Source organism: Amblyraja radiata, chromosome 25, assembly GCF_010909765.2.
Source record: "Amblyraja radiata isolate CabotCenter1 chromosome 25, sAmbRad1.1.pri, whole genome shotgun sequence".
Classification (NCBI taxonomy): Eukaryota; Metazoa; Chordata; class Chondrichthyes; order Rajiformes; family Rajidae; genus Amblyraja; species Amblyraja radiata.
The window spans coordinates 26,111,927-26,183,732 of NC_045980.1; the positions used below are offsets into that span (position 1 = coordinate 26,111,927).

The following is a 71,806-nucleotide window of genomic DNA, read 5'->3' on the forward strand; positions in this document are numbered from 1 at the left end:
TCAGTTTTCGTGACCCAAGTCATCAACTACATGAAATTTTCCACAGATTTAGATGAAATATAATTGAGAAGGAAGTCATAACTCGTCATTGCCGAAAGTTGCACATTCATTAATTATAAAATGAGATCGGGAAAGTAATCGCCATCTAGTGGCCAATGCCCATATTACACGATGGGCAGCCTATTTCCGTGTTGCAGTCCATTTCAACTATATATTATTATACCTATATATATTCCAGATAGCAATACAGGTATAATAATATAAAATATATGATAACATAATAATAATAATAATAATAATATAATAATATGATATATAGGTATAATAATATTATATATTATTATATCTATATATATTCCAGATAGTAATATAGGTATAATAATATAATAATTATTATACCTATATATGTTCCAGATAGATATTGTTACGACTCCCGAATGCAAGTACTTCAGAGCCACGTAACACAAGTCAAAAACCAGGTTCAGGTTCAAAAAACAGTTTTAATTATTCATTGGAACACAAAACTCAAACCTGATTTAAACAACCCAGTCAGGGATATGGATAAACCGACAAACAATTTAACAATGCTCCAGCCAGCCACGCCATGGGCCGTCGAACCGGAGATTCCAAAACCTGCCCAAAGAGATACAACCCTGAAACCAAAATACACGAAAACTCTAAGGTCAGCCCTTATCCGTCCCACTTCAATATATGTTAACAAGGAATGGTGAAAATACACAAAGTTCTATGCCATGTGGTCCGGCTTCCTCGGCCCCACACCAGCAGTCTGCTCATCAGTCAGAGTCTACGACGAAGAGAGGAGAATCCTGGGAAGCTCTCGTATTTATACTTCAGATGAGTCACCCGTCACCTGACGCAGCTGGGCCAATCGGGTACAGGAGCCTTTAACCCCTCGATTCCAGACTCACAGCCACGAGGCCTGTACTTGGGATAGAAACAGAGAAAGGTAAGTACATAGCATTCACCAGGAGGGGGAAGCGCCTAACACCCCCACCCAAAGATACTGAATAAGTTTCTGAAAATGAACTAAAAAAACACCACCAAATTTCAGCAACTATTCAGTAACACAGACATCACTGGCGCGACAATGCATAAGCCAATACATCATCCTTGCCACGGATATGCCAGTCAAATGAGACAACCGCAAGGGAAGCGTCTCCAAAGCCTCAGAGTTACTCAGCTTTCCCTGCGTTACTGCCACAGACAACCGTGCCTCCCCCACATCACCACCCGTGTCAGGGGGCAGCACCACTGCAGCCAAAACAGGCTTAGAAGGACATAGCTCCGACCCATCAACCTCCACAGGCTCCTGCTCATGGTCCTGTTTCATCATGTTAACATGACAGAGCTGAGTCTTACGCCTCCGATCAGGGGTACCAATAACGTAATCCCTCTCACCAACCTTCTTAACCTCCTGATAGGGACCGCTATACCGAGCCTGCAGACTGGAACCAGGAATAGGCAACAACACCAGGACCTTGTCACCTGGAGAAAAATTCCTACTAGAAGCCTTCCTGTCGAACCAGTCCTTCATCCTAGACTGAGCAGAGGCAAGATTACCCATTGCCAGTTCGCATGCCCTCCTCAGTCTAGAGCGAAAGGTACAGACGTGGTCTAAAATACTACGTTTTGTATCCTCCTGCAACCATTTCTCCTTCAGGACCCTCAACGGACCACGTACAGTATGCGCGAACACCAGGTCAGCAGGACTGAACCCTAAAGACTCCTGCACGACCTCACGCACCGCAAACATAACTAGATGAACCCCCTCATCCCAGTCTTTTTCAAACTCCAGGCAGTAAGTCCTCAACATAGATTTCAAAGTCTGGTGAAACCTCTCGAGAGCTCCCTGGCTCTCAGGATGATACGCACTGGAGTAACAATGCTTAATATCTAACAACTTCATTACCTGACCAAAAACCTTCGACATGAAGTTGGTACCTTGGTCACTCTGCACAACCTTGGGCAAACCGAACAACGAAAAAAACTTAGTGAGAGACTTAACAATTGCAGGGGCAGTAATTCTACGCAAAGGGACCACCTCCGGAAAGCGGGTAGTCGCACACATAATTGTTAATAAAAACTTGTTGCCCACCCTTGTCCGAGGTAGAGGGCCCACACAATCAACTAGAATCCGCTCAAACGGCTCACCGACCACAGGGATTGGATATAAAGGCGCAGGAACAATCGATTGGTTCGGCTTTCCTGCCACCTGGCAAATGTGACAACACCTGCAGTGCTGTTTCACGTCCTTTTTCAACCCTGGCCAAAACAAATTCCGTAAGATGCGGTCATACGTCTTATTGACCCCCAAATGTCCACCCAGAGGACCATCATGAGCCAAACAGAGTATCTCGTCCCTATACCGACGAGGCATCACAATCTGATCAACCACGCTCCAATCATCATGCCCAGATATATCCAAGGGAGACCACTTTCGCATCAGTAAGCCATCCCTTAGAAAATACCCCTTTGCTGTGGAATCCATATCCCCCTCAGGCACTGCGCAGTCACACAGATCAGATAAACCTGGATCACTCTTTTGCTCCTCAACCAGCCGGTCACGTGACAGTGACACCGGCACATTTCCAGACACTATCCCATCTTGAGATGGAGAAACACCCTTCACAACACAGGATCTATCATCCTGATCCCCACAAATGCTCTCACTCAGGTCCACCACATCCTCAAACTTCGCCTGGCTCTTAGCCATAGCCCTCGTGACAGCACAAGCTGCGAAGACCTTTGGATGCTGCATAGCCAATCTATCAGGACTCTGCACCATCGGAACAGCCGTCACCTCAGGAGTGACTAAAACTCTACCTCCTGCCAAGTCATTCCCCAAAATCACAGAAACTCCCCCAACGGGAAAACACGGCCGTAACCCAACAGTTACCCGGCCTGAAACCAACTCGGACTCGAGACGCACGGTATGCAAAGGCACTACCATGTCATCCATCCCGAATCCTACCACTGGGACACTTGACCCAACCGATGATTCCCCAGAAAACGGCAGTACACCATCCAATATAAAGGACTGAGTAGCACCAGTATCACGCAAGATGGATACTGGAACTCTATCACCCCCATCCTCTAGAGAAACAAAACCATTCATGATGAACGCAGAATAATCCCTACACTCATCAGACTCAGGCACCTCAGGTACGACAGGTGCCTTCTGTGCACCCACCAAAGCCACAGGCTTTGCATTTTTCTGCTTCAGAACGGGACACGACTTTAACATGTGCCCTCTCCTTCTACAATAGTAGCACACAGGACCTTCATTTGTCCTCACATTTCCGTCAACCCTATCAGCTCGGACCTCCCCCTGTATCAACGTGCTGCCACTTGCAGGCACAGAAACAGCTTTGACACTGCCACCGGCGACACCACCACGATCAACCGGCCGTGCACCAAAACTATTGGATCGCCCAACAAAATCAGATTTATGAGTCAATACATACTCATCTGCCAACACTGCAGCCTTAGACACCTCATTCACCTTCTGCTCATTAAGGTAAGTAGTAACCCTCTCAGGGAGACAGTTCTTAAAGTCTTCCATAATTATCAAGGCCCGCAGTAGCTCAAAATCCTTCACTCCTTGAGAAGCGCACCACCTGTCAAAAAGTGCCTCCTTCTCCCTAGCAAACTCCACATAAGTCTGACTATCAAACTTCCTAAAGTGCCGGAATTTCTGCCGGTACGCCTCTGGAACTAATTCATAAGCCCTTAATACTGTAGACTTCACACACTCATAGTCCAGACTGCTTTCAACAGATAAAGACGAGTACACCTCCCGTGCTTTACCCACAAGGACACACTGCAATAGCAAGGTCCACACGTCCCTAGGCCACTTCAAGGACAAAGCCACCCGTTCAAACACTGTGAAATACTTGTCCACATCCTCCTCACGAAACGGGGGAACCAGGCGGATGTTCTTGCTCATATCAAACTCCCGCTCCCTAGAAGAAACCCGGGAATTATCTATTTCTTTTTCCCGCAGCTGAAATTCAGCCCTTTTGGTTTCCTCCTCAAGCTCAAGCCGTTTCATTTCAAGAACATGCATGAGCTCTTTCTCTTTTAACAAAGAGGCAATTCTCTGTGACTCAAGCTCCATCTCCTTCAGTTTAATGATGGCCTCCATGTTCTGAACTGGCTGAACAGAAGGTGGGGGACTGTCTGCACCACCAGGCAAAACCCCAGCCTCCACCAACGCAGCCCACAACTCCGATTTAATGGAGTGTTTCTTTGAATGCTTGTCAATAGTCACGGCATAGTTCTCAGCCAGCAAAATCAAATGCTCCTTCGTACATCTATCAAACAACTCCCGACTAGGAGCCTCAACAAATTCTTTCACCTTAAATTCCATTTCTAATGTAGCCCCAAACCACCAGCTAAAACTTGGGCCTTAATGCTACCAAAAACAGGGAAGAAAAAATTCCCTCTCAACACACAGACTTCCTCAGTCCAGAAGCCTACCAAAAAAACCCCCTAAAAACGTCTAGGGTCCTCAAAACTTAGGACGAGCCCCCATTTTGTTACGACTCCCGAATGCAAGTACTTCAGAGCCACGTAACACAAGTCAAAAACCAGGTTCAGGTTCAAAAAACAGTTTTAATTATTCATTGGAACACAAAACTCAAACCTGATTTAAACAACCCAGTCAGGGATATGGATAAACCGACAAACAATTTAACAATGCTCCAGCCAGCCACGCCATGGGCCGTCGAACCGGAGATTCCAAAACCTGCCCAAAGAGATACAACCCTGAAACCAAAATACACGAAAACTCTAAGGTCAGCCCTTATCCGTCCCACTTCAATATATGTTAACAAGGAATGGTGAAAATACACAAAGTTCTATGCCATGTGGTCCGGCTTCCTCGGCCCCACACCAGCAGTCTGCTCATCAGTCAGAGTCTACGACGAAGAGAGGAGAATCCTGGGAAGCTCTCGTATTTATACTTCAGATGAGTCACCCGTCACCTGACGCAGCTGGGCCAATCGGGTACAGGAGCCTTTAACCCCTCGATTCCAGACTCACAGCCACGAGGCCTGTACTTGGGATAGAAACAGAGAAAGGTAAGTACATAGCATTCACCAGGAGGGGGAAGCGCCTAACAGATATATTCCTCCGATTTCCTGGAAACGGCAGCTACGGACGGCACTAAGGACGGCACTACGGACAGACTCTAGATCTTACCTTTCAGTTTGTGTTGATTTACAAAGTTTCACAACTTTGTGTTGCAGCATCTCAGCATGGACTTTGCTTTCAAGGCTTTCTTCCATTTCTATCCACTTAGCTGCACATATTTCAGACTTCTTAATGCTTTTCTCACTAAATTCAATTACCCTGCTGCAAGTTTCCACGACAAAGAACCTTCATCGGAATCTCCAGTAAAACAGGCATCAGTGAAACCCTCTCAGCTATGATGTGTGCTAGCCTGAAACAAAGCGCGTGATTGGCCAACTGGCAGACAACTCAATGTTAAACGTGCTTGGATTAGACTAAAAATTCCAGAATTTTTTACATTTATTCCTCTAATTTAATTAAAATGTGCAGGTCTTGTTCATGACGAGTTTCAGGGGCGATTTATATAATTGGTTTACACAATATGTGAAAATTTCATGTAGTTCTGTGACTTGGGTCCAAAGCTCCTCGGCCCACATGGGGAGTAAACTTGATCGGTCATATGGCCTAATTCTGCACCCATCACTTATGATCTTAACACTTATGATCTTATAAGGCAGACAAGACCAACAGACGCATAATAATGTATAGAATGCGCAAAACAGCTGCATTTGCTGGTTTGCATTGAGCGTTTGCTGCAGAAGCTGTCATCCATCCTTTTTCGCTGAGGATGCGAAATGACTCGCGGAATTACTCCAGTATTTTGTGTCTATCTTCCGCATTATTATATAGTTGTTTGCAAGGTATCACCAGCAATGGTCCTGGACCAGCCATACGGAAGCAATCGCCAAGGATGCACACAACACCTTTATTCCCTTAGGAGGCTCGGCAAGTTTGACGTGTACCCAACATCCCCCGCTACATGTGCACACATAGAAACCATTTTTATCAGCATGCATCACGCCTTGGTTTGGGAACAGCTCCATCGAACCTCGCAAGAAATTGCAGACAGTTATGGACATAGCCCAGGCCATCACGCAAACCAATCTACCTTACTTGGACTTCACCTGTACCACGCCGCCTTGCTGAGCCACCAGCATCACCACCGACAGCTTAAAGAGGAAGCCTACAGGAGCGGTGATGCAGACCTCTACAGGCAGGCAAAGTACAAGCTGAAAAGAGGAATCAGAGCTGCCAAGGAAAGGTACTCTGAGAAGTTGAGGAGCAAGTTCTCAGCTAGTGACTCTTCTTCAGTTTGGTAGGGCTTGCAAGAAATCACCAGCTACACGAGGAAAGCCCCCCCCCCCCCGCTCTTTGGACAATCGTCAGCTGACCAACGACCTGAATGAGTTATACTGCAGGTTTGACAAGCAGAAATATAAGCCTGGTACCCACTCCACCGCCCCCCCCCCCTAGGTCCCCTCGCCCCCGCCCATCCCCAACCAACACAGACCCCAGTCTACAAAGACTGGACCCTTCTACAAGCACTCCTCCCCATTCACCACTTCACACCTACTTAAGGAAAGACTCCAGTCTGAAAAGACTGGACCCTTTCCCACCCCAACCAACACTTCACACCCACCTGCAACCTGACCCCAGTCTGCAAAGACTGGACTTTTCTACACCCACTCCTCCCCAATCACCACTTCACACCAAATTAAAACAAGACTCCAGTTTGAAAAGACTGGACCCTTTCCCACCCACCCCTCTCCAATCACCACTTCACACCCAATTACCCATCCACTCCGTGCTGCACAACATCACTTCTTCATCATCAACAATAAAAATAGAGGAGGTGGAGAGGCTGTTCAGAAGGTAGAAAAGCCAGAAATCTCCAGGACCGGGTAATGTTTCACCCTCTACTCTCAAGCTCTGTGCTGAACAACTGGCACCGGTCTACACACACATTTTTAACCAGTCCCTGCAAACATATGTTGTCCCTAACTGCTTCAAAGTCTCCACTGTTGTCCCTTTACCAAAAAAGTCAAGGATTACTGGTCTTACTGACTACAGGCTTGTCGCACTGACCTCTGTAGTCATGACGAACCATAATGGACAATCTGCAGTTTTCATATTGGGCCTATAGATCTGTGGATAACGCAGTCAATCTGGGCCTGCACTTCATCCTCTAGCACCTAGACGGCCTTGGGACCTAAGCGAGGATTTTGTTTGTTGATTTTAGCTCTGCATTCAACACCATTGTGCCAGAGCTACTACACTCCAAACTTTCCGAGTTGACTGTGCCTGAACCTCTCTGTCGGTGGATCACCGGCTTCCTGACAGACAGGAGGCAGCATGTGAGGCTGGGAAAGCACATCTCGGACCCGCAAACCCTCAGCATAGGAGCACCGCAAGGCTGTGTATTCTCCCCTCTCCTCTAATCTCTCTACACCAATGACTGCACCTCCACCAACTCCTCTGTCGAGCTTCTCAAGTTTGCGGATGACACAACCCTCATTGGACTAATCTAGGATGGGGAAGAATCTGCCTATAGATGCAGGCAGGAAGTGACACAGCTGGCGGCCTGGTGCCATCGCAACAAACTGGAGCTCAATGCTCTTAAGACAGTGGAATTGATAGTAGACTTTAGGAGATCTCCGCCTCCCCTCACCCCACTTATCATCAACAACACCACCGTCCCATCTGTGGAGCCTTTAACTTCCTGGGAAGTCTTTTAGGTTCCATCGACACCACAGTCAAAAAGGCAGAACAGAGGATGTACTTCCTGTGGCAGCTGAGGAAGCACAATTTGCCACAGGCAATGGTGGTCCAACTCGTCATGCACTGAATGGTTTATCTTTATCCAGTATCTGTACATTGTGGACGGCTTGATTGTAATCATAGAGAGTCCTTTCATTGACCGGACAGCACACATCCAAAACCGTTTTCACTAAAGCTCAATAAATTAAACCAAGATGATGAAGAAAAAAAGATTAGTTAAAAAAACAGTGACCAGGGGGTGTAAATGTGAACGAAATACGTATGAGATTCCAGGTTGCGGTGATACGGGTGTTGATGAAGAAGAAATAGGAAGTATTATGGAGCAGGGCAAACTAACATTCTGTTTTATGAAATTTGACGAAGAACGTCAATGTATGTGTCAGGTGTGCAGAGCGGAGAGTTAACTTGACTTAGAGGGAGTACAGAGAAGGTTCACCAGCCTGATTTCTGGGATGTCAGGAATTTCATATGAAGAAAGACTGGATATACTCGGCTTGTACTCGCTAGAATTTAGAAGATTGAGGGGGGATCTTATAGAAACGTACAAAATTCTTAGGGGGTTGGACAGGCTAGATGCGGGAAGATTGCTCCCGATGTTGGGGAAGTCCAGAACAAGGGGTCACAGTTTAAGGATAAAGGGGAAATCCTTTAGGACCGAGATGAGAAAAACATTTTTCACACAGAGTGCTGAATCTCTGGAACTCTCTGCCACAGAAGGTAGTTGAGGCCAGTTCATTGGCTATATTTAAGAGGGAGTTAGATGTGGCCCTTGTGGCGAAAGGGATCAGGAGGTATGGAGAGAAGGCAGGTACAGGATACTGAGTTGGATGATCAGCCATGATCATATTGAATGGCGTTGCCGGCTCGAAGGGCCGAATGGCCTACTCCTGCACCTATTTTCTATGTTTCTATGTTAACACATCTTCGTGTCTCTGGAGAAATATTGTTGCGGAATTGACATGACACACACATTTAAGTCGGCCTAAGAACTGGCAAAGTTCAAAGCGTCAAATGTGGACTTGTTCTACGAGAAGTTTGGGAGCGCGGTTTGAAATTAAGAAGTTCAGTGTTAATAATCCCAGTGTTCACAGTGCCACGCGCAAATTTGCTCTGGGACAGAATCTTATAAGGCAGTTCAACGCCTGGCGTAGCCGATATACGTTTTGCAATAGTATAAACGTTTCAATTTTTCAATGAGCTCATGGCCACGAGAATCATGCTGGGACCACCTTCTTACTAGTCGGGTAAAATGGGGTAGATAAGACTTAAACAAATAGAGGTGTTGTAAGTAAGGAGAACATTGCGTTTTTTTACATGGGGCAAAATGGTGACAAGTGACAGGAATATCGTGAATATAAAGGTGATATTGCACCTGGTGTTAAAATAGACGGTGTACGGACGCTAATTGAGACATTGATTGATTTATTAATAAGTGCAGCGGACCGGACAGGGAACCCATCCAGAAGGCCCGGCTCGCCGGCCGGAGATGAAGGAGTGGGAGGAAGGGCCGTTAAGCAGACTGACTGCGGGAGGGAGTGCACTACCCTGACAGTGAAGAGGGCCGATGAAGAACCTGTAACGCTGGCAGGGCAGCCGACCTTCATGGTCAGGTCAAGAACCCTGCATTAACAACAACTGGGATATGAAAATGGCGTCAAATCTGGCGACTCTATATACTGTCTCAGTGTACCACCACGATACACTTCTACTGTATCTGAGATGTTTATCTAAGATGTATTTAAGTGCTTATGTATAGTGATACTTGTACTGAACTGTAAACAAAAATGAATTACTCTATACCATGGTAGATGTGAGAATAACGCACCATTGAACCATTCATAAAAACTCTACGTATTTCTTTGAAGATAGACGTAAAAAGCTGATCAGGCAGCATCTCTGGAGAAAAGTAGTAGGTGACCTTTGTGATCTGAAGCGTCTCGACCCGAAACGTCAGCTATTCCTTTTATCCAGAGATGCTGTCTGACCCGAATGAATTACTACAACTTTTTATGTCTATCTTCGGTTTAAACCGGGATCTGCAGTTACAATACACTACGTGTTTCTTTAATCTGCAACCGGGCAGTGTATTTCAATTGGGCTGCAGAAGATTATCTGAGAGTGTCGAAGAAAGAGAGGAGAACTCATTGAAAATAAATACTTATCGTGAGAGGGATGAACAAGAGAACCCTGGTTTTGGGGACTTAATATAATGCTGGATTTGGCTATGTAGGGGTGAGATAAAGTGGAATGTCTTCGTGAAGAAGTTTGTACATCATTGGAATCCTCTCTGTTGGGTGGCTTTGAATGTCCGGTCATTGGAAAAATTCATATCTGATCGTCTGATATTGATGGATAGTTGGACACTAGAGGAACAGATGGAAATGCCAAGACCAGGAAGATTCAATCTTTGCTGTTTCCACAGCGGGGATTGTGCTGGAACATGGCATGATAACGACAGCTTAAGCGTAATTGAAATACAAATCCCGTCATCGGTTAATGTCAATGTCTTCGGTGATAAAGGATGGAGGTGCGGTGCATAGTGTGGATAGAGTAAAGTGGAGGTGGGAACAAACCATCAGTTTTACAGAATCTTGCTGATTTGTTGGGAATTAATGGCGTTTCCGGTAAATGTCCAGGTATACACATATCTTGCCTTTATTTACAGCATGTAACGGTGAGCCTTGCGAACGAAAACATATTTAACAAATCCTTTAAACCATGAAGGTGTGGGGTTGCTAGGGACATTTTTATTTTATTTTTTACCAAAAGAACAACCTGAAACATCAAATCAATTTCTTACTTCAGGCCGCCTCGCCTGCCGAGAATTTTCGGCCAATTTTGGGGATTCTTATTGGAGTTGAGATCACGTTTGTCATGGTTGGTTTAGAACGCATTGTATAACTTGACGAGTGGCACAAACTCACTACTGTTCTCCGATTGTAATTCGAGATCGAGATTGAGGGAAAATAAATCAGCGTTTCTTGCTCAAATGTAGAAGACAACACAATCCATATTAAGTCGTCATGTTTGGGGTCAGAAATAAATCAAGCATAAGGTGCAATAGTAATTTAAAATATAAATGGTACCAGGATCTGGTAATGGGGGGTATAAAATAATTTTTTAATAAAAACACGGTTGGTATATCCTTTTTTGCGGAGTTTTGCGTTACAATAGAGCGATTGTTTTTCCTTTTTTTCTTTTTTTTTTTTTTATTTTCTTTCTAGGGTCTTGTTTCCTTTCTTTACTTCCTTCTCTAATTTCTTCCCTAAGGGGCTTTCTTCTCCCAACACTTTCCTGCACCTTCACGATTCTTGCTCACTTTACTTACTTATTTTATTTCTACCTTTTTTAAAGCTCGAAAAACGAAGTGGTACAACAAAATGTAATAAGATTTATGTGAAGTGTATTAATGTAATTTACTGTAATAAATTTTTTAAAAATAAAAATAAATAAATAAATAAATAAATCAAGGAGAATGAGCAATGCATTTGACAATAGTTTTAAAACTTTACTCAACGTCTGCAAAGAATACCTTGGGTACAATAGCAACATACATGCATTTAGTTAACGCAATTGAATCGACGATGCTTTATTCAACAACGATGTTCGTTCGAAAGAAGTACATTTAAAGCGAACAAGTTATAAAAATCAAGGTTTCAACTATAAATGGCATTTCTTTATGAAAATTCCGAAAGGCAAAGACTAACTTTGTCACATGGAAGAACCCAATGGTGAGTCAGCTCACGTTTCCAACATCAGGTACAGCTGGATCTCATGATATTTGTCTTAAGTGGGTTTGCCTGAGCCTGGTGTTTAACCACACATGAGTAAAGGTCGTGTAAGTTCCAGTCTGAGGCTGTCAGAGTCAGGTAACTGCTGAGACTGAACGTGTTGTCCTTATCCTGCTGGATCGGGCTGGTCTCAACGCCGCTATTTTTTGCACTGCCGTCGATGCTCCATTCAACGGCCACCGAGCCTGGGTTAAAGCCGTTCACCAAACACACCAGGGTGGCGGTGCCCTTTGAATTAACTTCATCGGCTGAAGGCGGCAGGACCGTCACGATCGGTGCCCGAGGATCTGTTTAATAAGAAGTCACATTTAATTGGAGAAATGCTGTCGTTGAGATATCATTATTTGCCGAAAATACATCTCATTAAAACACTCAAATAGATCCTGTCTAACCTCTGCATAAACACCGGGAAAGCTTATATGATAGATCATGGCTGCACTTTCAAATAAAACTGAATACATTACTATAACTTTTATAATGTTCATTTTGCTACACATCTCAGGCTTTACATTTATATAAATATATCAGCAGATATAAACGATTCCCGGTCGCGAAATTTATAATAACAGATTTCAACATTTAATTGTCGGCACCCATTGAGATGGAGGGTGACGTTATTTAAGTTATGCAAAAATATATGGAATCTAGTCTTCGAAAGCCACGGTTGCCGATTGGTAGATGTCGTTCACAAGCAAGGATGACATTGTAGTTCGAATGTTCATTTAAATTTGAAATACACGGCTGCGGCCACGAAAAGCTGCTCTACGTATTAAACAAAATTTCTGAAGGAAATGTGCGAAACTTTCTCTTCGCATTTCGCATTTTGATATCCTTGTTAAACCCGTCAACCGGAATTTTGACCGTGTTGAATATTAACTTTGCTGACCCCCGTTACCCAAGCAATTTCCTTTCCTATCTGGACAATCACTGCGAATATTTCTGCAAGTTATTGAACGAACCCTATTCCATGCAACTTCAGTTCTACATCAACCCTCATCTAATTGACGATTTCAAAATCGGAGAGAAATTACACCATTCGAATTGGGCAGTACGCGTCATTATTAGACGGGGGAAAATTGGAAAATGGAAGATTTGCATCATATTTTCGAGTGCATTAAATTCATGGCGCGGCGCTAAGTAATTCTGTGAATTGTAAAAATATATATTGTTTGGAATCGCAGCTGCGAGATTTCTAATCTAATATTGACGCTGTAAGGGTTAGTCTTGCTCCGGTCATGGTTGTTTTGAAATGCTTTGAAGGCGGAATGTGGCTCTGATCAGTGAAAACGATTATATACATTATTTTAGTCGCTTATATACATTATTTTCAAACAATATCTGCATTAAAATAAAAAGAAAACAGCGCGCTGTCCGAAGAATATATTTTACTTACCGCCAATACCCAGCCTCGTTCCTTTACCGAAATGTATACCACTATCCCATTTGGCACAGTAATAGTCAGCAGCATCCACCGAGTGAACGCTAGATATTGCGAATATTACAGAGCTGCCTGATACCGAGATGGAAAAACGGTCTGGAATGTCCGTGCCTTTATAAATGGTGCCGGAATAATACCAGAATAGATACTTGGGAGTTTTGCCATGAATCTGTTGGTACCACGAGACACGATCAGCGCCTGTACTGGAACCCGATATTGTGCAGGATATTTGTATATTCTGTCCCGTAGAGGTGGACATCGAAGGCGGCTGAGTTACTGTAACTGCCGCGCTTAAGTCTGAGAAAGGAGAAATATCAGGAAAAAAAAGAAAATTGTTCAGTTTGTTGAAGTGTGGAGATAATCCCAAATTAATGGTGAACAGAAATAAGTATAATATCCAGGAAAATAAAATACTCACAAACTGCGCAAAACACCAACGCACCGACCACACGGATCCAATAAGACATGTTCATTAACCGACTGAGCTCCGATGGGGCGGCAGTTTCCAGGACAAGTGGCGTGTAATCTTGCTCTCTGGCTCTCTTTATAAATGGAATGACGAGATATCACCGTGTGTTTAATTATCCAAACCAATCAAACCGGTATGCTCGTCGAAGCCAATCAGAAATTGCCAGATTCTTCCTCAAAATATTCACCACTGTGAAACACACAGGTCTTATTTTAATGACTTGTATTTCTAAAAAGCTTCATACATCCAGCAGAATGAAAAGGATTGTCACAGTTGTCCCTTCTTTATAAACAAACAATCTATAATGTTCTGTATGAACCCCCGCATATATACACTAAACAGATTGCGAGTTTTAAATATTATATTCGGTAACTGTTTAATCAACAATGAAAACGGAATTGAAATATTTTATCTAAACTGACCAACTGAATCCGTATCACTGATTTCCTTCGCTCCCTCACCCGCTGAGTTTCTCCAGCATTTTGTCTACTTCCGTATCGCTGAACATAACATGACCACAGTCACAGCATCAGCACTGTTTTATTAAAAAACACATTAAATCTATATTTAGATATCTTTGTAATTTTACAAATGATAAACCCCGCAGGCTTCCCTTATACTTGTGTATCAGATCATTTAGAAAGGTCCTGAGGGGACAGAACATCACTACAGATGTCCATAAAGTTGCAGTTTTGGAGGCAACTTAGACTACCCGATGCGTGTCGTGCTTGGTAAAGCGGTCTGTAATACTCTCCTATTGTAATGCGCAGTAATTCGCAAAACTTGCCTCGACTCAAAGTGGAAAGGTTGCCTGTACCAAATTAATGCATGTATGAGTGAAGTAAAATGGGTCATATTGGCTCTCACCGACCACCTCCAGAGTTCTTTCGACTGAATAGTGCGACAGGCCGGCAGGAATTCTACATATAGCACATCCATATTCAATTAAAGTTGAATATAACACGTGCACTCCAGCTATCTGGCAAAACTGACAAGGGAGAACCGCGAAGAGCGGTTTTCGGGAAATAGCGGGTGAGAAACATGATTATCATGAATAATTGTCCTTAAATTGTCATGAAACTAGATTAGTTTAGCAGTGAACACGACTGGTCAGCGATCCATTAACTTAACCGTTCATCCTTTCACCACTACGTTTTCCCCATGACCTGCCTGGGATTTCCCAGGAAGCTCCGGTTTCCTCCCACACTACAAAGACAGATTGGCAGGTTCATTGGCTTGGTAAAATTATATATTGTCCCTAAAGTGTGTAGGATAATGTTATTGTGCGGGGACTATTGATCAGTGGGTAGAAGGGCCTGTTTAGGAGCGGTATCTCCAAATTAAACTAAAGTGACTTCAATGTGTACCATCTACAAAATGAGCTGTAATTGCGCGCATAAGCCTCTCTGAACGTCGGCATGTCACCACGACTAGCAAGTTTACCTAATGTTTATTTACACTGGTCCCTGCTCGCACGTCCTCATCCTTCTCTCACTGCTGCATATTGTCAAGTTGCAACGTGGAATACCGTGAGAAAATAAACACGCGAAAGATTGCACTGGCTCATGGCTGCTCATTATTACCTCCCTAAACGCCGATCCGCAGATGCTACATTATCCCCCATAGAGTCAAAGAGAGTCATAGAGTCGTAGAGTGTGGAAACAAGCCCCTCGGCCCATCTTTCCCACATCGGCCAACATGTCCTATCTACAGTAGTCCAACCTGCCCGTATTGAGTCCATATCCCTCAAAATCTGACATTTCCATGTACCGGTCTAAGTGTCTTTTAAACGTTGGGATAGTCCCTGGCACAACTACCTCCTCTGGCTGCTTGTTCCATACACCCACCACCCTCTGTGGGAAAACGTTACCCCTCGGATTCCTATTAAACCTTTGCCCTGTCACCATAAACCTGGTCCTCGATTCACTCTGGACAAGGGACTGTGCATCTACCCGATCTATTCCTCTCACGACCCAATACACCTCTATACGATTTCCCCTCATCTTCTTGCGCTCCAATGAATAGAGTCCCAGCCTATTCAACCCATCCCCATACCTCAGACCCGCTAGTCACGGCAACATCCTCATAAATCTTCTCTGTCCTCTTTCCAGCTTGTCGAAATATTTCCTATAATATAGTGCCCAGACTGAACACAATAATCTAAATGTGACGTCACCAACTGCTGATACATCTGCAACAGGACCTCCCACCATCTAGACGCATTACTCTGGCTGATGAAGGCCAATGTGCCAAAAGCCTTTTTGACCACCCGATCTACCTCGACTGCGTAGGTCCTGCCTATTTTAGAATTCCCAAAATGCAACACTTCACATTTCTCTGCATTATATTCCATCAACCATTCCTAAGCCTACCTGGCCAATTGATCCAGTTCCTGCTCCACTTTTTCACAACCATCTCCACTATCTCAAAACCTCCCACGTTTGAATCATCTGCAAACTTGCTAATCTTCCCGAGTATGATCTCATTCAAATCATTGATATGGTTGACAAACATTAACGGGCCCAGCACCGAACCCTGAGGCACACCCCGTGTTACTCCAGCACTTTGTGTTTTATCATGATTCCAGCATCCGCAGTTCCTTGTGTCTCTGTGTTCCCACTTTTGGATGGGCAATAAATACTGCGTTCCCAGAGACGCGATCATCCTACAAATGAATAACGTTGAAGAATTAGATGTGGCCAAGTGAGATAGATACATAGAACATAGGTGCAGGAGGAGGCCATTTGGCCCTTTGAGCCTGCACCGCTATTCATTGTGATCATGGCTGATCATCCACAATCAGTAACCCTTGCCTGCCTTCTCCCCATATCCCTTGATTCCGCTAGCACCGAGACATCTATCTAACTCTTTTAAATTCATCCAGTGAATGGGACTTTACTGCCTTCTGTTCTAGAGTATTTCACAAATTCACAACTCTCTAGGTGAAAGTTTTTTTTCCTCTCAGTTTTAAATGGCCTCCCTTTTATTCTTAGACTGCGGCCCCTCGTTCTGGATTTTATATGTTTCTATAAGATCCCCTCATTCTAAATTCCAGTGAACACAAGCCCAATCTTTCCTCATATGACAGTCCCGCCATGCCAGGGATTAATCTCTTGAACCTACGCTGCACTGCCTCAATAGCAAGGATGTCCTTCCTCAAATTAGGAGACCAAAACTGCACACAATACTCCAGATGTGGTCTAAACAGGGCCCTGTACAACTGCAGGAGGACCTCTTTACTCTACTCAAATCCTCTCATTATGAAGGCCAACATGCCATTAGCTTTCTTCATTGCCGGCTGCAGAAGGAAACCCGGGTCTCACTGCACTTCCATTTCCCCAAGTGGATCAATTCACAGTTATCTACATTATATTGCATCTGCCTTGCATCTGGCCACTCACTCAACCTGCCCAAGTCACCCTGCAACCTCCTAGCATCCTCTTCGCAGTTCACGATGCCACCCAACTTTGTGTCGTCTGCAAATTTGCTAGTGTTACTTTTAATCCCATCATCTAAATCATTAATATATATTGTAAATAGTTGCGGCCCCAGCACCGAGCGTCGCGGCACTCCACTCGCCACTGCCGGCCATTCTGACAGGGACCCGTTTATTCCTACTCTTTGTTTCCTGTTTCCCAACCAATTCACTATCCATGTCAATACCATGTCAAAGATCGAGCAGAGGGCATTGATGAAGGATTGTTTAAAGTTTAACAGTCAAGAAAGTGGGACATGGTGACTAATAAAATAGCGTTGGCCCCGCTGCAATTCCAGATGTCTAATGGGATATCTCAATTTCAATCTTACAGACATCCGAGACTAGCTCGGCCCTTGATTTAATAACTAGTTTACCGTTACTTGAGTACAAAGAAGAAAAACTAGTCTTAAAACTGAGTTTACTTTTGTTTCCAGATCAGATTTATTGATTGTATAAATGAATGTTTCGATCCAGCTCGCAGAACTCACCTTCATGAGAGAGAGAGAAAGATGCACATTAGATCATGATCCCGAAAGGTGCCAGGACTTTCCAGTTCTCCGGACCAGCTATAGGAAACAGGAACCTGGAAGAGGAGAAATTCATGTGACTTCTTATTATTAACCGCCGTTTCTATCAGTTCAGGCTTAACGAGCAGAAGGGATTGAGATTTCCTGCTTTATGAATATTTTCTCGTATTTTCTATAATAAAGATCGTGTTGGAACCAAAATAATCTATCTCCATTCCATCTTCAGATTCCTGGGCACACAAATACGGAAGATCTCTACTGGACTAGAAAACACCACCACAGCAGTCAAGAAGGCCCAGCAGCGACTCTACTTTCTGAGGATCCTCAGGAAAAACAACCTAGAGGAGAAGCTGCTGGTGTCCTTCTACCGCTGCTCCATCGAGAGTGTGCTGGCGTACTGTATAACCACATGGTATGCCAGCTGCTCTGCAGGGGACAGGAGAGCCCTTCAAAGGGTCATCAACACCGCACAAAAAATCACTGGCTGCCCACTGCCCTCCCTGAAGGACATCTTCAGCTCTCGCTGCCTTGGCAGGGCAGCCAACATTCTGAAGGACCCTTCCCACCCTGGACACAACCTGTTCCACCTGCTGCCCTCTGGCAGACGGTACAGGTCTATCAAAACTCGCACAAACAGACTCAGAGACAGCTTCTACCCCATAGCCATACGTGAACTTAACAATGCAAAATAAGAAATAACACTCACATTCAACTGAATGGTTCTACCTCAGCTGCTATTGTTATTTATCTGTAATTGTTTTAAATATGTATATATTTTTACCTTTTCTTATATATTTAAAATTACTCTTGTGAATCGCACCGTGGGATTGACTTTTAAATTTCGTTGTACCATATGCAATGACAATAAAGAGATTCATTCATTCAAAGCCAACACATATTGCTTCAGATATGGGGTCTAAAACTGCGCATAATAATCCAAATCCAGTCTGAGCAGTTCCATATAAAGCCTCAGCATGACATCAATGTTTTGTATTTTAGCCCTCTCGAAATACATCCTAGAATTGCATTCACATTCCTTCCTACCGATTCGACTTGCAAATTAACTTTTTGGTAATCCTACAACAGCACTCCCAAGTCCCTTTGCATCTCCGATTTGTGAATTATTTCCCCATTTAGAAAATAGTCTATGCCTTTATTCCTGCTACCCAATTGCATGACTCCGCACTTTGCTGTACGGTATTCCATCTCCCGCTAATTAACTCACTCCCCCAACATATCCAAGTCTTTCTGCAGAGCCCAGGTACTGCAGCTGCTGGTTTGCATTGGGCGCTTGGTGCAGAAGCTGCCACCTATCCTGTGTGTCCAGAGATTCTGCCTGCCCGTTGATTTATTTCAGCATTTTGTGTTTATCTTCCGCATAATAATGTAGTTGTCTACAATGTAACTTCTGGAGGAATTTTGGAGGATAATAACTGTTCCTGTCGCGACTGTGGGCCTTGGGAACAAGTGCGGAACTGCTGGATACGGATGCGACACGTGTGATGGTCTCATTTATGATAACAGGGTGGAACTCTAGTTCCCTAAAGAATTAGGACATCTCCGATGTACTAGTCTCGATCATCTCATCGTGGGAGAAAAAGCTGCGGCGACAGAGGAATTGGTAGTAGGGGATTGAGTATTTGGAAGTGGCAGGGGAGGAAGACGTGTAGGCCAGAACAGGAACACCTAACATTTTAACTCATTCCCATTTCCACACTGAGCTGACTGTCATGGACAGCTCAAAATGAGCCCACGCACAAATTGGAATAATTCAGAGTATCCACCGCTGATTGAGAGATATTCTGATAATTAAATCGCAAAGCATAATGTTTCAGAAGTAGTTTTCCAACGTTTACTAAACTGGTCCTTTTTATAACCAGATCCTACGGTCGGTTCTGCCGCCTTCGCCGAACGAATGGACCCGCTCCCCTGGTGTGTTCGGTGATACGCGGGGTGTAGAAATTGAGTGGACTGCAGACAAAACTGCGAGAAGGAATGGCGTTGAGACCAACCGGGTCCAGCAGGAGACGGGCAACCCTATGCCAGCCTCAGACTGGAAACTACACAAGCTGTGTGGTTGAATACGAGACTAAAGGCAAATCCCATTAAGTAAAAAACCCCGATCCATTTTATTTGATGGTGAAAACCTGGCGAGCTGAGCTGGGAAACTTGGATCATTCATTTCTTCCAGGTGACAACATATCGAAATGTTACACAAAGTGGTGGGGAGCCCTCGGGAGAACATGGATAGGTGACGTTTAGAAACGGGACTTATCTTCTGACTGATTGTGGTGGAGGTGGAGGACAAAGCTGGAAGAGAGGTGGGGTATGACTAAGCCTAATAAGTAGTTGGATACAGTGGGCAGATAAGAAAATACAATAAGTGTGATCTAAGGATAGCAGTTCGAATCGTGAAGACAGAAGAAGGAATATAAGGGGAAGGGGAGGGAGAGTGGGGGATAAATATGTGTACAGGTGGGGCACAGGCAGGGGAGGGGAAGGAAGAAAGAAAAATCGAAAACAATAAATAAATAAATAAATAGATAAATAAGGACATAAACGAATACACGAGTAGATAAATGAATAGAAAAATAAAAAAATATATAAAATAGTTGGGAAAATAGGCGAATATGTAAATAAATAAACGGAACGGTGGACAGATACATAAATAAACAACCAAAAACGTAGCAGTTTTAATTTTCATCAAATATTATGTATTGGAAACTCTGTTATTGTAAACTCTGTTATTCTAAACGCTGTATAGCCAAAGAATGTGCTGGTTCAAGTTTAAGTGACCTTAGTGCTGCATGTTCAACAACATTGAATAAAGGCAAATAAGTGATTCGTGCTTCCTCGTTTTTTTTTGTTTTTATTCCATGAGTCAATGTAATCAATGAACTGATATCGGATGCAATGTTTTTTTCCTTTTCATTTTATTATGATGCAAAGTTCTTGAACAGGAATTTAACTGGTGTTGATTCCCCACGCCTTTTTAATATTGGCACTAATTTCCTCCCAATTTTTTTTACCATGAATCGGGATCGTGCAACAGTCTGGATCTCCAATTGGTTGTCGGGTCCACAGTGCGGCTTTTGTGGTCGAGCGAATGCAGCGATGGTAATTGGCGATGTCATTGCCCAAGGGCGATTTGATAGCAGCCCTTCCAACACGCCCTGCGTCACCCAGGGGAAGCACCGAGCGTAACACGCACTGGACAATAGGTCAGGATGAAAAAAATCCGAATCTCGATTACCCATCCCCGAACACCTGCATAAAATAATGAGTTTGACACTAAAAGCTGAAGCAACTCAGCGGGTCAAACAACACATCTTGAGAAAGGGATAGAGCTATAGAGTCATGCAGTCAAACAGTATGGAAACAGAAGGTACACAAAAATGCTGGAGAAACTCAGCGGGTGCAGCAGCATCTATGGAGCGAAGGAGATAGGCAACGTTTCGAACCTTCGATGCTCCAGCATCTGCAGTTCCTTCTTAAACGGTATGGAAACAGGCCCGATGGCCCAATTTCCCCACACCGGGCTACACCAGCCCCACCTGCCCACATTTGGCCCATATCCCTACAAACATGTCCTTTCCATGTACCGGTCTAACTGTTTCTTATATGTTGGGATAGTGCGTGCCTCAACTTCCTCCTCTGGTAGCTTGTTCCATACACCCAACATTCTTTGCGTGAAAAGTAACCCCTCAGACTCCTATTAAATATGTTTCCCTTAACCGTAAACCTACGTCCCCTGGTTATCGATTCACCTACACTGGGCTTGAGACTCTGTGCATGTACCCGATCTATTTCACTCATGATTTTATACACCTGGTCTGTAATTCCCCGTTTTCTCTCTCACTCCTTTCTTGAAAAGTGGGATAACATTAGCTATCCTCAAATCCACAGGAACTGATCCTCAATCTATTGAACATTGGAAAAGGACATCCTTGTGATTGACGCAATGCAGCGTAGGTTCACGAGATTGATCCCTGGGATGGCGGGACTGTCCTATGAGGAAAGATTGAAAAGACTAGGCTTGTATTCGCAGGAGTTTAGAAGGATGAGGGGTTCTTATAGAAACATATATAATTATAAAAGGACTGTACAAGCTAGATGCAGGAAAAATGTTCCCAATGCTGGGCGAGTGCAGAACCAGGGGCCACAGTCTTGGAGGCCATTTAAGACTGAGGTGAGAAAACACTTTTTCACCCAGAGAGTTGTGAATTTGTGCCTCTCTGCCACAGAGGGCAGTGGAGGCCAAATCACTGGGTGGATTTAAGAGAGAGTTAGATAGAGCTCTAGAGGCTAGTGGAATCAAGGGATATGGGGAGAAGGCAGGCACTGGTTATTGATTGGGGACGATCAGCCATTATCAGAATGAATGGCGGTGCTGGCTCGACGGGCCGAATGGCCTCCTTCTGCACCTATGTTCATATGTTTCTATGTTTCTATGAAAATATTCCGAACAAATGAGACCCGATATCGATGACGGGGGAACGGTGGAGTTCACAATGGACAATCAGGACACTAGGGGAACGGAAGGAAAAGGCAAGGCCGGGAAGACTCAAATGTCTGCTGTTGGACCCTTCATAAAAATTACAAGTCGCAGAAGTAATTGGGAAGAAATTGGACATAATAATGGCAGCTCGAGTGTAATCGGAATTGGTTCCTTTGAACAGGGAAGGTATAATGGTGATTTGAATGAGGGGCATAGTCAAGGTGTTTTAATTGACCAATTTGTTCCGAGTGAAAGAATGCTCAGAATTTACAAGTTACAGATTTAGAGGAATTTCCAAAATAACTAACCATCAGGTGAACAATTACAAATATGTGACGCTTTATTCGAATCAGAAAAAAATGCCTACAATCCGGATCATTTAGAAAAGATAAGACACATAAAGCTGGATTAATTTAGCGGGTCAGACAGCATCTCTGGAGAAAATTATAGGTGACATTTCGGATCGAGACCCTTCTTCAAACTGTCTGAAGAAGGGTCTCGCCCCAAAACGTCACCGATTCCTTTTCTCCAGAGATGCTTTCTGACCCGCTGAGTTACTCCAGCTTTTTGTGTCTATCTTTGGTATAAACCAGCATCTGCAGATCCTTCCCATTCATTAAGACTTAAGCCCAGGTTGCTCATGTAACGTGAAAATAATTGGGAATAAGGCTTGGAATAAGTGAAAAGCGATTTGTGACAGAGGTCAGGGGTTTGTCCGTGACTGATTGTCCTCTGACTATAGCATATAGATCCCTCATTGTTCGCTATTAACCCCGCCCCCGTCCTATTCTCAACCTCTCTCTCTCTCTCTCTCTCTCTCTCTCTCTCTCTCTCTCTCTCTCTCTCTCTCTCTCTCTCTCTCTCTCTCTCTCTCTCTCTCTCGCTCTCTCTCTCTCTCTCTCTCTCTCTCTCTCTCTCTCTCTCTCTCTCTCTCTCTCTCTCTCTCTCTCTCTTTCGTTCTGCACGTGGTCTATATGAAGCTGCCGTGCACTCATCGCATATTTCTGTAGATATTATCCTGCCTTATTGAGAGTGTTGTTGCCCAGTTCCAGTGTAATACCACCGTGAGACACGTGCACGCCACATACAAACTCAGTGGCTGTTCTGCTAACGCCAATAATCACCCTGTTTCTTTAAAGCTGACAATCAGAAGAAATAAAGAAGAAATAAGGTGTAATGTTTGTAAATATTTAAAGACAAACCACGTCACCGATTAGTGTGAAAGCACGGCCTTCTGTGATGAAGGATGGATGTGCCATGCTTGGTGCGTGGGGTGTAAAGGGGAAGCGCGAACAACCCATCAGTTTACAGAAACTTGCTGATATGTTGGGAATTAATGGTGTTTCCAAATTTCCAGATTTCCACGTATGCGCACGTAATTTATTTAATTATGCAACGGTGCACCTTATGAACGAAGACATCTTTAACAAACCATGAACGCATGAGGCTGGTCGGGACGTTTTTTTGGGGGGGTTTTTTGTGTTTTTTTAAACAGCCTGAAACCTCCAATCTATTTCTCACTTCCCACATACCGCCCGACTTACTGAGTATTAACAGTATTTTCCGTTTATTTCTGTGATATTTTTGGTATTAAGACCACGTTTGCCATGCTTGGTTCACATGGTTCTTTGTCTGGTTTGTGCCCCTGTCCCACTTAGGAAACCTGAACAGAAACCTCTGGAGACTTTGCGCCCCACCCAATGTTTCTGTGCGGTTCCCGGCGGTTGCAGGTGGTTGCCGGAGGTTGCAGGTAGTGGAAGCAGGTAGGGAAACTGACAAAAACCTCCGGGAACCGCACGGAAACCTTGGGTGGGGCGCAAAGTCTCCAGAGGTTTCCGTTCAGGTTTCCTAAGTGGGACAGGGGCATAATGTTGCACACGGACTGACAAAGCGCTGTAGAACACATGGTATAAATCGACGAGTGGCTCACTACAGTTGTACGATTGTAATTAGTGATCGAAATAGAAAAACAAAATCAGTGTTGCTAGCTCAAATCCACGAGACAACACAACCCGTGTTAAGCCATCATGGTTCGGGTCAGAAATAAACCAAAGGGAATCAACAATGCATTTGAAATGCGTTTTTTAAACTTTATTGAACGGCTACAAAGATACCATGGGTACAATAACAACATCCATGCTGTTGACTAACGCAATTTAATCTACTTGATGCTTCATTCAAGAACGACATTCTTTCGAAAGAACTACATTTAATGTGAACGTCATAAAAATCGAAGTTACAATTACAAATGGCATTTCCGAACGAAAACATCGAAGTCCAATACATTACTAACGTTGTCACATGGACGAACCCAATGATGATAAACTAACTTTGTCAGGTGAGCCTCACGTTTCCAACATCAGATACAGCTGGATCTCACGATATTTGTCTTAAGTGGGTTTGCCTGACTCTGGTGTTTAACCACACAGGAGTAAAGCTCGTGTAAGTTCCAGTCTGAGGCTGTCAGAGTCAGGTAACTGCTGAGACTGAACGTGTTGTCCTTATTCTGCTGGATCGGGCTGGTCTCAACGCCGCTATTTTTTGCACTGCCGTCGACTGTCCACTCAACGGCCACCGAGCCCGGATTAAAGCCGTTCACCAAACAAACCAGGGTGGCGGTGCCCTTTGAGGTAACTTCATCAGCAGAAGGCGGGAGAACCGACACGACCGGTGCCCGAGGATCTGTTTAACAAGAAGTCAAGTTTAATTGGAGAATTGCTGTCGTAGAGATATCATATTTCAGAAAATGCATACCATTAGAGCACTAATTTATTCATTTGTAGAACATCGTTTTATTCTCGACCTATTTCAAACCATTGAATGTGTGTTTTTGTTTAAATCGGATAAACAATGAATAAACAACGTGAAAGCAACTAGGATAGATGCTGTCTGTCCTATCCATAAACACCACAGAAACAACTGTGACATATCATGGCTGTACAGTTTCATAACATTGAACACATTGATATAACTTTATAAAAGTGATTTTCACTACACGTCTCCAGCTTTACTTCCATTGCCGTCTATTTAAATGTAACAGATGTCAATAATTTACTTCGCGGAATTTACATATTAACAGATTTACACTTATTTGATTGTGTCAAATTGAGATAGCGGGCTTAAGTACCGCAGGAATATAAGGAAAAGATTCTCGGAACCGCCACGGTACAGGTTCGCAGATTTCGATTTCATTATAGTTCGAATGTTAATTTATATTTGACATGTATTGTTGCGCTCACCAAAGCCAGTTACACGCATTAAACAAAGTAACCTATGTCCTGAAGGAAATGTGAGAAACGTTCTCTTTTCACATTTTGAGGAGAAACTATATACCCGTTAGACATGTCCACCTGAATTTCGGCAAAGTTGAATGTCAACGTTGCTGAACCCCGTTAACCAAGCAGTTTACTTTCACATCTGCACAATTATTCTCGCGAGTTGAAAATTCGCTGCGAATACTTCTGCAAATTATTTAACAAACCGCATTTTAGTTCGGGAGCACTTCAATTCTACGTCAATCCTTATATACACGACTACTTCAAAATCCCGAAAAAAGTGCCAATAATTCGCATTGGGAAACACGCGATCATTATTGGGCGAGAATGAAAAATTGGAGCGTCGCCTCACATTTTCGAGAACATTAAAGTTCTTGAAGTGCAGCCTAAATAATTTGGTAAATTGTGAACTGTAAACACACATAAAGCTTGGAATCACAGGTACGCAATTTCTACTCTAATATTGAGTGTGTATTGAACGGGCAAGTCTTGCTCGGGTCCTGAATAATTTGAAATGGCTTTGAGATAGAATTGTGGCTCTCACCTGCGAAAACAATGACATAAATTATTTTTGTTATTCAACTAAAATGTAAAGGGATTCAGAGTGAAACACTTGTTTCAATATCAAACAAAAACACCGTGGAACTAATTATTCCCTCGCATCCCTGCACGGTGCGGTCGGATATCAATGCGTAAAAAGGATGGAAACTAGCTACAGTCCCAAATAATTTAATTCGCCCAAAGTAGTTAAAGTCTATGTGTTCATTCGCCCGCTCAGGTTTACTGGGCGCCGAGTTGAGAAATTTATTTTTAGCTCCATTTTCTAGTTATTTCACTGAGCTATGACCAAGTGAACTCGGAGCGTGAGCGTCTGTAAAGCAGGAATCTATACAAGGCACCAACTACATCGAAATAAACCTGTAAAAATCAAGTATAATGTGAAGATAGGCACAAAACGCTGGAGTAACTTAGCGAATCTCTGCAGAAAAGGAATAGGTGACATTTCGGGTCGAGACCCTTCTTCAGACTGGGAGTCAGGGGAAAGGGACGCGAGATATATCGACGGTGTAGAGAGATAAAGAAAAATGATTGAGAGATAAAGAAAAAGTTACGATGATAAAGGAAATAGACCATGGTTAACTGTGGGCTCGGTGAAAACGAGTATCAAAGCCCTGTCACACGGTACGAGTGCATTCCAAGAGCTCTCCCGAGTTTAAAAAAAAATCAAACTCGTGGTAAGCACGGAGAATGAACGTAGCGAGTACGTCGGAGTTACTTGAAGTTAGAGCAATCAAGTCATGCCGCTGTATTGTAAGCTGGCCAAGTGAAATATGAGCTGCTGTTCCTCCAATTTACGCAAATGACGACGTTAATTCAACAAACATTTCATTTATATTTACAAAATAATCCAGGGCGCCGTCCAAATAATATTTCACTTACCACCAATACCCAGCCTCGTTCCTTTACCGAAATGTAAACCACTATCCCATTTTGCACAATAATAGTCTGCAGCATCATCCGCTTGAACGTTAGATATTACGAATGTTGCAGTGTTGCCTGACATTGAGACGGAGAAACGGTTTGGAATGTCCGTGCCTTTATAAATGGTGCCGGAATAATAGTAGAATAAATACTTTGGAGTTTTGCCAGGGATCTGTTGGTACCACTGGACATAGTCACCGCCTGAACTGGAGCCCGATATGGTGCAGGTTATTTGTATGTTCTGCCCCGTAGAGGTGGACATCGAAGGCTGTTGACTTATTGTCATTACCGCGTTTACATCTGAGAAAAGATCAAGATCAGAAAAATATAAAATCATTAAGATAGTTGAAGTGTGGGAGAAGATCCCAATTTAATGGTGCACGGAAATAAATCTATTGCCCGGGGAAGTATAATACTCACAAACTGCGCATAACAGCAGAGCACCAACCACACTGATCCAGCAAGACATTTTAATTAAGCGACTGCACTCCGACAGGGCGTCAGTTTCCTGACTAAGTGGCGTCTAAACTTGCTCTAGGGCTCGCTTTATAAATGGAATGACGAGTTGGCACCGTGTCTTTATCTTTGCAAACCAATCAAACCAGAATGCTCGTCGAATCCAATCAGAAATTGCCAGATTCTTCCTTCGTCGAAATATTCCGCCACTGTGAAGCATGGGGGGCTTATTTTCGTCATTTGCATTTCTAAATAGCTTGATGCGTTCTCATACATATCGTGGAATAAAAGGGATTTGCGCACTAGCCCCTTCCCGATAATAAACAATCTATTATTTTCTGTATGATCTTTATGCAAAAATATAATGAAGAAATTATCTGAGAGTTTTCAATATTATATTTTGTAACTGTTTGGACACGTACGCGAAACGGTCCAAATAAAACCATATCCCTGAATATAACGCGATGGCAGCCACCCTCCTCTGCCCCGTTTTTATTCAGTGTCATCTTAAATCGATATACTTTCGGAATTTTCGAAATGATAATTCCCACTGACCATCATTCTTCTTGTGTGAGAATGTTAACTAACATTAACACTAACAAATGTTAGTGCAGTTGCAGATTTCGGAAACAATTCAGAATACATGGTGCAAAGAAGGGCACCTGCATTTACAAAAACAGAGGTGTTGCATCTAACTTTAATGAAGTTTAAAACTGGTGATATGTTTGACAACATGTTGATATACTACATACGTATCATTGATAACTAATTGTATGTACAGTTGATGCAGTGTTTGTATATTCCACACAGCACCAGTGGATGACGAGCATCAGCAATGAGAAACAACGCCGGCAAGGGCAGCACGAATGGATCGTGATAGTCGTTGTGTCATCTGCGCACCATCCCCGACATTTTGAACGACATTTTCCTTCCATTTGATCAACAACAAAAGTTCCAAACTTAACATCTGGAAATAGTTCGGGATACTTGTTTTTTTCGAAATTAAACTCCAATAACCGGAGTTAGATTTTGGGTGCGCGCGCCACTATTTTTTTCATCCGGGGAGAGCAGACGAAGAACACACAGTCACACACTGCTGCCGACACACAGAGGGCCACGGGCAAAGAAGAAGGGACAATGTTAATGGTTGTTCAGACATTAATATCAATCGAAGGCATTGATTTACACCCGACAATATCACTGTTCTGAATATCCTTTAACATTCCTGAATACTCCTTAATATAAATTAAGACCTGGCAACTAACGTGAATGCATGAATCATAAATTCCCGTTAAACCAGATTAATTTAGCAGCCGTCATTATTGCTCGGCCATCCATTAACATAAACGTCCATTCTTTCCAGCACGGCTGGGACGGGAACACAATGTGCACCATCTACAGAATTAGTTGCAATTGCGCGCGTAAGCCACTCTAAACGTATGCAGGCCACTACGGCAGGCATGTTTACCAAATGTTTATTGGCAGAATCCCCACCAAGAGTCTCTCTGGTACACAGTATCCAGGGTTGTAAATATATATCGCATTGCTCTCACTGCTACCGTTCTTTACTATGCAACGTGCAATGCTGTATGAAAAAGAACAGGAGAACGATGGCAGTGGCTCAAGGCTGTTCATCACAATCTTCCCAAATGCCCATCCACATATGCTGCTTGAAGCCCTCAGTTACTCCAGCAGTTTGTGCTTTACTCAATATTCCAGTATCTGCAGTTCCTTGTGTCTCTGCATTCCCAGTTTTGAATGAACAATGAATACTGCGTTACCAGAGATCCACACATCCCACAAATGTTGGAGAATTAGGTATGATCAAGCGAGAGCGAGCAGAGTGCACTGCTGCATGATTGTTTCATATTTCACATTCGTGGAAAGTGGACACTGTGTACCAATAAAACAGTGTTGATCCCACTGCACGCCCAGATGTGTATTGATATATCTCTATTTATTTCCTAGACACGTCTGAGACTAGCTGGGCACTTGATTTAATAAATAACCCCTCACTATTTGAGTACCATGATAAACGGCTAATTCCATAACATATTTACCCTTTTTTTCTAGATCAGGCTTATTCATTGGGGTCAAGGAAAGAGCGTTCACGCCGCGGCCCTGTTTTCACCAATCTTTCCACCACCACGCACAAGAAGCACAAGAAGCGACAAGACCGACACCATTGTATGCAGATGTCGAGAAGTGTGTTCAGCTCTGGTTGAACAACTTCTAATCTTGTGTGTGGACACCCGATGAAAAGACATTCCAGGAACGGAGATTTCTCCAGACTAGCCATAGCAAACAGGAATCTGGAAAAGCAGAAATGCATGTGACTCATTGTTATTAGCAGTTAAGACTTAATGAGCAATAGGGCGTGAGATTTGTTCCTTTATGAGTATTTTCTCGTATTTTGCTATGATAAAGATGGTCTTGGAAACAAAAATATCTGTCTCCATTCCATCTCATTCCAGCTCCCCACTCAATACTAAATTATAATAGACAATAGACAATAGGTGCAGGAGCCATTCAATGTGATCATGACTGATCATCCCCAATCAGTACCCCGTTCCTCCCTTCTCCCCATATCCCCCGACTCCGCTATCTTGAAGAGCCCTATCTAGCTCTCTTCTGAAAGTATCCAGAGAACCGGTCCCCACCACCCTCCGAGGCAGTGAATTCCACACTCACAACTCTGTTCTAAGTGGCTTACACCTTATTCTTAAACGGTGGCCCCCGGTTCTGGACTCCCCCAACATCGCGAACATGTTTCCTGCCTCTAGCGTGGCCAAACCTTTAATAATCTTATATGTTTCAATAAGATTGCCTCTCATCCTTCTAAATTCCAGAGTTTACAAGCTCACCCATTCCATTCTCTCAGCATATCACAGTCCTGCAATCCTGGGAATTAGCCTTATAAACCTACGCTGCACACTCTCAATAGCAAGAATGTCCTTCCACAAATTAGGGGACCAAAACTGCACACAATACTCCAGGTGTGGTCTTACTAGGGCTCTGTACAACTGCAGAAGGGCCTCTTTTCCACTAGACGCAACTCCTCTTGTTATGAAGGCTAACATGACATAGGCTTTCTTCACTGCCTGCTGTATCTGCATGCTTACTTTCATTAACTGGTGAACAAGGACCTCCAGGTCCCGTTGTACTTCCCCTTTTCCCAACTTGACACCATTTAGATAATAATCTGCCTTCCTGTTTTTGCTACCAAAGTGGACAACCTCACATCTTTCCACATTAAACTGGATCTGCAATGCATCTGCCCAGTCCCCCAACCTGTCCAAGTCACCTTGCATTGTCATAGCATCCTCCTCACAGCTCAAACTGCCACCCAGCTTTGTGTCACCTGCAAATTTGCTAATGTTACTTTGAATCCCTTCATCCAAATCATTGATGTATATTGTAAATAGATGTGGTCCCAGCACCGAGCCTTGCTGTACCCCACTAGTCACTGCCTGTCATTCTGAAAGAGCTCGTTAATTCCTACTCTTTGTTTCCTGTCTGCCAACAATTTTCTACCCCAATACCATGTGCTATAATTTTGCCCACTAATCTCCATGTGGGACCTTATCAAATGCGTTCTGAAAGTCCAGGTACACTACATCCACGGGCTCTCCCTTGTCCATTTTCCGAGTTACATCCTAAAAAAATCCAGAAGATTAGTTCAACATGGTATTCCCTTCGTAAATCCATGCTGACTCGGACCGATCATGTTACTGCTATCCAAATGAGCCGCTATTTCATATTTTATGATTGACTCCAGTATCTTCCCCACCACCGATGTCAGGCTAACTGGTCTATAATTCCCTGTTTTCTCTCTCCCGCCTTTCTTAAAATGTGGAATGACATTAGCTACCCTCTCATCCACAGGAACTGATCCTGAATCTATAGAACATTGGAAAATGATCACCAATTCGCCCACAGTTTCTAGAGCCACTACCTTAAGTACCCTGGGATGCAGACCATCAGGCCCTGGAGATTTATCAGTCCCATCAGTCTACCCAACACAATTTCCTGTCTAATGTGGATTTCCTTCAGTTCCTCGGTCACCCCAGATCCTCTGGCCACTAGAACATCAGGACGATTGTTTGTGACCTCCTTGTTGAAGACAGATCCGAAGTACCTGTTCCACTCATCTGCCATTTCCTTGTTCCCCATAATGAAATCACCCTTTTTCAGTCTGCAAGGGTCCAACTTTGGTCTTACCTATTTTTTTTCCTCTTCACATACCTAATGAAGCTTTTACTATCCTCCTTCATATTCTTGGCTAGCTTACATTCGTACCTCATCTTTTCTCCTCGTATTGCCCTTTTAGTTGTCTTCTGTTGCTCTCTAAACATTACCCAATCCTCTTGCTTACCAATCATCTTTGCTACGTTGTACTTCTCTTTTATTTTTATACTGTCCCTGGCTTCCCTTGCCAGCCCCTTCCTCCCCTTGGAATCTTTCTTCCTCTTTGGAATGAACTGATCATGCACCTTCTGTATTATTCCCAGACATACCTGCCATTGGTGTTCCACTGTCATCCCTGCTAGGGTATCTTTCCAGACAACTTTGGCCAGCTCCTCCCTCATGGTTCCATAGACCCATTTGTTCAACTGTAACACTGACACCTCCGATTTACCCTTCTCCCTCTCAAATTGTAGATTAAAACTTACCATATTATGGTCACTACCTCCTAATGGCTCCTTAACCTAAATTCTCAAGACTTGTCTGATATTGTTTTAAAAAAGAGCTATACGGCTGTGATTGAATACTCACCACATGTTTCAATGAGCCCCAACAACATTGAAAAAGTTCGACATGTTACAGGATCAAGTTTCTTATTTGAATGGTATAAACCTAAACTTTGTCTCTGTCCACCACAAGTGCAACAAGGCCGTAGTCGGCGCCGTCTGAAGTCCCTTATGTATAGCCAACTGCAACATTGTCACCAAGGAATGAAGGCGTAGACTAGTTTCTAAATGCGGAGAGAATCCACGACTTGGGACTACTGGTATAGGATCTCCAATAAGTTGATTCGCAAATGGATTCGGTAGTAAAGAAAGCAAACGCAATGATAACATTTATTTGGAGAGGGCTTGTATACGAAAACAGGAATGTCATGCTGAGGCTCTATAATGCGCTGGTCGGGTCGGATTTGGAATATTGTGAGCAATGTTGGGCACCGTATCTGAGGAAGTGCTGCCTCTGGAAAGTGTCCAGAGGAGGTTTACAAGAATGATCACATGAATGAGTGGGTTAACATATAATGAGCGTTTGACGGCACTGGGACTGTACTCGCTGGAGTTTAGAAGAATGAGATGGGACCTCATTGAAACGTGCAGAATAGTGAAAGGCTTGGATGGTGTGGATGTGGAGCGGATGTGTCCAGTAGTAGTGAGTCCAGGACTAGACACAGAATTAAAGACCGTTATTTTAGGAAGGAGATGAGGAAGAATGCATTGGTAAATCGGTGGAATTATTTGCCACAGAAGGCTGTGGAGGCAAAGGCAGTGGCTAATTTTACGAGATAGATAAATGTATGATTAGTGCGGGTATCACAATTTATTAGGCTGTGGGCCGGGCATCAAAAATGTGTGTCTAGAAATCAGTTTTCGTGACGCAAGTCATCAAACTATATGAAAATGTCCACAGATTTAGATGAAATATAATTGAGAAGGAAGTCATAACTCGTTATTGCCGAAAGTTGCACATTCATTAATTAGAAAATGAGATCGGGAAAGTAAGCGCCATCTAATGGCCAATGCCCATATTACACGATGGGCAGCCTATTTCCGTGTTGCAGTCCATTTAATCTATATATTATTATACCTATATATATTCCAGATAGTAATATAGGTATAATAATATAATATATATGAGAATATAATAATAATAATATAATAATATAATATATAGGTATAATAATATTCTATATTATTATATCTATATATATTCCAGATAGACATATTCCTCCGTTTTCCTGGAAACGGCCGCTACGGACGGCACTAAGGACGGCACTACGGACAGACTTTAGATCTTACCTTTCAGTGTGAGTTGATTCACGAAGTTTCACAACTTTGTGTTGCAGCATCTCAGCATGGACTTTGCTTTCAAGACTTTCTTCCACTTCTATCCACTTAGCTGCACATATTTCAGACTTCTTAATGCTTTTCTCACTAAATTCAATTACCCTGCTGCAAGTTTCCACGACAAAGAACCTTCATCGGAATCTCCAGTAAAACAGGCATCAGTGAAGCCCTCTCAGCTATGATGTGTGCGAGCCTGAAACAAAGCGCGTGATTGGCCAACTGGCAGACAACTCAATGTTAAACGTGCTTTGATTAGACTAAAAATTCCCGAAATGTTCCCATTTTTTCCTCTAATTTAATTAAAATGTGCAAGTCTTGTTCATGACGAGTTTCAGGGGTGATTTATATAATTTGTTTACACAATATGTGAACATTTCATGTAGTTCTGTGACTTCGGTCACGAAAAACCGGAATAAAGCTCCTCGGCCCACAGCCCTCGGCCCAAAGCTCCTCGGATGGGGAGTAAACTTGATCGGTCATATGGCCTAATTCTGCACAGATCACTTATGATCTTAACACTTATGATCTTATAAGGCAGACAAGACCAACAGACGCATAATAATGTATAGAATGCGCAAAACAGCTGCATTTGCTGGTTTGCATTGAGCGTTTGCTGCAGAAGCTGCCATCCATCCTTTGTCGCTGAGGATGCGAAATGACTCGCGGAATTACTCCAGTATTTTGTGTCTATCTTCCGCATTATTATATAGTTGTTTGCAAGGTATCACCAGCAAATGGTCCTGGACCAGCCATACGGAAGCAATCGCCAAGGATGCTCACAACACCTTTATTCCCTTAGGAGGCTCGGCAAGTTTGACGTGTACCCAATAGTGCTACATTTGCACTCTAGAAACCATTTATCAGCATGCATCATGCCATGGTTTGGAACAACTCCATCGAAACCCGCAAGAAATTGTAGAGAGTTGTGGACAGAGCCCAGGCCATCACGCAAACCAATCTACCATTCTTGGACTTCACCTGTACCACGCCACCTTGCTGAGCCACCAGCATCACCTCCGACAGCTTAAAGAGGAAGCCTACAGGAGCGGTGATGCAGACCTCTACAGGCAGGCAAAGTACAAGCTGAGAAGAGGAATCAGAGCTGTCAAGGAAAGGTACTCTGAGAAGTTGAGGAGCAAGTTCTCAGATAATGACACTTCTTCAGTTTGGAAGGGCTTGCAAGAAATCACCAGCTACACGAGGAAAGCCCCCCCGCTCTTTGGACAATCGTCAGCTGACCAACGACCTGAATGAGTTATACTGCAGGTTTGACAAGCAGAAATGTAACCCTGGTACCCCCTCCACGGCCCCCCCCCCCCGCCCCCCCCCCCCCCATCCCCAACCAACACAGACCCCAGTTTACAAAGAGTGGACCCTTCTACAAGCTCTCCTCCCCATTCACCACTTCACACCTACTTAAAGAAAGACTCCAGTCTGAAAAGACTGGACTATTCCCCACCCCAACCAACACTTCACACACACCCGCAACCTGACCCCAGTCTGCAAAGACTGGCCCTTTCTACACCCAATCCTCCCCAATCACCACTTCACACCAACTTAAAACAAGACTTCAGTTTGAAAAAACTGGACCCTTTCCCACCCACCCCTCTCCCATCGCCAGTTCACGCCCAATTACCCATCCACTCCGTGCTGCACAACATCACTTCTTCATCATTAACAATAAAAATAGAGGAGGTGGAGAGGCTGTTCAGAAGGTAGAAAAGCCAGAAATCTCCAGGACCGGGTAATGTTTCACCCTCTACTCTCAATCTCTGTGCTAAACAACTGGCACCGGTCTACACACGCATTTTTAACCAGTCCCTGCAAACATATATTGTCCCTAACTGCTTCAAAGTCTCCACTGTTTGACCCTTTACCAAAAAAGTCGAGGATTACTGGTCTTACTGACTACAGGCTTGTCGCACTGACCTCTGTAGTCATGAAGACCCGGACAGCACACATCCAAAACCGTTTTCACTAAAGCTCAATAAATTAAACCGAGATGATGAAGAAAAAAAGATTAGTTAAAAAAACAGTGACCAGGGGGTGTAAATGTGAACGAAATAAATATGAGATTCCAGGTTGCGGTAATACGGGTGTTGATGAAGAAGAAATAGGAAGTATTATGGAGCAGGGCAAACTAACATTCTGTTTTATGAACTTTGACGAAGAACGCCAATGTATGTGTCAGGTGTGCAGAGCGGAGAGTTAACTTGAGTTAGAGGGAGTACAGAGAAGGTTCACCAGACTGATTCCTGGGATGTCAGGAATTTCATATGAAGAAAGACTGGATATACTCGGCTTGTACTCGCTAGAATTTAGAAGATTGAGGGGGGATCTTGTAGAAACATACATAATTCTTAGGGGGTTGGACAGGCTAGATGCAGGAAGATTGCTCCCGATGTTGGGGAAGTCCAGGACAAGGGGTCACAGTTTAAGGATAAAGGGGAAATCCTTTAGGACCGAGATGAGAAAAACATTTTTCACACAGAGTGGTGAATCTCTGGAACTCTCTGCCACAGAAGGTAGTTGAGGCCAGTTCATTGGCTATATTTAAGAGGGAGTTAGATGTGGCCCTTGTGGCGAAAGGGATCAGGGGGTATGGACAGAAGGCAGGTACAGGATACTGAGTTGGATGATCAGCCATGATCATATTGAATGGCGTTGCAGGCTCGAAGGGCCGAATGGCCTACTCCTGCATCTATTTTCTATGTTTCTATGTTAACGCATCTTCGTGTCTGGAGAAATATTGTTGCGGAATTGACATGACACACACATTTAAGTCGGCCTAAGAACTGGCAAAGTTCAAAGCGCCAAATGTGGACTTGTTCTACGAGAGGTTTGGGAGCGCGGTTTGAAATTAAGAAGTTCAGTGTTAATAATCCCAGTGTTCACAGTGCCACGCGCAAATTTGCTCTGGGACAGAATCTTATAAGGCAGTTCAAGGCCTGGCGTAGCCGATATACGTTTTGCAATAGTATAAACGTTTCAATATTTCAATGAGCTCATGGCCACGAGAATCATTCTGGGACCACCTTACTTACTAATAGGGTAAAAATGGGGTAGATAAGACTTAAACAAATAGAGATGTTGTAAGTAAGGGGAACATTGCGTTTTTTTACATCGGAAGATCAAGCCCATGGGGCAAAATGGTGACAAGTGACAGGAATATCGTGAATATAAAGGTGATGTTGCACCTGGTGTTAAAATAGACGGTGTACGGACGCCAATTGAGACAGGTTGATTGATTTATTAATAAGTGCAGCGGTGTGGTTAATACAAATACATTTAGGATGAACCAAATAAGTGCAAGAGGAGTTCTCAGGGTCGATCTCGCGCCGAGGACTGGTGCCGCGGACCGGACAGGGGACCCACCCTGAAGACCCGGCTCGCCGGCCGGAGATGAAGCAGTGTGAGGAAGGGCCGTTAAGCAGACTGACTGCGGGAGGGAGTGCACTACCCTGACGGTGAAGAAGGCCGATGAAGAACCTGTAACGCTGGCAGGGCATCGGATTCTCATGGTCCGGTCAAGAACCCTGCATTAACAACAACTGGGATATGAAAATGGCGCCAAATCTGGCGACTCTATATACTGTCTCAGTGTACCACCACGATACACTTTTACTGTATCTGAGATGTTTATCTAAGATGTATTTAAGTGCTTATGTATAGTGATACTTGTACTGAACTGTAAACAAAAATGAATTACTCTATACCATGGTAGATGTGAGAATAACGCACCATTGAACCATTCATAAAAACTCTACGTATTTCTTTGAAGATAGACGTAAAAAGCTGATCGGGCAGCATCTCTGGAGATAAGTAGTAGGCGACCTTTGTGATCTGAAGCGTCTCGACCCGAAACGTCAGCTATTCCTTTTATCCAGAGATGCTGTCTGACCCGAATGAATTACTACAACTTTATATGTCTATCTTCGGTTCAAACCGGCATCTGCAGTTCCAACACACTACGTGTTTCTTTAATCTGCAACCGGGCAGTGTATTTCAATTGGGCTGCAGAAGATTATCTGGGAGTTTCGAAGAAAGAGAGGAGAACTCTTAGAAAAATAAATACTTACTGTGAGAGGGATGAACAAGAGAACCCTGGTTTTGGGGACTTAATATAATGCTGGATTTGGCTATGTAGGGGTGAGATAAAGTGGAATGTCTTCGTGAAGAAGTTTGTACATCATTGGACTCCTCTCTGTTGGGTGGCTTTGAATGTCCGGTCATTGGAACAATTCATATCTGATCGTCTGATATTGATGGATAGTTGGACACAAGAGGAACAGATGGAAATGCCAAGACCAGGAAGATTCAATCTTTGCTGTTTCCACAGCGGGGATTGTGATGGAACATGGCATGATAACGACAACTTAAGCGTGATTGAAATACAAATCCCGTCATCGGTTAATGTCAATGTCTTCGGTGATAAATGATGGAGGTGCGGTGCATAGTGTGGATAGAGTAAAGTGGAGGTGGGAACAAACCATCAGTTTTACAGAATCTTGCTGATTTGTTGGGAATTAATGGCGTTTCCGGTAAATGTCCAGGTATACACATATCTTGCCTTTATTTACAGCAAGTAATGGTGAGCCTTACGAACGAAAACATATTTAACAAATCCTTTAAACCATGAAGGTGTGGGGTTGCTAGGGACATTTTTATTTTATTTTTTACCAAAAGAACAACCTGAAACATCAAATCAATTTCTTACTTCAGGCCGCCTCGCCTGCCGAGAATTTTCGGCCAATTTTGGGGATTCTTATCGGAGTTGAGATCACGTTTGTCATGGTTGGTTTAGAACGCATTGTATAACTTGACGAGTGGCACAAACTCACTACTGTTCTCCGATTGTGATTCGAGATCGAGATTGAGGGGAAATAAATCAGCGTTTCTTGCTCAAATGTAGAAGACAACACAATCCATATTAAGTCGTCATGTTTGGGGTCAGAAATAAATCAAGCATAAGGTGCAATAGTAATTTAAAATATAAATGGTACCAGGATCTGGTAATGGGGGGCATAAAATAAATTTATAATAAAAACACGGTTGGTATATCCTTTTTTGCGGAGTTTTGTGTTACAATAGAGCGATTGTTTTTCCTTTTTTTTTTCTTCTTTCTTTCTAGGGTATTATTTCCTTTCTTTACTTCCTTCTCTAATTTCTTCCCTAAGGGGCTTTCTTCTCCCAACACTTTCCTGCACCTTCACGATTCTTGCTCACTTTCCTTACTTCTTTTATTTCTACCTTTTTTAAAGCTCGAAAAACGAAGTGGTGCAACAAAATGTAATAAGATTTATGTGAAGTGTATTAATGTAATTTACTGTATTTCTAATAAAAATAAAATAAAAAAATTAAAATAAAAAAAAGAAATAAGTCAAGGAGAATGAGCAATGCATTTGACAATAGTTTTAAAACTTTACTCAAAGTCTGCAAAGAATACCTTGGGTACAATAGCAACATACATGCATTTAGTTAACGCAATTGAATCGACGATGCTTTATTCAACAACGATGTTCTTTCGAAAGAAGTACATTTAAAGCGAACAAGTTATAAAAATCAAGGTTTCAACTATAAATGGCATTTCTTTATGAAAATTCCGAAAGACAAAGACTAACTTTGTCACATGGAAGAACCCAATGGTGAGTCAGCTCACGTTTCCAACATCAGGTACAGCTGGATCTCATGATATTTGTCTTAAGTGGGTTTGCCTGAGCCTGGTGTTTAACCACACATGAGTAAAGCTCGTGTAAGTTCCAGTCTGAGGCTGTCAGAGTCAGGTAACTGCTGAGACTGAACGTGTTGTCCTTATCCTGCTGGATCGGGCTGGTCTCAACGCCGCTATTTTTTGCACTACCGTCGACGCTCCATTCAACGGCCACCGAGCCCGGGTTAAAGCCGTTCACCAAACACACCAGGGTGGCGGTGCCCTTTGAGGTAACTTCAGCGGCTGAAGGCGGCAGGACCGTCACGATCGGTGCCCGAGGATCTGTTTAATAAGAAGTCACATTTAATCGGAGAAATGCTGTCGTTGAGATATCATTATTTGCCGAAAATACATCTCATTTACAGCACTCATTTATTCATTTGTAGAAATAAGTCGTTTAATTCGCGACCTATTTCAAACCATTATAGTGTGTATTTTTTAATTGGGTGAACAATATATAAAGTGTGTGAAAGCAACTAAAATAGATCCTGTCAACCCTCTGCATAAACTCCGAGAAACCATCTGTGATAGATCATGGCTGCACTTTCTAATAAAACTGAATACATTACTATAACTTTTATACTGTTCATTTTGCTACACATCTCCGGCTTTACATTTATATAAATATATCAGCAGATATAAACGATTCTCGGTCGCGAAATTTATAATAACAGATTTCAACATTTAATTGTCTGCACCCATTGAGATGGAGGGTGACGTTATTGAAGTTATGCAAAAATATATGGAATCTAGTCTTCGAAAGCCACGGTTGCCGATTGGTAGATGTCGTTCACAAGCAAGGATGACATTGTAGTTCGAATGTTCATTTAAATTTGAAATATACGGCTGCGTCCACGAAAAGCTGCTCTACGTATTAAACAAAATTTCTGAAGGAAATGTGCGAAACTTTCTCTTCGCATTTCGCATTTTGATATCCTTGTTAAACCCGTCAACCGGAATTTTGACCGTGTTGAATATTAACTTTGCTGACACCCGTTACCCAAGCAATTTCCTTTCATATCTGGACAATCACTGAGAATATTTCTGCAAGTTATTGAACGCACCCTATTCTACATCAACCCTCATCTAAATGACGATTTCAAAATCCGAGAGAAATAACACCATTCACATTGGGCAATACTCGTCATTATTAGACGGGGAAAATTTGGAAAATGGAAGATTTGCATCACATTTTCGAGTGCATTAAATTCATGGCGCGGCGCTAAGTAATTCTGTGAATTGTAAATATAATTATTGTTTGGAATCGCAGCTGCGCGATTTCTAATGTAATATTGACGCTATAAGGGTTAGTCTTGCTCCGGTCATGGTTGTTTTGAAATGCGTTGAAGGCGGAATGTGGCTCTGATCAGTGAAAACAATTATATACATTATTTTAGTCGCTTATATACATTATTTTCAAGCAATATCTGCATTAAAATAAAAAATAAAACAGCGCGCAGTCCGAAGAATATATTTTACTTACCGCCAATACCCAGCCTCGTTCCTTTACCGAAATGTAAACCACTATCCCATTTGGCACAGTAATAGTCAGCAGCATCCAACGATTGAACGCTAGATATTGCGAATATTACAGAGCTGCCTGACACCGAGATGGAAAAACGGTCTGGAATGTCCGTGCCTTTATAAATGCTGCCGCTGGTATAATGGTAGAATAGATACTTGGGAGTTTTGCCAGGAATCTGTTGGTACCACCCGACATAGTTAGCGCCCGAACTGGAACCCGATATTGTGCAGGATATTTGTATTTTCTGTCCCGTAGAGGTGGACATCGAAGGCGGCTGAGTTACTGTAACTGCCGCGCTTAAGTCTGAGAAAGGAGAAATATCAGAAAAAAAAAGAAAATTGTTAAGTTTGTTGAAGTGTGGGAGATAATCCCAAATTAATGGTGAACAGAAACAAGTATAATATCCAGGAAAGTAAAATACTCACAAACTGCGCAAAACACTAACGCACCGACCACACGGATCCAATAAGACATGTTCATTAACCGACTGAGCTCCGATGGGGCGGCAGTTTCCAGGACAAGTGGCGTGTAATCTTGCTCTCTGGCTCTCTTTATAAATGGAATGACGATATGTCACCGTGTGTTTATCTCTCCAAACCAATCAAACCGGTATGCTCGTCGAAGCCAATCAGTAATTGCCAGATTCTTCCTCAAAATATTCGCCCCTGTGAAACACGCAGGTCTTATTTTAGAGACTTATATTTCTAAAATGCTTCATACATCCAGCAGAATCAAAAGGATTGTCACAGTTGTCCCTTCTTTATAAACAAACAATCTATAATGTTCTGTATGAACCCTCCGCATATATATATTAAACAGATTGCCAGTTTTAAATATTATATTCGGTAACTGTTTAATCAACAATGAAAACGGAATAGAAATATTTTATCTAAACGGACCAACTGAATCCGTATCACTGATTTCCTTCGCTCCCTCGCCCGCTGAGTTTCTCCAGCATTTTTGTCTACCTCCGTATCGCTGAACATAACATGACCACAGTCACAGCATCAGCACTGTTTTAGTAAATATCACATTAAATCTATATTTAGATATCTTTGTAATTTTAGAAATGATAAACCCCACAGGCTTCCCTTATACTTGTGTATCAGATCATTTAGAAAGGACCTGGGGGGACAGAACATCACTAAAAGATGTCCGCAAAGTTGCAGTTTTGGAGGCAACTTGGACTACCAGATGTGTGTCGTTCTTGGTAAAGTGGTCTGTGATACTCTCCTATTGTAATTCGCAAAACTTGCCTCGACTCAAAGTGGAAAGGTTGCCTGTACCAAATTAATGCATGTATGAGTGAAGTAAAAGGGGTCATATTGGCTCTCACCGACCACCTCCAGTTCTTTCGACTGAATAGTACGACAGGACTGCAGGAATTTTACATATAGCACATCCAAATTCAATTAAAGTTGAATAGAACACGTGCACTCCAGCTATCTGGCAAAACTGACAAGGGAGAAACGCGAAGAGCGGTTTTCGGGAAATAGCGTGTGAGAAACATGATTGTCCTTAAATTGTCATGAAACTAGATTAGTTTAGCAGTGCACATGACTGGTCAGCGATCCATTAACTTAACCGTTCATCCTTTCACCACTACGTTTTCCCCATGACCTGCCTGGGATTTCCCAGGAAGCTCCGGTTTCCCCCCACACCACAAAGACAGATTGGCAGGTTCATTGACATGGTAAAATTATATATTGTCCCTAAAGTGTGTAGGATAATGTTAATGTGCGGGGACTGTTGATCAGTGGGCAGAAGGGCCTGTTTAGGCGCTGTATCGCCAAATTAAACTAAAGTGACTTCAATGTGTACCATCTACAGATTGAGCTGTAATTGCGCGCATAAGCCTCTCTGAAACTGGGCATGTCACCACGACTAGCAAGTTTACCTAATGTTTATTTACACTGGTCCCTGCTCTCACCGTTCTCATCCTTCTCTCACTGCTGCATGTTGTCAAGTTGCAACGTGCAATACCGTGAGAAAATGAACACGCGAAAGATTGCACTGGCTCATGGCTGTTCATTATTACCTCCCCAAACGCCGATCCGCAGATGCTACATGATCCCCCATAGAGTCAAAGAGAGTCATAGAGTGTGGAAACAAGCCCTTCAGCCCAACTTTCCCACATCGGCCAACATGCCCTATCTACAGTAGTCCAACCTGCCCGTATTGACCCCATATCCCTCCAAATCTGTCATTTCCATGTACCGGTCTGAGTGTTTTTTAAACGTTGGGATAGTCCTTGGCATAACTACCTCCTCTGGCTGCTTGTTCCATACACCCACCACCCTCTGTGGGAAAACGTTACCCCTCAGATTCCTATTAAATCTTTGCCCTGTCACCATAAACCTGGTCCTCGATTCACCTACTCTGGACAAGGGACTGTGCATCTACCCGATCTATTCCTCTCACGACCCCATACACCTCTATACGATTTCCCCTCAACTTCTTGCGCTCCAAGGAATAGAGTCCCAGCCTATTCAACCCCTCCCTATACCTCAGACCCGCTAATCACTGCAACAAACTCGTAAATCGTCTCTGTCCCCTTTCCAGCTTGTCGAAATCTTTCCTATAATATAGTGCCCAGACTGAACACAATAATCTAAATGTGACGTCACCAACTGCTGATACATCTGCAACAATACCTCCCAACCTCTATACTCATTACTCTGGCTGATGAAGGCCAATGTGCCAAAAGCCTTTTTGACCACCCGATCTACCTCGACTGCGTAGGACCTGCCTATTTTAGAATTCCCAAAATGCAACACTTCACATTTCTCTGCATTCCATTCTACCAACCATTCCTCAGCCTACCTGGCCAATTGATCCAGATCCTGCTGCACTTTTTCACAACCATCTCCACTATCTCAAAACCTCCCACGTTTGAATCATCAGCAAACTTGCTAATCTTCCCGAGTATGATCTCATTCAAATCATTGATATGGATGACAAACGAACCCTGAGGCACACCCCGTGTTACTCCAGCACTTTGTGTTTTACCATGATTCCAGCATCCGCAGTTCCTTGTGTCTCTGTGTTCCCACTTTTGGATGGGCAATAAATACTGCGTTCCCAGAGACGCGATCATCCTACAAATGAATAACGTTGAAGAATTAGATGTGGCCAAGTGAGATAGATACATAGAACATAGGTGCAGGAGGAGGCCATTTGGCCCTTTGAGCCTGCACCGCTATTCATTGTGATCATGGCTGATCATCCACAATCAGTAACCCTTGCCTGCCTTCTCCCCATATCCCTTGATTCCGCTAGCACCGAGACATCTATCTAACTCTTTTAAATTCATCCAGTGAATGGGACTTTACTGCCTTCTGTTCCAGTGTATTCCACAAATTCACAACTCTCTAGGTGAAAGTTTTTTTTCCTCTCAGTTTTAAATGGCCTCCCTTTTATTCTTAGACTGCAGCCCCTGGTTCTGGATTTTATATGTTCCTATAAGATCCCCTCCTTCTAAATTCCAGTGAACACACGCCCAATCTTTCCTCATATGACAGTCCCGCAATGCCAGGGATTAATCTCTTGAACCTACGCTGCACTGCCTCAATAGCAAGGATGTCCTTCCTCAAATTAGGAGACCAAAACTGCACACAATACTCCAGATGTGGTCTAAACAGGGCCCTGTACAACTGCAGGAGGACCTATTTACTCTACTCAAATCCTCTCATTATGAAGGCCAACATGCCAATAGCTTTCTTCATTGCCGGCTGCAGAAGGACACCCAGGTCTCACTGCACTTCCATTTTCTCAAGTGGATCAATTCACAGTTATCTACATTATATTGCATCTGCCTTGCATCTGGCCACTCACTCAACCTGCCCAAGTCACCCTGCAACCTCCTAGCATCCTCTTCACAGTTCACGATGCCACCCAACTTTGTGTCGTCTACAAATTTGCTAGTGTTACTTTTAATCCCATCATCTAAATCATTAATATATAGTGTAAATAGTTGCGGCCCCAGCACTGAGCCTTGCGGCACCCCAATCGCCACTGCCGGCCATTCTGACAGGGACCCGTTTATTCCTACTCTTTGTTTCCCGTTTCCCAACCAATTCACTATCCATGTCAATACCATGTCAACGAAAGTGGACATGGTGATTAATAAAACAGTGTTGGCCCCGCTGCAATTCCAGATGTCTATTGGGATATCTCAATTTCAATCTTACAGACATCCGAGACTAGCTCGGCCCTTGATTTAATAACTAGCTTACCGTTACTTGAGTACAAAGAAGAAAAACTAGTCTTAAAACTGAGTTTACTTTTGTTTCCAGATCAGATTTATTGATTGTATAAATGAATGTTTCGATCCAGCTCGCAGAACTCACCTTCATGAGAGAGAGAGAAAGATGCACATTAGATCATGATCCAGAAAGATGCCAGGATTTCCAGTTCTCCGGACCAGCTATAGGAAACAGGAACCTGGAAGAGGAGAAATACATTTGACTTCTTATTATTAACCGAAGTATATCAGTTCAGGCTTAACGGGCGGGAGATTTACGTGTTGGAACCAAAATAATCTATCTCCATTCCATCTCATTCCAGTTCCCCACTCAATACCAAATTCTCAAGACTCTGATATTACTTTAAAAAGAGCAATATGGCTGTGATCACATCCTCGCCACATGTCGTGATGACTTCAGCTCCGACAACGTTCAAGAAGTGCGACATTTTACAGGATTACGTTTTTATTTTAATGACATAATTCCACCCTTTGTCTCTCTTTGCCACAAGTGCAACAAGCCCACAGTCTGTGCCGTCAACATAATGCATTCTAATCAGTGCCCTTATGTGCAACCTCAACAAAATGGCCACCAAGGCATTCAAGAACCAGACGCATAATTCATGTTCATAAATTCATTTTTCTAGGAGCCGAATTAGGCCTTTCGGCCCATCAAGGTCACTCCACCATTCAATCATGGCTGATCCATCTTAACCTCTCACCCCCATTCTCATGTCTTATCTCCGTACCCCCTGTACCAATCAAGAATCTGTCAATCTCGACTTTAAAATGATTACATTATTAAAGATGTAATTGCAGCGCATTTGGAAAGCAATGAAGGGATCGGACAAAGTCAGCAGCGATTTATGAAGGGCAAATCATGTTTGACGAATCTTCTGGATACTTTTGAGGGTGTATCAAATAGAATGGAAAAGGGAGAGTCAGTTGATGTGTTGTATCTGGACTTTCAAAAAGCCTTTGACAAGGTCCCACACAAGAGATGAGTGTGCAAAATTAGAGGACATGGTATTGGGAGTAGGGTATTGACAAGGATAAGGAACTGGTTGGCTGTCAGGAAGCAACGAGTAGGAATTAATGGGTCCTTTTCAGAATGGCAGGCAGTGACTAGTGGGGTGTCGCAAGGCTCAGTGCTGGATCCCCAGTTATTTACAATGTGTATTAACGATCTAGATTAGGGAATTAAAAGTAACATTTCCAAGTTTGCGGATGATACAAAGTGTGAGTTGCGAGGATGGTGGTATGGGGCTGTAGGGTGACTTGGATAGGTGGGGTGAGCGGGCAGATGCATGGCAGATGCTATCATGTGGATAAATGTGAGGTTATCCACTTTGGTGGCAAGAACAAGAAGGCAGATTATTATCTGCGTTGTGTCAGATTGGGACAAGGTGAGGTGCAACGAGGCCTTGATGTCCTTGTACATCATTCACTGAAGGTATGCATGCAGGTACAGCAGGCAGTGAAGAAAGGAAATGGCATGTTGGCCTTCATAGTGAGAGGATTTGAGTATAGGAGCAAGGAGGTCCTCCTGCAGCTGTACAGGGCCCTGATGAGACCACACCTGGACTATTGTGTGCAGTTTTGGACCCTAATTTGAGGAAGGACATTCTTGCTATTGAGGGAGTGCAGCGTAAATTCACCAGGTTAATTCGCGCGATGGCGGGACTGACATATGATGAAAGAATCGGACGACTGGGCTTGTATTCACTAAAATTAGAAGGATGACAGGATATCTTATAGAAACATATAAAATTCTGAATGGATTGGACAAGCTAGAGGCAGACATTTTTTTCTCGATGTTGTGGGTGAACAGAACCAGGAGTCACAGATTTAGAATGAGGGGTAGACCATTTAGAACTGAGATGAGGAGAAATGTTTTCACAACGAGAGTTGCGAATCTTTGGAATTCTCTGTCAAAGAAGACAGAGGAGGCCAATTCATTGTATTTTTTCAAGAGAGATAGATATACAGGTAGCTGTTAGGGCTAACGGAATCAAGGCATTAGGCATGATCATATTGGTTGGCGGTGCTGGCTCGAAGGGCCAAATGGCCTTCTACTGCACCTATTTTCTATGTTTCTATGTAAAAAATATCCACGCCTATCTATGGCAATTGATTCCAAAGATTCACCACCCTCTGACAAAAAAAATCCTCCTCATCTCCTTTCTAACGATACATCCTTTAATGCTGAGTCTATGGGCACTGGCCCCAGACACTCGCACCAGTGGAAACATTCTCTCCACGTTTACTCTGTACAAGCCAACTATTCTGTAAGTTTAAATGATGTGTCCCTTCATCCTTCTAAACGCATGCAAACACAAGCCCTGTGCCTTCAAGCGCTAATTACTATTAACCCAATTAATCCCGGGATCATTCGCGTAAACCTCCTCCGGACCCTCTCCAAAGGTAGCCATCACCTCTCCACCCCCATCACACTCAGCACCGGCTGCCCACAGGGCTGTGTGTTGAGCCCCCTCCTCTACGCCCTCTACACCCACGATTGTGCCCCCGCCCACTCCACCAACACCATCGTCAAGTTTGCAGACGACACGACTGTGGTTGGACGTATCTCAGGAGGAGATGAGACAGCCTACAGGGAGGAAGTCCAAAGACTGGCAGCGTGATGTTCAGACAACAACCTCATCCTAAACACCACAAAAACAAAGGAAATTATCATAGACTTCCGTAAGAACAGTGCAGCCCCCAAACCCCTATTCATCGGGAGGAGGAGCCATCTTGGTGAACGGCTGCTAGCCAGCAGCCGTCCGTTTTAAATCCGTTTTTTTTATAGTTTTTAGTGAGTCCTGTTTTTTGTTTGTAGGGGATATGATCTTTTTAATGTGGGGGGTAGGTGTAAACTTAATTTCTAGGTCCCTACCTGGTCGGTGTGGCAGCCTTTTCTCCGGGCTGCCCGTTGACCCGTCCTCGTGGCCTACCTGCGGGCTTGGAGCGCCGTTTCCTGGCGGGAACCGCCCAGCACCTCGGCCTCGTCGGCGGCACAGCATTGGAGCGCTGGAGCGGAGCGGGCGATCCCTTGCCTGGGTCGCCGCGCTGGAGCGACGCGCTGGAGCTCTGGCGAGCTGGACCGCCGAGAGCAACATCTCCGGGCTGCGGGTTTGCGGAGCGTAGAGGCGGCGTGCGGAGAGGCGGCAGTGCGGAGAGTCGGCGCCAACTTTATCAACGGGAGCCTGGGTGCTCCAAACCGGCGCGGCCTTGTCGGCTTCGGCAGCCGCGGGCTCCAACCAGGAAGCGGCCGTTCCAAGTGGCCCAGCCGCCAAAAGGACTCTCCCGACGCCGGGGCAAGACCACCCGGTGAGAACGGCCAGGAACATCGGGCCTCCGTAGAGGCAATTGCGGTGGCCTCAATAGGCCTGACTTTGGGGTGAACATGGGGTGGGGACTGGACATTGTGCCTTCCTCCACAGTGCTATCCACTGTGGGGGGATGATTTTTTTGTCTAATTGTAGTCTTGTAGGTCTGTGTCCAAGATGGCTGCCGTGAAGAGAGAGTGGACGCTGGCACGATTTGGTTGCCGCTGCTCCCTCTTCACACTGTTTTTGATTTTCTGTTTTTGGATTGAATCCTGTTTTTAATTTGTGTCTCTGTGATGTCTTTATTACTAGTTATATTCCGATTATATGTTATTCCGATATACTATGTAAGGTGTCCTTGAGATGTTTGAAAGGCGCCCATTAAATAAAATTTATTATTATTATTATTATCAATGGGGACTGTGTGGAAAGGGTCTCAGACTTCAGATTCCTGGGCACACAAATTACGGAGGATCTCTCCTGGACTACAAACACCACCACAGCAGTCAAGAAGGCCCAGCAGCGACTCTACTTTCTGAGGATCCTCAGGAAAAACAACGTGGAGGAGAAGCTGCTGGTGTCCTACCACTGCTCAATCGAGAGTGTGCTGGCGTACTGTATAACCACATGGTATGCCAGCTGCTCTGAAGCGGACAGGAGAGCCCTTCAAAGGGTCATCAACACCGCACAAAAAATCACTGGCTGCCCACTGCCCTCCCTGAAGGACATCTTCAGCTGTCGCTGCCTTGGCAGGGCAGCCAACATCCTGAAGGACCCTTCCCACCCTGGACACAACCTGTTCCACCTGCTGCCCTCTGGCAGACGGTACAGGTCTATCAAAACTCGCACAAACAGACTCAGAGACAGCTTCTACCCCATAGCCATACGTGAACTTAACAATGCAAAATAAGAAATAACACTCACATTCAACTGAATGGTTCTACCTCAGCTGCTATTGTTATTTATCTGTAATTTTTTTTAATATGTATATATTTTTACCTTTTCTTATATATTTAAAATTACTCTTGTGAATCGCACCGTGGTATTGACTTTTAAATTTCGTTGTACCATGTGCAATGACAATTAAGAGATTCATTCATTCAAAGCCAACACATATTGCTTCAGATATGGGGTCTAAAACTGCGCATAATAATCCAAATCCAGTCTGAGCAGTTCCTTATAAAGCCTCAGCATGACATCAATGTTTTGTATTCTAGCCCTCTCGAAATACATCCTAGAATTGCATTCACATTCCTTCCTACTGATTCGACTTGCAAATTAACTTTTTGGTAATCCTACAACAGCACTCCCAAGTCCCTTTGCATCTCCGATTTGTGAATTATTTCCCCATTTAGAAAATAGTCTATGCCTTTATTCCTGCCACCCCAATGCATGACTCCGCACTTTGCTGTACTGTATTCCATCTCCCGCTAGTTAACTCACTCTCCCAACATATCCAAGTCTTTCTGCAGAGCCCAGGTACTGCAGCTGCTGGTTTGCATTGGGCGCTTGGTGCAGAAGCGGCCACCTATCCTGTGTGTCCAGATATTCTGCCTGCCCGTTGATTTATTTCAGCATTTTGTGTTTATCTTCTGCATAATAATGTAGTTGTCTACAATGTAACTTCTGGAGGAATTTTGGAGGATAATAACTGTTCCTGTCGCGACTGTGGGCCTTGGGAACAACTGCAGAACTGCTGGATACGGATGCGACACGTGTGATGGTCTCATTTATGATAAAAGGGTGGAACTCTAGTTCCCTAAAGAATTAGGACATCTCCGATGTACTAGTCTGGATCATCTCATCTTGGGAGAAAAAGCTGCGGCGACAGAGGAATTGGTAGTAGGGGATGGAGTATTTGGAAGTGGGAGGGGAGGAAGACGTGTAGGCCAGAACATGAATACCTAACATTTTAACTCATTCCCATTTCCACACTGAGCTGACTGTCCTGGACCGCTCAAAATGAGCCCACGCACAAATTGGAATAATTCAGAGTATCCACCGCTGATTGAGAGATATTCTGATAATTAAATCGCAAAGCATAATGTTTCAGAAGTAGTTTTCCAACGTTTACTAAACTGGTCCTTTTTATAACCAGATCCTAAGGTCGGTTCTGCCGCCTTCGCCGAACGAATGGACCCGCTACCCTGGTGTGTTCGGTGATACGCGGGGTGTAGAAATTGAGTGGACTGCAGACAAAACTGCGAGAAGGAATGGCGTTGAGACCAACCGGGTCCAGCAGGAGACGGGCAACCCTCTGCCAGCCTCAGACTGGAAATTACACAAGCTGTGTGGTTGAATACGAGACTAAAGGCAAATCCCATTAAGTAAAAAATCCCGATCCAATTTATTTGATGGTGAAAACCTGGCGAGCTGAGCTGGGAAACTTGGATCATTAATTTCTTCCAGGTGACAACAGATCGAAATGTTACACAAAGTGGTGGGGAGCCCTCGGGAGAACATGGGTAGGTGGCGTTTAAAATCGGGACTTATCTTCTGACTGATTGTGGTGGAGGTGGAGGACAAAGCTGGAGAGAGGTGGGGTATGACTAAGCCTAATAAGTAGTTGGATACAGCGGGCAGATAAGAAAATACAATAAGTGTGATCTAAGGATAGCAGTTCGAATCGTGAAGACAGAAGAAGGAATATAAGGGGAAGGGGAGGGAGAGTGGGGGATAAATATGTGTACAGGTGGGGCACAGGCAGGGGAGGGGAAGGAAGAAAGAAAAATCAAAAACAATAAATAAATAAATAGATAAATAAGGACATAAACGAATACACGAGTAGATAAATGAATAGAAAAATAAAAAAATATATAAAATAGTTGGGAAAATAGGCGAATATGTAAATAAATAAACGGAACGGTGGACAGATACGTAAATAAACAACCAAAAACGTAGCAGTTTTAATTTTCATTAAATATTATGTATTGGAAACTCTGTTATTGTAAACTCTGTTATTCTAAACGCTGTATAGCCAAAGAATGTGCTGGTTCAAGTTTAAGTGACCTTAGTGCTGCATGTTCAACAACATTGAATAAAGGCAAATAAGTGATTCGTGCTTCCTCGTTTTTTTTTGTTTTTATTCCATGAGTCAATGTAATCAATGAACTGATATCGGATGCAATGTTTTTTTCCTTTTCATTTTATTATGATGCAAAGTTCTTGAACAGGAATTTAACTGGTGTTGATTCCCCACGCCTTTATAATATTGGCACTAATTTCCTCCCAATTTTTTTTACCATGAATCGGGATCGTGCAACAGTCTGGATCTCCAATTGGTTGTAGGGGTCCACAGTGCGGCTTTTGTGGTCGAGCGAATGCAGCGATGGTAATTGGCGATGTCATTGCCCAAGGGCGATTTGATAGCAGCCCTTCCAACACGCCCTGCGTCACCCAGGAGAAGCACCGAGCGTAACACGCACTGGACAATAGGTCAGGATGAAAAAAATCCGAATCTCGATTACCCATCCCCGAACACCTACATAAAATAATGAGTTTGACACTAAAAGCTGAAGCAACTCAGCGGGTCAAACAACACATCTTGAGAAAGGGATAGAGCTATAGAGTCATGCAGTCAAACAGTATGGAAACAGAAGGTTCACAAAAATGCTGGAGAAACTCAGCGGGTGCAGCAGCATCTATGGAGCGAAGGAGATAGGCAACGTTTCGAACCTTCGATGCTCCAGCATCTGCAGTTCCTTCTTAAACGGTATGGAAACAGGCCCGATGGCCCAATTTCCCCACACCGGGCTACACCAGCCCCACCTGCCCACATTTGGCCCATATCCCTACAAACATGTCCTTTCCATGTACCGGTCTAACTGTTTCTTATATGTTGGGATAGTGCGTGCCTCAACTTCCTCCTCTGGTAGCTTGTTCCATACACCCAACATTCTTTGCGTGAAAAGTAACCCCTCAGACTCCTATTAAATATGTTTCCCTTAACCCCTCAGACTCCTATTAAATATGTTTCCCTTAACCGTAAACCTACGTCCCCTGGTTATCGATTCACCTACACTGGGCTTGAGACTCTGTGCATGTACCCGATCTATTTCACTCATGATTTTATACACCTCTATCAGATCACCCCTCATCCTCCTTCGCTCCAAAGAATAGAATCCCAGCCTACTCAATCTCTCCCTATAGCTTAAATCCCTAGTCCTGTCAATGTCCTCGTAAATGTTCTCTGTACACTTTCCATGTTTCCTACAGCATGGTGCCGAGAACTGAACACATTACCCTAAACGCGGCTTCACTAACATCTATATAACTGCAACATGACCTCACAGCTTTTACACTAAATACTCTGACTGATGGCCAATTTGCCAAAAGCCTTTTTGGCCAGCTATCTGCGACTCCACGTTCAAGGAACCATGCACCTGCACTCCAAGATCCCTCTGCCTTCCGTACCAGAGATAAGGGGTCGGCCATTTAGGACTGAGATGAGGAAACACCTTTTCACCCTTTCACCCAGAGAGTTGTGAATCTGTGCAATTCTCTGCCACAGAAGGCAGTGGTGGCCAATTTACTGGTTGTTTTCAAGAGATACTTAGATTTAGCTATTAGGGCTAACAGAATCAAGGGATATGGGGAGAAAGCAGGAGCGAGGATACTGATTTTAGATGATCAGCCATGATCATATAGAATGGCGGTGCTGGCTCGAAGGGCCGAATGGCCTACTCCTGCACCTATTTTCTATGTTTCTATGACTGATAGAAATGCATGCTCCGTTCTTGAAGGTATCTCGTGCGGGATTTGAAATCCCCGTCAAGTCATAATGTACCAATAAAGATGCTCTGGTTTCTTTCCATAGATTATCTGCTCCAGTTTAGTTTAGTTTAGTGATACAGCACGGAAGCAGGCCCTTCGGTCCACCGAGTCCGCACCGACCAGCAATCCCCACACATAAACACTATCCCACACGCACTAGTGACAATTTACATTTGTACCAAGCCACCTAACCTACAACCTGTACGTCTTTAGAGAGCGAGAGGAAACGGAAGATCTCGGAGAAAACCAATGCAGGTCACGGGGAGAACGTATAAACTCCGGACAGACAGCACCGTCATCTGTTTAGTTTAGTTCAGAGACACAGCGCCGAAACAGGCCCTTCGGCCCACCGAGTCTGCACCGATCCCTGCACACTAACACTATCCTGCACACAGTTCTTCAGATTGAGAGTCAAGGGAGAGGGAGAGAGAGAGAGTGAGAGAGAGAGAGAGAGAGAGAGAGAGAGAGAGAGAGAGAGAGAGAGAGAGAGAGAGAGAGAGGGAGAGAGCGGTACGATAGAGATAGATAAGAGCGAGATGCGAGAGAGAGAGTCGCGTATCTTCTCTAAGCTCTCTCTCTCTCCTCTCGCTCGGTCTCTCGCGTCTCGCGCTCTCTCTCTCTAGAGAGAGAGAGAGAGAGAGAGGCAGGCTGTGTCTGTCTCAGCTCCAGTGGCTGAGAAGTTTTAAGCAGCCTTTGAAGGTTTCTGTCGCTGGGAAAGGAACAGAGGCAGTGTGGATTCATAGTCTGACTTATTGTTGGACTGTTGAAACTTTCCAATGCTTTAAAGACTCCTCCATTTAGCGCGAAAATCCCTTGATAATTTTCTGCATTGTCGAGGGAGCAGGGTGCGGCTGTCATTGGCGGACTGCCAAGAGTGCCTGGATATCGAGGGTTTGAAGTTTTTCGGTGCCTTTGCGGTGTTTTGGCACTGATTCTCTGCCCTAAAGTCATTTTGCACAGTGCGGTTGCCTGGCTTAATGTGAAGACGGTACTTTTGTGTTCGGCAAGAAAGGGCGACCTGGCATTCTGGCGTGGACGAGTTTGGAACATTCCTTCTTCAGCTGGAGGACTTTGCTTTTTGAGGATTGCTTTGGACTGTGACTGTCCCTGGGAATTAATTTGCTGAGCTGCTGGAGGGACGGGAGCTGGTTTGTGCCTCTGCCCGGATGGCGATGGCGGGGGCGCGGCAGAAGGTGAGGAGCTACGCAGCAGCGACATCAGCAGCGGAAGCGAGGCCATCTGAACATGAGCCTCATGTTGACTTGGACTGGGACAGTTTTGGTATCTCGGTTCAAACTGGGCCCCAGATGTCCAGGGGAGCAATTACGAAGGCTATGAATGCCCTTCTTGGTAGGGGGGCTATTGTCTCTTCCGAGCTCGAGAGGGGAAAGGTTGAGATGATATTGAAGAAACGGGAGGATGTGGCCACAGTGGTGGAGAGGGGGATTTCAGTGGGGGGGCTCCATATACAGGTGGACCCATGGGTGTCCAGGGTGAGACCGGTTCTCCTGCGGAGTTGCCCTACATGTATTCCGGATGCGACACTCATTCCGTACCTGTCTCAGATTGGGGAGGTGCGGTCTAAGTGCTTTAGGCTCATGCACCCGGGGGGGGGACCCGGAGGAAAAAGGGATTCTCAGTTTCAAAAGGAGGGTGTTTGTAAAGGTGGGGGAGGGGGAAGGCGATGAGGGGAGTTTCGAGGTGGAGTGTAGGGGTCTCCCTAGAACCGTGCGTTGGAGTTGGGGAAAGGCACGGTGTCATGCGTGCGGTGGTTATGGACATCTCCGTAGGGAATGTCCTAATCATGGGGTCGCTGCCAGAACCTCTAGCGCAGCGGCCCAGGAACGCACTGCTGGCCCATCAGCGGTGGCTCGTCATGCCTCGGAGGGGCGGGGTGGAGGCGCTGACCTGGCTGGGGCTGCTGGCACTGCCTCGGTGACCCGGGGCAGCGGGGATAGCCCTTCTGGGCCTGCAGTTTCCGCCTTGGAGACCCGGGGCAGCGAGGGCCCCCACCCCCTACATTCTGAACATGTGGGGGTGGCTGAAGGTGAGGCACAGGGGGAGGGAGGAGAGGAATGGGAGCAGCTGAAGAAGAGGAAGAAAAAGCAGAAAAATATCACCCAAGAGGTGCCTGTTAGCTCCAGGGAGGCCCAGAGTGAAACTGCCGTGGCCCAGCAAGGAGCTGAGGTGGCTCTGACGGGAGTAGGGAAGGTAACACGTGAGGGTGGTAAAGTGGCTGGGGGTAGTGTGGAGGAGGAAGACCCTTTCTTTATGGAGGTCACCACACCGCCGCATGCTAGTGGGACAAAAAGGAGGATTGGGCCTGGCGAGGAAGAGCATGGACGTGAGTCCAAAGTAAGGGGGGTGCAGTTTTCCAGTCCTTCCACCACCGATGTGGGTGGAGGTCAGGAAATGACGTCTACTGGGTTGGAGGTTGAGCCTCCGCTTCAGGGTTCTCTCGAGGGTACCATAGGGTCAGGTGACGGGGTAGACCCCTCTGGAGCTGTGTCCTCTGGGCGGGGGGAGGTTCTTTCATCACAGGGGCCCTCCGAGGGAGGTATCTCATCGTGTGTTGATCTTGGCTCCCCTGGGGGTGCGTCCTCTGGGTCGGAGGAGGTCCCCTCGTTTCAGAGGCCTACTAAGGGTGTTAGCACGCAGGAGGGTGGGGTAAGCTCCCCTGGTAGTGTGGACCCTGAGACGGGGGACGAGCAGAGTCAGCCCGAGGGAGGGGGGCCGGGGGGAATGGTGTACCAATCAGTGCTCAATATTGGAGCCAGTGGAGGTGCCGAGGTGTGTATTGTACTGCCGGCTGAGTTGGCAGGGGAGAGGAAAAAGACTGGTGGAGAGCCTCTGGGTGTTGCCAGTGGAGGGGGTGCTTTCGGTGCTGTGGAGGTCGGAGTTGTTTCGGGCAGCGACCTTCTTTCGGATTCTGGGGGTGCCAGTTTACCACAGACCCTGGGGGTGCCTCTTGTTTTCTCTTCCCCAGGCCCAGATGTGGAGGGTGAGGACAGAGCGCAGGAGCCCAGCCAGTCAGTGGGCTGCGTGATGCGGATAGGGGTTTCGGGACCCTTCCCCGGCATTGATCCTGGGGGTGGTGACATGTCGGAGGAGGGGAGAGGGATGGGGCCAGTTTGTGTGAAGGGGTTGGCGAAATTCCAGAGAGCTCTGGTCTTTCGACTTCTGAAAATGACCTTGGTGATGCTGAGCGTGTTGTGTCAGGTGCGAGAAACTTGGCCGATAGCCCAGGAACCAAGGACGAACCAAGTGTTATCATCTGCGAGTTGCTGGAATTCCTAAAAACAAGCCGCAGCAACAAGAAAAAGGCTGAGGCTGCTAAGAGACGGTGGGGTGATCTGTCGGCCTTAGTTGAAACTCTCGAGGCTATCCTTGCCAGCGAGGATAGTGGTCTTCCAGGCTCTGAGCAGGGCCAGCTTAGGGGCTTTTTGGAGCTCCTGAGAGAGAGGGCTACAGAGCCCAGGAGAAGTGGGAGGATTTCAAACTAATGTACCAGTGCATTCACATTAGCTACCCTAAATTTAAACGGGAGTAGAGCGAGTTTTCGCAGATTCCAGCTTTTATCGGTCCTTAGGGAGGGGAAATTTGCAGTGTGTTTTCTGCAGGAGACGCATACTGTTGTCAGTGATGAACCCACCTGGAGATTGGAGTGGGAAGGTGAGGTCTATATGAGTCATCTTAGCTCAAATTCGAGTGGGGTGGCCATTCTGTTGGCTCAGAATTTCTTGCCCAATATTATAAAAGTGCAAGAAGTTGTGCCAGGACGTTTGCTCCATCTGGCCGTGAGCCTGGATGGCATGCCGTTGCATTTCATTAACGTGTATGCCCCCAGCTCCGGCACGATGCAGGCCGGCCTACTTCATGAGGTGAGTGCTCTGTTGAGCACTATTGATCGGGGAGAGTGTGTCTTCCTTGGGGGGGACTTTAACTGCACACTTGAGGTGCGAGATCGTTCTGGTACTCAGTGTGCCCCTGCTGTAGCGAAGAAGCTGAGAAGGTTGATTGATTCTTTTGAGTTGGTTGATGTGTGGCGGGACCTCAACCCAGACTCCACTGCTTTTTCGCGGAGGTCTGAGGGCGGTGGATCCCGCATTGATCGAATCTATATCTCCCGAGCGTTTGTTTCCCGTGTCTCGGCGGCCTCAATGCAGCTGGTGCCATGCTCGGACCATTGTCTGGTGCGTGCGGATTTTAATCCAGCGTGCGCTAGGGCCGGGTCTGCGTACTGGCACTTTAATAACCGGCTGCTGGAGGATCGGTGTTTCCGGGAGTCATTCAGTCGGTTTTGGATGAGGTGGAGAGAGAGGCAGAGGTGCTTCTCTTCCCTTAGGCAGTGGTGGGATGTGGGGAAAGCTCACATCCGTATTTTTTGTAAGGAATACACGTGGGGGTCGACCGGGCGGCGGGACTCAGCGGTTGAGAAGCTTGAGAGGGAGCTGAGGGACGCAGAGTCTCGCCTGGGTCAGGTTGGAGGTGAATCTTGCGAATGGGATGTGTTTCATGAGAAGAAGGAAGCCTTGAGGAACCTGCAACTTGAGAGGTCCCGAGGCGCTTATGTGAGGGCGCGGGTCCAGATGCTGCACGATCTGGATCGAGCTTCGCCTTTCTTTTTCTCTCTGGAGAAAGGGCGGGGAGCCCGCAAACAGCTCGTGGAGCTGCTAGCAGATGATGGCTCCTCTGTCACGGATCCAGAGAGGATTAGTGCCTTGGTCAGGTCCTTTTATGGATCCCTGTTCACCGCAGGTAGAGTCAGTGGGGAAGCTCAGCAGGACCTGTGGGAGAGTCTACCGATTATTGATAGGGAGGAGGCCGATATTCTTGATGGCCCTTTATCTTTGGAGGAGTTGACTCGAGCATTGCATCAGCTCAAGAGGGGTAAGTCCCCGGGGCTGGATGGGCTGACGGTAGAGTTTGTAAGAGCTTTCTGGGGTATCCTGGGGGGTGATTACATGTTGGTTCTGGGGGAGAGCCTGGCGACCGGGGAGATGCCCCTCTCGTGGCGTAGAGCAGTTGTTGTCCTGCTGCCCAAGAAGGGGGAACTCCGCTTGTTGAAAAACTGGCGCCCCGGTCTCTCTCCTATGCACAGAGTATAAAGTTTTTGCACGGGCGATGGCAAATCGCCTGGGCTCCGTGCTGTCTCAGTTGATTCACTATGACCAGTCCTACACAGTCCCTGGTCGGTCCATTCAGGATAACATCCACCTGGTTAGGGACCTGATACATCTAGCACAGGGAACTGGTCAGTCAGCTGCTTTTCTGTCTCTTGATCAGGAGAAGGCTTTTGATAGGGTAGAGCATGAATACCTTTTCGGGACGTTGCAAGCGTTCGGATTTGGACCGCATTTTGTGGCCCGGGTCCGCCTCTTGTATGCTGCAGTGGAGTGTCTTGTGAAGGTTAATGGTGGGTTGTTGGCTCCCTTTCATTTTGGGAGGGGGGTCCGTCAGGGGTGCCCCATGTCAGGTCAGTTGTACGCGGTCTGTGTGGAGCCGTTCCTGTGTCTTCTTCGGAGGAGGTTGACAGGCCTGGCCCTACCGGGCCCGGGGGTGGAGTTGGTTCTTTCGGCATATGCCGATGATGTACTCCTTATGTTCACCGATCCTGGTGACCTGCGGAGGATGCGTGATTGCCAGAAGATATTCTCGGCTGCATCCTCTGCCAGGATTAATTGGAGCAAGTGCTCTGGACTTTTAGTGTGTCAGTGGCAGGTGGACTCCCTGCCAGAGGAGATGGCAATGTTTGCGTGGAGCACCACGCACCTCCTCTATCTGGGGGTGTACCTGAGTCCCACTGAGGATGCTTGGCCGGCAAACTGGCAGGAGTTGGAGACTAAAGTGGTTGCCAGGCTGGGGCGCTGGTCAGGCCTGCTTGGAGTTCTTTCTTTTCAGGGGAGGGTGTTGGTCATAAACCAGCTGGTGGCCTCCATGTTATGGTACCGGCTGGCTACTCTTGTCCCGCCTTCCATTTTTGTAAATGCTTTACAGATGAAGCTGGTGGATTTCTTTTGGGGAAATAGGAAGCACTGGGTTTCCGCAGCGGTCCTGAGTCTCCCGTTAGAGGAGGGGGGCCAGTCCTTGGTATGCGTGCGTACCCAGGTGGCGGCTCTCCGCCTCAGGACTCTGAGGAGGTATATGTATATAGAGAACCCCCCCAGATGGCACGTTTTGGCCACGTATTTTTTCCGACGGGGTCGTTGTCTAAGGGGGGTCTCGCGGCTCCCGGAGGCGGGCATCAGTCGACCCGCCCTAAGGGGCTTGCCTGTTTTCTACCGGGATGTGTTAAGAGTGAGGAATCTGGTTGTTTTCAGCCAGCGTGTTGCTCCACGAGGGGAGGGGGATGGTGCGGCTGCGGGAGTGGCCGGTCCTCACCAAATCATGGCGGGTGTCGAGGAGAGGCATGCGCCTAGAGTGGTTTTGAATGAGCTCTTACCCGCTCCGTCAGATCTGCTCATCGGGCCTCGGTTCCGGGACATATCTCGGGCACCGGCTCCACACAACCTGAGCCGCCTTTCGGAGATGGATAGCGTGCCGTTTCGTGACGCCAAGAGACGCTCACTGTATAGAATGTTCCTGCACATTCTGCACCTCCTTGCCTTCGTCTCCCGTCCCGACACCATGGCGGACGGTGTTACCACCTGAAGGCGGGGAAGGTCCCCAGTGGGGGTCCCTCTACAAGGGAGTTGTCCCCCTTTACATTGGGGACCTGGGGTGGAGAGTGCTGCACGGGGCGGTGGCATGTAACAAACTTTTGAGTCGGTTCACGGACTCGTCCGCGGCCTGTATTTTTTGTGGCGAGGAAGAGACCGTGTTCCACATTTATATGGAGTGTGAGAGGCTACTGCCCCTGTATCAATATCTGAAGGGGTTGTTGCTAAAGTTCTGGTTACATTTTAGTCCTACGATTCTTGTGTTTGGACACAAGGTAGGTTGTGGGGAGAGCCAAGTGGGAGGTTGGGACCTACCTGTCGGTCTACTCCTGGGCCTGGCCAAGATGGCCATACGCGGGTCCAGGCAGCAGGCGATGGATGGTCAGGCAAGGGTCGGCTGCTTGCCCCTCTTTCGGGCCTACGTCCGTGCACGTGTGTCCCTGGAGAGGGAACATGCGGTGTTCACGGGGACTTTGGAGGTATTCCGTGGGCGCTGGTCACCGGGAGGGGTTGAGAGTATTGTGAATAATGATTGTAATGTTGTACTATAATGACACTTGGTATAATGTAATTTCGCTTTGTGTATGACGTGATCTGTTGTATTATTTGATGTGTTGAATAAAGTCTTGGAAATTAAAAAAAAAAAAAAAAAAAAAAAAAAAAAAAGAGAGAGAGAGAGAGAGAGAGAGAGAGAGAGAGAGAGAGGGAGGAGTGAAAGACAGATAGACACAACGTGGGTCCGTAGGTAAATGACTAACCTGCACACCAAGAAAAAGCTCGCGGTCTGAGCCCTCAACCATGATGATGAGTTTTAAGAAATTCTCAATGTCGTCAATGCATCGATCTAAATTCCTCAGTGTAATTGTGTTTGACCAAGTATTAATGACGTCGCGTTCCTTTGAATACAATTCACAGGGCGTCATTAATACCTGGTCAAAACACAATTACGTTTACTGAGGAATGTAGATCGATTAAATGATGACACATTGTATAACGACGTAATAACTATTGGCTGTTAACGTGCTAGTAGTTAACACATCGTTTTTGTCTGATGGCCGGTGCAGTGGTTTTTATCCATGTTCGTTTAAAAAAAGGACCCGTTCACTCCTTTGTCGAATGTTTCAACAAAAAAAAACTGTATTGAGCAACGCGAATTCGTATTTCCGTACGAAATACGGAAGATTAGCGCGGGGCCCCCCATTGGCGCGGGGCCCAATTGGGAGCAATTGGGCCCAATCGGCTTAGGGCCGGCCCTGTGTCCAGGTCATCCTGCAACCACCTAACATCCTCTTCACAGTTCACACTGCCATCCAGCTTTGTGTCATCCGCAAACTTGCTAGGGTTGCTCCTAATTCACGCTTCCAAATCATTAATATATATGGTAAACAGTTGCGGCCCCAACACCGAGCCTTGCAGCACTCCACTCGCCACTGCCTGCCATTCTGAAAAGGACCCGTTCACTCCTACTCTTTGCTTCTTGTTTGCCAACCAATTTTCTATCCATGTCAACACCCTATCCCCAATACCATGTGCTCTAATTTTAGTCACCAGTCTCCCGTGCGGGACCTTATCAAAGGCTTTCTGAAAGTCTAGATACACTACATCCACTGGCTCCCCTTCATCCATTTTATTTGTCATACCCTCATAAAAATTCAGAAGATTAGTCAAGAATGATTTCCCTTTCATGAATCCATGTTGACTTGGACTAACCCTTTTACTGCTATCCAAATGCCCCATTATTACCTCTTTAATAATTGACTCCAGCATCTTTCCCACCACCGAAGTCAGGCTAACTGGTCTGTAATTCCCCGTTTTCTCTCTCACTCCTTTCTTGAAAAGTGGGATAACATTAGCTATCCTCCAATCCACAGGAACTGATCCTCAATCTATTGAACATTGGAAAAGGACATCCTTGTGATTGACGCAATGCAGCGTAGGTTCACTAGATTGATCCCTGGGATGGCGGGACTGTCCTATGAGGAAAGATTGAAAAGACTAGGCTTGTATTCGCAGGAGTTTAGAAGGATGAGGGGTTCTTATAAAAACATATAAAATTATAAAAGGACTGTACAAGCTAGATGCAGGAAAAATGTTCCCAATGCTGGGCGAGTGCAGAACCAGGGGCCACAGTCTTGGAGGCTATTTAAGACTGAGATGAGAAAACACTTTTTCACCCAGAGAGTTGTGAATTTGTGCCTCTCTGCCACAGAGGGCAGTGGAGGCCAAATCACTGGGTGGGTTTAAGAGAGAGTTAGATAGAGCTCTAGAGGCTAGTGGAATCAAGGGATATGGGGAGAAGGCAGGCACTGGTTATTGATTGGGGACGATCAGCCATTATCAGAATGAATGGCGGTGCTGGCTCGACGGGCCGAATGGCCTCCTTCTGCACCTATTTTCTATGTTTCTATGTTTCTATGAAAATATTCCGAACAAATGAGACCCGATATCGATGACCGGGGAACCGTGGAGTTCACAATGGACAATCAGGACACTAGGGGAACGGAAGGAAAAGGCAAGGCCGGGAAGACTCAAATGTCTGCTGTTGGACCCTTCATAAAAATTACAAGTCGCAGAAGAAATTGGGAAGAAATTGGACATAATAATGGCAGCTCGAGTGTAATCGGAATTGGTTCCTTTGAACAGGGAAGGTATAATGGTGATTTGAATGAGGGGCATAGTCAAGGTGTTTTAATTGACCAATTTGTTCCGAGTGAAAGAATGCTCAGTATTTACAAGTTACAGATTTAGAGGAATTTCCAAAATAACTAACCATCAGGTGAACAATTACAAATATGTGACGCTTTATTCGAATCAGAAAAAAATGCCTACAATCCGGATCATTTAGAAAAGATAAGACACATAAAGCTGGATTAATTTAGCGGGTCAGACAGCATCTCTGGAGAAAATTATAGGTGACATTTCGGATCGAGACCCTTCTTCAAACTGTCTGAAGAAGGGTCTCGCCCCAAACGTCACCGATTCCTTTTCTCCAGAGATGCTTTCTGACCCGCTGAGTTACTCCAGCTTTTTGTGTCTATCTTTCGTATAAACCAGCATCTGCAGATCCTTCCCATTCATTAAGACTTAAGGCCAGGTTGCTCATGTAACGTGAAAATAATTGGGAATAAGGCTTGGAATAAGTGAAAAGCGATTTGTGACAGAGGTCAGGGGTTTGTCCGTGACTGATTGTCCTCTAACTATAGCATATAGTTCCCTCATTGTTCGCTATTAACCCCGCCCCCGTCCTATTCTCAACCTCTCTCTCTGCTCTCTATCTCGATATCTACGCTAGATCTAGCTCTCTCATCTATCTCTCGATCGAGATCTATCTATACTCTCTCTCGTATCTCTCTCAGGCTCTCCTCTATCTCTCTCTCGATACTCTCTCTCTCTCTCTCTCTCTCTACTTTCTCTCTCTCTCTCTCTCTCTCTCTCTCTCTTTCGTTCTGCACGTGGTCTATATGAAGCTGCCGTGCACTCATCCCATCTTTCTGTAGATATTATCCAGCTTTATTGAGTGTTGTTGCCCAGTTCCAGTGTAATACCACCGTGAGACACGTGCACGCCACATACAAACTCAGTGGCTGTTCTGCTAACGCCAATAATCACCCTGTTTCTTTAAAGCTGACAATCAGAAGAAATAAAGAAGAAATAAGGTGTAATGTTTGTAAATATTTAAAGACAAACCACGTCACCGATTAGTGTGAAAGCACGGCCTTCTGTGATGAAGGATGGATGTGCCATGCTTGGTGCGTGGGCTGTAAAGGGGAAGCGCGAACAACCCATCAGTTTACAGAAACTTGCTGATATGTTGGGAATTAATGGTGTTTCCAAATTTCCAGATTTCCACGTATGCGCACGTAATTTATTTAATTATGCAACGGTGCACATTATGAACGAAGACATCTTTAACAAACCATGAACGCATGAGGCTGGTCGGGACGTTTTTTTGGGGGGGGGGTTTGGTTTTTTTTAAACAGCCTGAAACCTCCAATCTATTTCTCACTTCCCACATACCGCACGACTTATTGAGTATTAACAGTATTTTCCGTTTATTTCTGTGATATTTTTGGTATTAAGACCACGTTTGCCATGCTTGGTTTACATGGTTCTTTGTCTGGTTTGTGCCCCTGTCCCACTTAGGAAACCTGAACAGAAAGCTCTGGAGACTTTGCGCCCCATCCAATGTTTCAGTGCGGTTCCCGGCGGTTGCAGGTAGTGGAAGCAGGTAGGGAAACTGACAAAAACCTCCGGGAACCGCACGGAAACCTTGGGTGGGGCGCAAAGTCTCCAGAGGTTTCCGTCCAGGTTTCCTAAGTGGGACAGGGGCATAATGTTGCACACGGACTGACAAAGCGCTGTAGAACACATGGTATAAATCGACGAGTGGCTCACTACAGTTGTACGATTGTAATTAGTGATCGAAATAGAGAAACAAAATCAGTGTTGCTAGCTCAAATCCACGAGACAACTCAACCCGTGTTAAGCCATCATGGTTCGGGTCAGAAATAAACCAAAGGGAATCAACAATGCATTTGAAATGCGTTTTTTCAACTTTATTGAACGGCTACAAAGATACCATGGGTACAATAACAACATCCATGCTGTTGACTAACGCAATTGAATCTACTTGATGCTTCATTCAAGAACGACATTCTTTCGAAAGAACTACATTTAATGTGAACGTCATAAAAATCGAAGTTACAATTACAAATGGCATTTCCGAACGAAAACATCGAAGTCCAATACATTACTAACGTTGTCACATGGACGAACCCAATGATGATAAACTAACTTTGTCAGGTCAGCCTCACGTTTCCAACATCAGATACAGCTGGATCTCACGATATTTGTCTTAAGTGGGTTTGCCTGACTCTGGTGTTTAACCACACAGGAGTAAAGCTCGTGTAAGTTCCAGTCTGAGGCTGTCAGAGTCAGGTAACTGCTGAGACTGAACGTGTTGTCCTTATTCTGCTGGATCGGGCTGGTCTCAACGCCGCTATTTTTTGCACTGCCGTCGACTGTCCACTCAACGGCCACCGAGCCCGGATTAAAGCCGTTCACCAAACAAACCAGGGTGGCGGTGCCCTTTGAGGTAACTTCATCAGCGGAAGGCGGGAGAACCGTCACGATCGGTGCCCGAGGATCTGTTTAACAAGAAGTCAAGTTTAATTGGAGAATTGCTGTCGTAGAGATATCATATTTCAGAAAATGCATACCATTAGAGCACTCATTTATTCATTTGTAGAACATCGTTTTATTCTCGACCTATTTCAAACCATTGAATGTGTGTTTTTGTTTAAATCGGATAAACAATGAATAAACAACGTGAAAGCAACTAGGATAGATGCTGTCTGTCCTATCCATAAACACCACAGAAACAACTGTGACATATCATGGCTGTACAGTTTCATAACATTGAACACATTGATATAACTTTATAAAAGTGATTTTCACTACACGTCTCCAGCTTTACTTCCATTGCCGTCTATTTAAATGTAACAGATGTCAATAATTTACTTCGCGGAATTTACATATTAACAGATTTACACTTATTTGATTGTGTCAAATTGAGATAGCGGGTTTAAGTACCGCAGGAATATAAGGAAAAGATTCTCGGAACCGCCACGGTACAGGTTCGCAGATTTCGATTTCATTATAGTTCGAATGTTAATTTATATTTGACATGTATTGTTGCGCTCACCAAAGCCAGTTACACGCATTAAACAAAGTAACCTATGTCCTGAAGGAAATGTGAGAAACGTTCTCTTTTCACATTTTGAGGAGAAACTATATACCCGTTAGACATGTCCACCTGAATTTCGGCAAAGTTGAATGTCAACGTTGCTGAACCCCGTTAACCAAGCAGTTTACTTTCACATCTGCACAATTATTCTCGCGAGTTGAAAATTCGCTGCGAATACTTCTGCAAATTATTTAACAAACGGCATTTTAGTTCGGGAGCACTTCAATTCTACGTCAATCCTTATATACACGACTACTTCAAAATCCCGAAAAAAGTGCCAATAATTCGCATTGGGAAACACGCGATAATTATTGGGCGAGAATGAAAAATTGGAGCGTCGCCTCACATTTTCGAGAACATTAAAGTTCTTGAAGTGCAGCCTAAATAATTTGGTAAATTGTGAACTGTAAACACACATAAAGCTTGGAATCACAGGTACGCGATTTCTACTCTAATATTGAGTGTGTATTGAACGGGCAAGTCTTGCTCGGGTCCTGAATAATTTGAAATGGCTTTGAGATAGAAATGTGGCTCTCACCTGCGAAAACAATGACATAAATTATTTTTGTTATTCAACTAAAATGTAAAGGGATTCAGAGTGAAACACTTGTTTCAATATCAAACAAAAACACCATGGAACTAATTATTCCCTCGCATCCCTGCACGGTGCGGTCGGATATCAATGCGTAAAAAGGATGGAAACTAGCTACAGTCCCAAATAATTTAATTCGCCCAAAGTAGTTAAAGTCTATGTGTTCATTCGCCCGCTCAGGTTTACTGGGCGCCGAGTTGAGAAATTTATTTTTAGCTCCATTTTCCAGTTATTTCACTGAGCTATGACCAAGTGAACTCGGAGCGTGAGCGTCTGTAAAGCAGGAATCTATACAAGGCACCAACTACATCGAAATAAACCTGTCAAAATCAAGTATAATGTGAAGATAGGCACAAAACGCTGGAGTAACTTAGCGAATCTCTGCAGAAAAGGAATAGGTGACATTTCGGGTCGAGACCCTTCTTCAGACTGGGAGTCAGGGGAAAGGGACGCGAGATATATCGACGGTGTAGAGAGATAAAGAAAAATGATTGAGAGATAAAGAAAAGGTTACGATGATAAAGGAAATAGACCATGGTTAACTGTGGGCTCGGTGAAAACGAGTATCAAAGCCCTGTCACACGGTACGAGTACATTCCAAGAGCTCTCCCGAGTTTAAAAAAAAATCAAACTCGTGGTAAGCACGGAGAATGAACGTAGCGAGTACGTCGGAGTTACTTGAAGTTAGAGCAATCAAGTCATGCCGCTGTATTGTAAGCTGGCCAAGTGAAATATGAGCTGCTGTTCCTCCAATTTACGCAAATGACGACGTTAATTCAACAAACATTTCATTTATATTTACAAAATAATCCAGGGCGCCGTCCAAATAATATTTCACTTACCACCAATACCCAGCCTCGTTCCTTTACCGAAATGTAAACCACTATCCCATTTTGCACAATAATAGTCTGCAGCATCATCCGCTTGAACGTTAGATATTGCGAATGTTGCAGTGTTGCCTGACATTGAGACGGAGAAACGACCTGGAATGTCCGTGCCTTTATAAATGGTGCCGGTATGATAGTAGAATAAATACTTTGGAGTTTTGCCAGGGATCTGTTGGTACCACTGGACATAGTCACCGCCTGAACTGGAGCCCGATATGGTGCAGGTTATTTGTATGTTCTGCCCCGTAGAGGTGGACATCGAAGGCTGTTGACTTATTGTCATTGCCGCGTTTACATCTGAGAAAAGATCAAGATCAGAAAAATATAAAATCATTAAGATAGTTGAAGTGTGGGAGAAGATCCCAATTTAATGGTGCACGGAAATAAATCTATTGCCCGCGGAAGTATAATACTCACAAACTGCGCATAACAGCAGAGCACCAACCACACTGATCCAGCAAGACATTTTAATTAAGCGACTGCGCTCCGACAGGGCGTCAGTTTCCTGACTAAGTGGCGTCTAAACTTGCTCTAGGGCTCGCTTTATAAATGGAATGACGAGTTGGCACCGTGTCTTTATCTTTGCAAACCAATCAAACCAGAATGCTCGTCGAATCCAATCAGAAATTGCCAGATTCTTCCTTCGTCGAAATATTCCGCCACTGTGAAGCATGGGGGGCTTATTTTCGTCATTTGCATTTCTAAATAGCTTGATGCGTTCTCATACATATCGTGGAATAAAATGGATTTGCGCACTAGCCCCTTCCCGATAATAAACAATCTATTATTTTCTGTATGATCTTTATGCAAAAATATAATGAAGAAATTATCTGAGAGTTTTCAATATTATATTTTGTAACTGTTTGGACACGTAAGCGAAACGGTCCAAATAAAACCATATCCCTGAATATAACGCGATGGCAGCCACCCTCCTCTGCCCCGTTTTTATTCAGTGTCATCTTAAATCGATATACTTTCGGAATTTTCGAAATGATAATTCCCACTGACCATCATTCTTCTTGTGTGAGAATGTTAACTAACATTAACACTAACAAATGTTAGTGCAGTTGCAGTTTTCGGAAGCAATTCAGAATACATGGTGCAAAGAAGGGCACCTGCATTTACAAAAACAGAGGTGTTGCATCTAACTTTAATGAAGTTTAAAACTGGTGATATGTTTGACAACATGTTGATATACTACATACGTATCATTGATAACTAATTGTATGTACAGTTGATGCAGTGTTTGTATATTCCACACAGCACCAGTGGATGATGAGCATCAGCAATGAGAAACAACGCCGGCAAGGGCAGCACGAATGGATCGTGATAGTCGTTGTGTCATCTGCGCACCATCCCCGACATTTTGAACGACATTTTCCTTCCATTTGATCAACAACAAAAGTTCCAAACTTAACATCTGGAAATAGTTCGGGATACTTGTTTTTTTCGAAATTAAACTCCAATAACCGGAGTTAGATTTTGGGTGCGCGCGCCACTCTTTTTTTCATCCGGGGAGAGCAGACGAAGAACACACAGTCACACACTGCTGCCGACACACAGGGGGCCACGGGCAAAGAAGCAGGGACAATGTTAATGGTTGTTCAGACATTAATATCAATCGAAGGCATTGATTTACACCCGACAATATCACTGTTCTGAATATCCTTTAACATTCCTGAATACTCCTTAATATAAATTAAGACCTGGCAACTAACGTGAATGCATGAATCATAAATTCCCGTTAAACCAGATTAATTTAGCAGCCGTCATTATTGCTCGGCCATCATTAACATAAACGTCCATTCTTTCCAGCACGGCTGGGACGGGAACACAATGTGCACCATCTACAGAATTAGTTGCAATTGCGCGCGTAAGCCACTCTAAACGTATGCAGGCCACTACGGCAGGCATGTTTACCAAATGTTTAGTGGCAGAATCCCCTCCAAGAGTCTCTCTGGTACACAGTATCCAGGGTTGTAAATATCTCGCATTGCTCTCTCTGCTGCCGTTCTTTACTATGCAACGTGCAATGCTGTATGAAAAAGAACAGGAGAACGATGGCAGTGGCTCAAGGCTGTTCATCACAATCTTCCCAAATGCCCATCCACATATGCTGCTTGAAGCCCTCAGTTACTCCAGCAGTTTGTGCTTTACTCAATATTCCAGTATCTGCAGTTCCTTGTGTCTCTGCGTTCCCAGTTTTGAATGAACAATGAATACTGCGTTCCCAGAGATCCACACATCCCACAAATGTTGGAGAATTAGGTATGATCAAGCGAGAGCGAGCAGAGTGCACTGCTGCATGATTGTTTCAAATTTCACATTCGTGGAAAGTGGACACTGTGTACCAATAAAACAGTGTTGATCCCACTGCACGCCCAGATGTGTATTGATATATCTCTATTTATTTCCTAGACACGTCTGAGACTAGCTGGGCACTTGATTTAATAAATAACCCCTCACTATTTGAGTACCATGATAAACGGCTAATTCCATAACATATTACCCTTTTTTTCTAGATCAGGCTTATTCATTGGGGTCAAGGAAAGAGCGTTCACGCCGCGGCCCTGTTTTCACCAATCTTTCCACCACCACGCACAAAAAGCACAAGAAGCGACAAGACCGACACCATTGTATGCAGATGTCGAGAAGTGTGTTCAGCTCTGGTTGAACAACTTCTAATCTTGTGTGTGGACACCCGATAAAAAGACATTCCAGGAACGGAGATTTCTCCAGACTAGCCATAGCAAACAGGAATCTGGAAAAGCAGAAATGCATGTGACTCATTGTTATTAGCAGTTAAGACTTAATGAGCAATAGGGCGTGAGATGTGTTCCTTTATAAGTATTTTCTCGTATTTTGCTATGATAAAGATGGTCTTGGAAACAAAAATATCTGTCTCCATTCCATCTCATTCCAGCTCCCCACTCAATACTAAATTATAATAGACAATAGACAATAGGTGCAGGAGCCATTCAATGTGATCATGACTGATCATCCCCAATCAGTACCCCGTTCCTCCCTTCTCCCCATATCCCCCGACTCCGCTATCTTTAAGAGCCCTATCTAGCTCTCTTCTGAAAGTATCCAGAGAACCGGTCCCCACCACCCTCCGAGGCAGTGAATTCCACACTCACAACTGTTCTAAGCGGCTTACACCTTATTCTTAAACGGTGGCCCCCGGTTCTGGACTCCCCCAACATCGCGAACATGTTTCCTGCCTCTAGCGTGGCCAGACCTTTAATAATCTTATATGTTTCAATAAGATTGCCTCTCATCCTTCTAAATTCCAGAGTTTACAAGCTCACCCATTCCATTCTCTCAGCATATGACAGTCCTGCAACCCTGGGAATTAACCTTATAAACCTACGCTGCACACTCTCAATAGCAAGAATGTCCTTCCACAAATTAGGGGACCAAAACTGCACACAATACTCCAGGTGTGGTCTTACTAGGGCTCTGTACAACTGCAGAAGGGCCTCTTTTCCACTAGACGCAACTCCTCTTGTTATGAAGGCTAACATGACATTGGCTTTCTTCACTGCCTGCTGTATCTGCATGCTTAGTTTCATTAACTGGGGAACAAGGACCTCCAGGTCCCGTTGTACTTCCCCTTTTCCCAACTTGACACCATTTAGATAATAATCTGCCTTCCTGTTTTTGCTACCAAAGTGGACAACCTCACATCTTTCCACATTAAACTGGATCTGCAATGCATCTGCCCAGTCCCCCAACCTGTCCAAGTCACTTTGCATTGTCATAGCATCCTCCTCACAGCTCAAACTGCCACCCAGCTTTGTGTCACCTGCAAATTTGCTAATGTTACTTTGAATCCCTTCATCCAAATCATTGATGTATATTGTAAACAGATGTGGTCCCAGCACCGAGCCTTGCTGTACCCCACTAGTCACTGCCTGCCATTCTGAAAGAGCTCGTTAATTCCTACTCTTTGTTTCCTGTCTGCCAACAATTTTCTACCCCAATACCATGTGCTATAATTTTGCCCACTAATCTCCATGTGGGACCTTATCAAATGCGTTCTGAAAGTCCAGGTACACTACACCCACGGGCTCTCCCTTGTCCATTTTCCGAGTTACATCCTAAAAAAATCCAGAAGATTAGTTCAACATGGTATTCCCTTCGTAAATCCATGCTGACTCGGACCGATCATGTTACTGCTATCCAAATGAGCCGCTATTTCATATTTTATGATTGACTCCAGTATCTTCCCCACCACCGATGTCAGGCTAACTGGTCTATAGTTCCCTGTTTTCTCTCTCCCGCCTTTCTTAAAATGTGGAATGACATTAGCTACCCTCTCATCCACAGGAACTGATCCTGAATCTATAGAACATTGGAATATGATCACCAATTCGCCCACAGTTTCTAGAGCCACTTCCTTAAGTACCCTGGGATGCAGACCATCAGGCCCTGGAGATTTATCAGTCCCATCAGTCTACCCAACACCATTTCCTGTCTAATGTGGATTTCCTTCAGTTCCTCGGTCACCCCAGATCCTCTGGCCACTAGAACATCAGGACGATTGTTTGTGACCTCCTTGTTGAAGACAGATCCGAAGTACCTGTTCCACTCATCTGCCATTTCCTTGTTCCCCATAATGAAATCACCCTTTTTCAGTCTGCAAGGGTCCAACTTTGGTCTTACCTATTTTTTTTCCTCTTCACATACCTAATGAAGCTTTTACTATCCTCCTTCATATTCTTGGCTAGCTTACATTCGTACCTCATCTTTTCTCCTCGTATTGCCCTTTTAGTTGTCTTCTGTTGCTCTCTAAACATTACCCAATCCTCTTGCTTACCAATCATCTTTGCTACGTTGTACTTCTCTTTTATTTTTATACTGTCCCTGGCTTCCCTTGCCAGCCCCTTCCTCCCCTTGTAATCTTTCTTCCTCTTTGGAATGAACTGATCATGCACCTTCTGTATTATTCCCAGACATACCTG

General features: G+C 44.6%; 4 protein-coding genes and 1 long non-coding RNA gene across 5 annotated transcripts; 1 reads left to right on the plus strand and 4 right to left on the minus strand.

The window, feature by feature from the left end:
- The first annotated feature begins 7,861 nt into the window (after nt 1–7,861).
- Nucleotides 7,862–23,308, plus strand: LOC116987476. Its single transcript, XR_004415719.1, has 3 exons — nt 7,862–7,927; nt 9,780–9,781; nt 23,299–23,308. It is a non-coding gene; the product is annotated as an uncharacterized LOC116987476 (long non-coding RNA).
- Nucleotides 11,356–13,650, minus strand: LOC116987474 (immunoglobulin lambda-1 light chain-like). The gene is made up of 3 exons (XM_033043537.1): nt 13,520–13,650; nt 13,057–13,398; nt 11,356–11,950 (listed from the first exon to the last, which is right to left on the minus strand). The coding sequence occupies exons 1-3, from the start codon at nt 13,572–13,574 to the stop codon at nt 11,628–11,630; spliced, it is 720 nt and encodes a 239-aa protein (XP_032899428.1). The 5' UTR covers nt 13,575–13,650; the 3' UTR covers nt 11,356–11,627.
- An 837-nt stretch (nt 23,309–24,145) lies between the features above and the next one.
- LOC116987163 (immunoglobulin lambda-1 light chain-like) lies at nt 24,146–36,895 on the minus strand. The gene is made up of 4 exons (XM_033043039.1): nt 36,751–36,895; nt 34,338–34,436; nt 26,789–27,130; nt 24,146–24,755 (listed from the first exon to the last, which is right to left on the minus strand). The coding sequence occupies exons 1-4, from the start codon at nt 36,893–36,895 to the stop codon at nt 24,433–24,435; spliced, it is 909 nt and encodes a 302-aa protein (XP_032898930.1). The 3' UTR covers nt 24,146–24,432.
- A 1,879-nt stretch (nt 36,896–38,774) lies between these two features.
- On the minus strand, nt 38,775–41,170 carry LOC116987477 (immunoglobulin lambda-1 light chain-like). Its single transcript, XM_033043540.1, has 3 exons — nt 41,036–41,170; nt 40,569–40,913; nt 38,775–39,367 (listed from the first exon to the last, which is right to left on the minus strand). Exons 1-3 carry the CDS (start codon nt 41,088–41,090, stop codon nt 39,045–39,047), a joined length of 723 nt encoding a protein of 240 aa, XP_032899431.1. The 5' UTR covers nt 41,091–41,170; the 3' UTR covers nt 38,775–39,044.
- Nucleotides 41,171–64,162: 22,992 nt separating this feature from the next.
- LOC116987479 (immunoglobulin lambda-1 light chain-like) lies at nt 64,163–67,313 on the minus strand. The gene is made up of 3 exons (XM_033043542.1): nt 67,257–67,313; nt 66,795–67,136; nt 64,163–64,761 (listed from the first exon to the last, which is right to left on the minus strand). The coding sequence occupies exons 1-3, from the start codon at nt 67,303–67,305 to the stop codon at nt 64,439–64,441; spliced, it is 714 nt and encodes a 237-aa protein (XP_032899433.1). The 5' UTR covers nt 67,306–67,313; the 3' UTR covers nt 64,163–64,438.
- Nucleotides 67,314–71,806: the final 4,493 nt, after the last annotated feature.

Coding starts and splice junctions, on each gene's coding strand:
- LOC116987474 (XM_033043537.1), bottom strand. CDS start 13,574: ATGAACATGTCTTATTGGATCCGTGTGGTCGGTGCGTTGGTGTTTTGC. Junction 13,399..13,519: donor GTTGGTGTTTTGCGCAGTTT/GTGAGTATTTTA, acceptor CTCCTTTCTCAG/ACTTAAGCGCGGCAGTTACA. Junction 11,951..13,056: donor AACGAGGCTGGGTATTGGCG/GTAAGTAAAATA, acceptor CTTATTAAACAG/ATCCTCGGGCACCGATCGTG.
- LOC116987477 (XM_033043540.1), bottom strand. CDS start 41,090: ATGAACATGTCTTATTGGATCCGTGTGGTCGGTGCGTTAGTGTTTTGC. Junction 40,914..41,035: donor GTTAGTGTTTTGCGCAGTTT/GTGAGTATTTTA, acceptor CTCCTTTCTCAG/ACTTAAGCGCGGCAGTTACA. Junction 39,368..40,568: donor AACGAGGCTGGGTATTGGCG/GTAAGTAAAATA, acceptor CTTATTAAACAG/ATCCTCGGGCACCGATCGTG.
- LOC116987163 (XM_033043039.1), bottom strand. CDS start 36,895: ATGAGAATCCGATGCCCTGCCAGCGTTACAGGTTCTTCATCGGCCTTC. Junction 34,437..36,750: donor CGGCGAGCCGGGTCTTCAGG/GTGGGTCCCCTG, acceptor GCCTGCCTGTAG/AGGTCTGCATCACCGCTCCT. Junction 24,756..26,788: donor AACGAGGCTGGGTATTGGTG/GTAAGTGAAATA, acceptor CTTGTTAAACAG/ATCCTCGGGCACCGGTCGTG.
- LOC116987479 (XM_033043542.1), bottom strand. CDS start 67,305: ATGTCTTGCTGGATCAGTGTGGTTGGTGCTCTGCTGTTATGCGCAGTT. Junction 67,137..67,256: donor TCTGCTGTTATGCGCAGTTT/GTGAGTATTATA, acceptor ATCTTTTCTCAG/ATGTAAACGCGGCAATGACA. Junction 64,762..66,794: donor AACGAGGCTGGGTATTGGTG/GTAAGTGAAATA, acceptor CTTGTTAAACAG/ATCCTCGGGCACCGATCGTG.